The sequence below is a fragment of the Hydra vulgaris genome, chromosome 03 (genome assembly GCF_038396675.1).
Source record: "Hydra vulgaris chromosome 03, alternate assembly HydraT2T_AEP".
Lineage (NCBI taxonomy): Eukaryota > Metazoa > Cnidaria > Hydrozoa > Anthoathecata > Hydridae > Hydra > Hydra vulgaris.
Genome location: NC_088922.1, coordinates 63,842,612 through 63,914,700, shown reverse-complemented (window position 1 = coordinate 63,914,700; position 72,089 = coordinate 63,842,612). Strand labels below are relative to the sequence as shown.

General features: G+C 28.5%; 1 protein-coding gene across 2 annotated transcripts; it reads left to right on the top strand.

Annotated features, from left to right (window-relative positions):
• The first annotated feature begins 30,133 nt into the window (after nt 1-30,133).
• Nucleotides 30,134-71,679, top strand: LOC100206774 (uncharacterized). Of its 2 annotated transcripts, none has more exons than XM_065793974.1 (7): nt 30,134-30,579; nt 30,700-30,799; nt 52,946-53,165; nt 54,075-54,173; nt 67,445-68,114; nt 69,216-70,596; nt 70,887-71,679. In XM_065793974.1, the coding sequence occupies exons 1-7, from the start codon at nt 30,553-30,555 to the stop codon at nt 70,943-70,945; spliced, it is 2,556 nt and encodes an 851-aa protein (XP_065650046.1). In that variant the 5' UTR covers nt 30,134-30,552; the 3' UTR covers nt 70,946-71,679. The 2 variants fall into 2 exon arrangements, with proteins under 2 accessions (XP_065650046.1, XP_065650045.1); XM_065793973.1 differs by having other exon boundaries at nt 30,216-30,579; nt 71,275-71,679.
• Nucleotides 71,680-72,089: the final 410 nt, after the last annotated feature.

The window sequence follows — 72,089 nt, the reverse complement described above, 5'->3', positions numbered from 1 at the left end:
AAAGTTTCTGGCAAAAACACTAGAATCTCAAAAAAAAACCATAACAACTCATTATTATATATAAAAAAAAAATTCTGAAATTTGCAGAGTTTCAAAGCCAAACTTCTTGGTTGTTTGTTCATTTAAAACTTGAATAATCTATGGTAAATAGATGAGGTTGGGGAAGGAATAATTTTTTATTTTAATTTTTTTTATGAAAAAAAATAGGGAGGAGGGGGAGGCTTTATTATCCCATCAGTACGTTGTGGTTGTATATAATAATATGTTACCATCTACCTTTAAAAAAATAAATGTTCTAAAAGCTTACAAGCTAACGTGGTTTATGAGTTGATGAATTTACAACGGAAAAATTACAGATGTCCAAAATGAGTGTCTTCTTTTAAAAATAACACTGTAAATAAATAATTCTTTAATTTAGCACAAAAACTGCATTTATATATTGTGTTAGGACTAAAATGTCATAAAAAATATACTTTTAATTAAATGTACTATTAATAAACAGATATCTGATGTCACTAAACGCTAAACTTAATTTTTCTCAAAATGAGAAAAGTGTGACATCTGTGGTTTTACCCTTGTAGCCAACACATGCTTGTAGATTTATATACAACGAAAAACGGGGGGACCAAACTAAACCTTTAATGATAGATATGAAAATGATGAACATATATCAGATAAATATTTACCAATACCTAAATTTTATGTATAAATATACCAATAATATAACTCCTGAAATCTTTATAAGTAAATTAAATAAAAATCTAAATGAGAAGTATTTTTTAAGAATAAATCAAAGAAACAAATTATCTAAAAAAGTAAACAAATACACAGAATATAGTGTAACTTATAGGGGACTTAAGCTAAGGAACTCTTTTCTGAAAAGAAATTTAAATGTGGCAAGTTCATTAAATTCATTTCAGCATCAAAAAATAATTTACGTTTTGACTCTACGGAATAATTTTTGTTTATAGTTTTTATTTTCGTTTACAAAAAAAAAAATTTTTTTAAACATTGTATCTCCTTTATATATATATATATATATATATATATATATATATATATATATATATATATATATATATATATATATATATATATATATATATATATATATATATATATATATATATATATATATATATATATATATATATATATATATAGATATAGATATAGATATATATATATATATATATATATATATATATATATATATGTATTAATATATATATATACATATATATACATATATATACATATATATATATATATATATATATATATATATATATATATATATATATATATATATATATATATATATATATATATATGTGCATATATTCGCTTCCAACAAAGGCTGCAAGCAACCACTATTAGAGTTGGAAGTTACTGGAAGAGAAAAGATGAAGATACTAGAGCAAGATAACGATTGACAGACGGCTTAAAAGATTGCAAATTATATGAATCAGGAAAGCAAGATGAAGAAAGCAAATTTCAAAGAGCTGATGTTCACAGAAAAAGGATGAGACTTTATTGAACAATGAGTAACACGAGAATGAATTTTAGTAGATGGTGCAAGAGATGCTAGCTCTTTAGAGCAGTGCCTGTTATAGAATTTGTAGAAAAGAGAAAGAGAAGCAACATTACGACGATGTGAATGGTTGGATGTTGGATGCAAGAGCAGGTCCAGCTATGTTTACAATGCGTTTTTGCACCTTGTCTAAAAGAGAAAGGGCATCATTAGAAGATCCACCCCAGATATGGCAACAGTATTCCATACAAGGCCGGACTTAAATTTATAGAGATAAAGAATAGATTTTGGAGTAAGAAAGTGTTGAGCTCGATAAAGAGATGCAACCTTAGCGGATGCTAATAATGCAATGGACTTTATATAGGGTAGATGACTCATCGAGTATATTACCGTTCATAAACATAGTGAGATCTAAATTATTACAATAGCAATTGGCTGAAAAAAATTGAGTTTTATCTAAATTGAAGTTCACCAGCCACTGTGAGCCCCATGCTGTAGCAGTGTGAGATTCTTTTTAAGCTCAATGCCCCCTCTAAGCAATCAGAGAGAGTTGACTTCTTATCACGACAAAAACAAATGGTAGTATTATCAGCAAACAATGCTACCTTAAATGTAAGAATACCTGGAAAATCGTTAATGTAAATTAAAAAGAGTATAGGGCTAAAGATTGAACCTTGAGGAACCCCTGAAGTTACAGAAAATGAAGAAGAGTGCTGTCCATAGAGGACAACTTTTATACTACGATTGGAAAGGAAGGATTCAATAATCTTAAAGATGTTACCAGATAAACCGTAAGAAGAAAAATTATAGAGAAGACCAGCATGCCAAACTTTATAAAAAGCTTTAGAAATGTTAAGAGTGATGACCTTAACCTCTGCACCTCTATCTAATGCATGTTAAAACCTATCGGTTAATACTGTTAGCAAATCAGCTTTAGAACGAGATCGAAATTTATATTGATGGTCAGAAAGTAAGTTATTAGATTCAAGATGAGAAATTAAGTGCTTGTTAATTAAAGATTCAAAAACCTTGCTTATGATAGGAAGAAGACTAATGGGACGGTAGTTAGACAAATTAGGTCGCTCTCCAAAACTTTTGAAAATATAGATAACAGATGCCGCTTTTTAGCAGGCTGGAAAACAAGACTCTGATAAGCACTTGTTAAATAGTTTTGAAAGTATGGACGACAGCTCCGGAGAACACTTCTGCAAGACAATAACAGGTATGTTTTCCGGATCACAGGCTGTAGAAGAGTGTAAGCAGGAAATCACTTTAGATACATAAGCTGGAGTCATATGAATGTCAAGCAAAGGATCAACCTTTTTGTTTGCTATACCAGGTAGAACGCAACTAGTGGAATCAAGAGATGATGCTGATAAAAAGTTCTTAGCAAACAATTCAGCTTTATCTTTTGGTGAGGTGACAAAGCCTGAACCATATAAAAAAGTGGTGGAACTGCAGATTTGCCCTTATTATTGATACTATTTAAGATTCTCCAGAAGTCACGAGAGCCTAATTTTAGTGATAAAATACGAGATTTTATAACCTGGGAATAGCAGGTTTTGGCGTTAGACAAAACCTTTTTACAATGGTTTCTAGCAGTAATAAACAGACGACTGTTTTCTCGAGAATTGTTTTGCTGATAGATATTGAAATTGCAGCAGATTCGATTGGAAATTGCAGCTGCACAATGTGAGGAAAACCATGAAGAAGAGTGAAGCTTGACCTGGAATCGTCGAGAGGGAATAAAAGATTCTATGCCAGCCTGAATCCATAAAGTTATGCAAGAAGCACATTTGTCAAAAGGAAGACGACAGATTTATACCCAAGGACCATCACGAAAAAAATCACTGAAAGAGTCCCAGTCTGATTTAAGGTAGTTGTAAAAGATACGTTGATAGAGGGATTCAGATAATGAAAAAGAATGAGATATTAGTTTTAGAGAGATCAAACCGTGATCAGAAGCACCAAAGGGTGAATGTGTAGAAACTGAGCACTGACTAGGATCAGAAACAAGACGTAAGTCGAGTAGAGAAGTTAAATGATTTGGGTTGTCTGGAAAGCGAGTTGGAAAGTTGATTATTTGAGTTAGGGGTTGAAAAAAGGCAAAGTTTGTGGGCGTTAACGCCTGCATAGTAACTGACGCTAGAGCCAATCCATTCAGTGTGATGAGCATTAAAGTCACCGACAAAAAAAATATAGGCTGATGGATAAAGAGAGAGGGCTTGGTCAATATGATCAGAAATAACATCAAAAAGAGTGCAGTCTTGAGATGAAGGAGAGCGATATAGAACAAAGGGAAAGGCAATGGAGTGAAATGGTACTAAACGAAAGAACATAAAAGAATAGTCTGTGGATTCAAATCTAGTTTCCTGACAAATGGGTGAGTTCTTACGAATGTAAATGCCCAGGCCAAGCATGGGACTATTGAAGTCCTTAAGAATTAAAAGAAGACAACCATCAACACTAAGATCACAAATTTAGACGGCTGAACTTAAATTAGTCTCAAAAAAAGCAAGGTCTGGTGAACTTTGCAAGAGATAAGACTCAACAGTAGAAAAGTTACTTCGAAGACCACGAATATTAGTGAATGGTTTAGAGAACTTGGTGATGACAATGGTTTTTTGTGTTTTATAGCTTTTGGTACTTTATTCATTTTTAAATTTGTTAAAGAACTTGACTCAAGCATTGACACTGCTCAGTACACTGTTTAATAGCCCAAGCAATTACCTCATTACTATTAATAAACCCTAAGCCGTAACAAAAGGCTCTAAATGTGGCCCTAAATGTGGCACACTGAAAGTGAAAACAGGGACACCATCCATGACCAACATGGTACTGTTAGTTCTCTGATATTTTTCAGCTATTGATGGAATCAGCTTCTCTGAGAGCTACCACAGAGTTCGGGAAACCTGACTACCAGCCGGTCTCAGAACCTTAAAACTGAGTTTTAGAGCTGTACTCTCATTAAGAGATAATAGATTAAGCTGCTTAGTCATAAAAACAGTGACACAAGCAAAACCCATGTAATGAGTCAAGAAGATTCAGCATTCAACATCCTAAACTGGAAACAATGTATTATAAATACATCTGCGCCAGCCTAATAAGTAAGGAAGGGGTGCGAGGCTGATCAACAAGTAGAATCTGTTTACCCCTTTATTATTACTTCATTTTATTCTATGTATATTACTATAGTTTATTAATATTTTGATTATTACTATATTTTTATTAATAAAATTACTACTCTTTTGATTATTCTAGTTATATAAAGATCTATATTTTTGGTGTTTACTTAAGATTAATAGAATTACTATTTGTAAACATCCAATAAATTATTTTTCAGAATATATATGATTGATAAATAATCGAAAAAGAAAATATAATATTTTAAAATACATATAGTGAATAAAGAATATACTGTATTTAAAAATATAAATAGTCTTCAATAGTCAAAAAAAGAAAATTTTTAGATACGAATCTGCCAGAAAAAAGCAATAAAAAAAAAAGTATATATATATTAATATATATATATATATATATATATATATATATATATATATATATATATATATATATATATATATATATATATATATATATATATATATATATATATACATATATACATAGTAGCAGGATATATCTTGCCTGACAGTAATATATATATATATATATATATATATATATATATATATATATATATATATATATATATATATATATATATATATATATATATATATATATATATATATATATATATATATATATATATATATATATATATATATATATATATATATATATATATATACATATTAGAGTCAGGTCAGGTTATCCTGCTACTGGTAACATGTAACCCAGTACAATCTGCTTCATGTCCTGCTCCCTTGGAGGATACGCTTTTTAAGGCAAAGGTTAGGTGAAGCCAACTCCGGCTTAAAATACCCCCTGCCTTGGGGCTCTTGGTGATGTAATGTCTAGAGATGGTGTCTCCATAAAAATACACATCTTGGGCAGATGTTAGATGTATCCGGCTACTGTCTTGTAGAAGGCCTACTAGGAAAAGACTAAAGGGGTAAACAGATTCTACTTAATGATCATCTATATTAATAAACAAAATAACAACAATAGTAATGCAAAAAATAACAACATTAATAATTATAACAGTAACTATAATAACAATAACAATCAAAATAACAAGTCGCTTGTTTTTATAAACAGAATAGTTAGGTACACATCTAAGTAAGTTACAAACACAGTAGTTAGGTAAACATCTAAGTTAGTTACAAACACAATAGTTAGGTACACATCTAAGTTAGTTACAAACACAATAGTTAGGTACACATTATTACATTAACATTATTACATTAGTTAGGTACACATTATTACATTAACACAAGTTATTACAAACAGATGACTAATAAAACGTAACAACTAACATGGACATAAAACGTAACAACTAACATGGACATAAAACGTAACAATTAACATGGAAATAAAACGTAACAACTAACATGGACATAAAACAGTTATTTAATTTGGAAATAATAAATAGGAATAATAACAGTAAATTTAAAAATAATAATAATTGTGGTTACAATAAATATTCAAAAATAAAAGAAATAATACTATAGCAAAAAACATAAAAAACAATGATAAAAGTTAAAGATAAAATAAAGAAAAATAATAAAGCATTAAAAGCATAAGCATACACAAACATAAGTATAAAGATATATACACGTACTTACCCACATGCATAGGTACACACATATTTGCACATAAATACACACGCGTGCGCTTATACACTCACATACATATTAGATATATGACAAAGAAACTTTTTTCAAAATTTTAATTTTCCTGATGTTGCATTTGATGAACTTTTACCAATAGATCACTGCTTTGAGGTTTATTTCATTGGATCACAAAAAAACCTCCCGCACCTAGCACTTTTAACTTTTTCGCTTTTTCACTTGATTTTGTTCCCAGTTCTTACTTCCTTATGCTTGACTTTGATTTTTAAAACTGTAAATATGTAATATTGTATATTGTATAGTTGTTCATATAATTCAAACAATTTTTGTTTATTTTCAGTATTAATTTGCAAGATCTGCTGTTTAGTGCTGTTTTTTCTTTGCATTTTGATGGTAAGAAAATTGACAAAACTGAGTACCAAGTTGTGTGCTTGAAAAATGACAAAAGAACATTAAAACTTGGCATTTTGGTTTGTGACAGTGGATCCTCTGCAAACATATATAAAGCACTACAGGACCTACTTGATGATTACAATGCATGGAACAGTATTCAGATGATCATTTCTGACACAACAGCTGTAAATACTGGTAGCAAGAATGGAGTTGTAGCCACGCTTCGGAAAACATTTCGAGACAAGGGATTCGATGAACCTCAATACATCGGCTGCCAACACCACATTCTTGATCTTGTTCTACGACATGTGTTGGATTTCTGTTTCCTTATACAGTCACAGTCGCCTAACTTTACTACAAATTTATTGATGAGATTATGGAGCATTATGATGATTTAAAAAATGCCTACAAGGGCACAGCAGTGGTAGCAGAGTATGATAACCTTGGCTGGAGAGATGACTTTAAATTTCTTTTTCAGCTTTGTGAAGCATACAAGTTTTACAAAAATGAAAAAAAATGGCCTTGTATCAAATGGCACAGTGCCAGGTGGAACTCAAGAGGCATTTTTGCACTTATTGCATTTTTAATTTTTCCAAACTGGCGAGAACAGCTGTAGGTAACTTGCTATTTCGTAGCAACTACATGGTTGCGGGCCTGGTTTTCAAACCAGCACTATGCAGAGGCGGCTTATGAAGAACTGCTGTCAGCAATATCCCAACTTAAGTGTTTTAAAGCTGTGAAATGCTTCTCTACCCACTGGAAGAAGGAACCATCAGTGCTTGATGTGCCTCGATCCAACATAGTTGCCGAGAGAGCTGTAAAGTTGATGGAGGACATTCATTCTTCTTGCAGAACAAACAAATATCTTAACTGTAAATTTATTAATACTAAAACACAAATCTGAAAGATTTTTAACATCACTATAAATGCTGTAGGACAGTGTAGGTACTCATTCTCATGTATTTCTCATGTGTATTGTATATAAAGCTGACATATTATAATTAAAAGCCTTTGGGCCGCTATGTGTTGTATGGTTAAATATGAAACTGTCTTAGGTGCGGGAAGTTTTTTCAAGGTATGGTGAAATCAATGTCATTTCTGTGATTTATAGGCAAAAGTTCATCATTTAGAACCCCAGGCTAATTGATTTAAAATTTATCATATACCTAATACATATGTATACATACACATATAGATACATATACATATACTGCTTTAAAAGTATGTATACATTTTTAAAAATGTCCAAACAACATAAAATTAAAAAAAAGTTCATACCAATGCAAACAACGCACTAAAACATATAACAATATGGACTATACACTACAAAGCCCAATGAACAATACACAAGAACACACACACACAAAAACGGAGCAACTTTTATACAACGGAGCAACTTTTTTCTTCAAAAACGGAGCAACTTTTGTATTTCATTTTAATTCTTTTTAATTACTTTTCTATTTTCGAATGTTTTATCTTTTAACTTTTCGTTTTTCGACTTTTTTTTTTCTTTTCTCGTTTCTTTTTATGTTTTTTTTTCTTTTGGTAATTTTTTTGGTTTGGTTTTTAATTTTTTGTTTGTGTTTTGCTATTTCAATTCTTTCTTTTTCTTTCTTCACTCTCTTTATTTTTATTTTTCTTATTTATTCTTTTTTTTTATCTTTCTTATTTTTTGTTTGTTTATTTTTGCTTTTTTTCTTTTAATTTATTTTTAAAATTGTTATAAAAAAGCATCCGCCATTGCGGAAGTCTCTGCATTGTCCAGGGTATTCGTACTTTAATTAATATACCTTCTTTTTTTTTCTCTATTTTCATTTTTAAATATTGTATCTTCTTTTTTACTATTTTTTTTTTTTTTTGCTACAATTTCTACTTGATTTATTTACCATATTTTACTATTATTATTATGATCTCTAGGAGCTCTATGAAAAGATTAGGTTGGTATTTTGCCATCCATATCTTCTTTGAGCCCCTGTCTGTTTATTATTTATATATTTGTAATTATATTTTATTTTTTGTGAAAGGGAATTTCAATTTATGTAAACAGTAAAATCAAAAAAACTTAAAAAAATAAAAAAATTTCGTGCAGCGATCCAAACTCTTATTCCATCTGGAATCCGACTTGCCCATAAAATCCCAAAGGATATTGAGAGAACTTTGAAATCCTAAATTTAATGTTTTTTAATGTAATTTAAATTTAATAAAGGAAAAGAATATATGAATACATTTTTTTGTACTTTTTACCGTAAAAATATTTATAGTAAGTGATTAAGAAAATAATAACAATATAAGGATAACATATCAGCTCAAAAAAAAAAACGTAAATGGTAATAAAAATAAAAACTGAAAATGTTATTTAATTTTTTTTTTTCCAATATAAGGTTCTATAACTTTTTTTTTGGTTTGAAAAAAAAATTGGAAACTAAAAGTTAATAAACAAACTAAATAATGTTAAGAAAAAAAAAATCTATGAAACAAAAAGCTAAAAAAAAAGAATTATTTAAAGTAAATAATTATATATATATATATATATATATATATATATATATATATATATATATATATATATATATATATATATATATATATATATATATATATATATATATATAATTTTTGTATATATATATTTATATATACATTTATATTTTGCTCCCTCCGCCCCCTTTCGCTACGCCAGTGTCTATATATATTTATATATTTCAAGTATCGACTTTTGGTTGCTTGTTGCCTTTGGTTTTGCAGAAATGGAAATTTACCGGCCGTTGTCAATTCTTACCGAATCTTGCAATTAATTTATCGCTAGCTTTCAGACTAGCTACAGCTCTGAAACTTTCAGCGCTTGTATAGTCCTGGTGAGCTTCTATGTTAAAACTGTTTCCAGAAGCGAAGACCCGGGGAAGGCTTGTATTGTATGTTCCCGCTTTTTTGTATGTTGTATTTTTTGTATGTTTCCGCTTGTATTGTGTGTTCCAGCTACAAAATCTTGCAATTAATTTTTCACTACCCTCCAAATAAGCTAGAGTTTTAAAAATATCAGCAGTTGTATAGTCCAAATAACGTTGAGATGTTGGGTCCTTCTCACCTCCCCACCCTAACTTTTTTTTTATAAATAAAAATGTTTTAGAAAAAATCTTTGGAAATTTTTGGATGTCTTGTAAATTTTTTTAAATTTGCTTGTTGTTATTAAGGTAATAAAAGCAGAGCTCATAAAACAGAGCACCTCAAAGATAAAAATAGTGAAGCTGACTAAACATAAAATCATTCTATTTGAAAATAAGAGAGAACTTTTTTAAGAATTTTAATTTATAAATAATTTTTAGCATTCATCACTTAAATTAGGTCTTTTTTTGATTTCAACCAAGGCATTGTTTCCCGATTAAGTAATTGCATTCGTATGTAAATGATGTTTAAGTTATCTTTATTATTTAATTCTTATTCATGAAATGTCAATTTAAAAAGTATGTTTCATGAAAGTCTCGGTTTATTTATAAAATTTTACAACTGAAACTTTTCAATATCATATAAAAATAAGTATTTTTGATACTTAGTTAAGTATACGTATTTGATTCTTAAAACGTTATTAAATATATTTATTATGCCAAATTTTTTTTCGTTAAGAACTGATTCGCAAGTTGAGAAATAGTTTCGTTTTGAAAGAAATTTAGTTTTTTATCATTACTTCAAAAAATAAAAACCTTAAAATGGTAATATGTTGTAATACTGAAAATAGATTTTTATTAAAAACACTTAGGTATATAAAAACTTTATTTTTTACAGTTTTAATCTTTTAGCCAACAAACTTTCTTTATAGTCTTCAAAACGTCGTTTAACGAAAGAGCTTGTTCCAAAAGTGCGACTTCCGTAAGCGCTACATTCGTATGTAACAAAATAGTTTTATTACTTAACTCAACTTGCGAAAGACTACATTTTGTAAGTAGCATTTGCGAAATGAACATCGAAGGGTTTTTTTTATTTCGTAAAATTCAGTACGAAAAAAAATTTTTTGATTCTCAATATCCTTTTGAAAGAGTTTTATTTTTCCGGAACTCTACGAAAACTTCCGGTTAACAACTGTAGTAGAAACTACTTTGAAAATATTTTTGGAAGCATTTATAGTTTGTATTGTTCGAGTACTTTTAGGGTTTCCGATCGGTTTTAACCGAAAACCGCGGTTTTTGGTCAAAACCGAAATAAATGAAAACCGTTGGTTTACAAAAACGGTTATAGGCTGTTTTTTTGTATAGTGTCTTTTAAATGTTTATTTCTTATAGAAAAGTATAAAAAAAAATCAAATTTGTAAGTAATTAAATTTTTATTTTATTATTTAGATTGTATTTTGCTAGAAAGCTTAACGAGTCTTTTCATTTTCAAAATTATTCAAGTATTCCAAAAAAAAAGTTCGAATATTGAATAAAACACGCTAATAAATTCGAATATAAAGTATGCGAATACTCAAATAGAATGGCCTATTCATTATATTAAAGATTTTTATTCCTTAAAAAGAAACATACAGATATTTTTAGCGTTTATTTTGGTTTAACTAAATATTGCTGCCCGGCGTAAAATTCCAAATTCAAGAGATGTTGAAGGCATCTGTAATACATAGGGTTCTGTTGTAACATGCTCCGGTGGATCCACAACTACTTTGCGGAATCATATTTTGCGTCATGGAATTACTATCAATTACTATCCTTCGACTGTAAAATCAAGCAGCTGCTCAAATCCACCACCGCAAAAAAAAAAAAAAAAAAGAATTAAAACCGTGACAGTTAATTATAAAAAACGAACCTTAAAAAAATTGTAGCTGATCTAGCTACAGACAAGGTGTTTCGATTAACACGATAACAAACAACAAATTTATTCGCTCATCGATTCAACAAATAGGAAATAATCTTCCGAAAAGTCCAACAACTGTGATGAATTTAATCCATCAAGATTTTTCTGATAAAAAGGAAGGGATGAAACAAGAAATTATCGAAAAAATTATTATGGGATATAAATTCAGCCTAATGCATGATGAATACACATCTTTGAGGCACAGAAGGTACATTGGTGTCAATCTGCATGAAAGCGAATGTAAGAAAACCTATAAAACTGGCCTCTTTAGGATTTATTGTTCCTGAAAATTTTTTACAAAATATAAAGGATCATTTGAATTCATTTGGTGTCTGTATGGAAAGGGGTGTAATAGTTTCTACTCAAGATTGTGCAGCAATCAACATTATTGATCAGTTTTGCTTTAATCATGCAATTCATTTTGGTTTATGCGACACGTTATACAAGAAAAATAAAGACATAAACGTACCAAAACCCTAAGAAACGGACAGTGATTCAGAAGAGGATTAACATGAAATTTACGATGATAGTTTTAGTTTTGAATTAGTGAACAATGAGATTAATTTTGACTACGCTGAAATTTTGATGAATGCACGAAAAGTAGTGAAATTCATACAGAGGCGTCCCGAAGAGAATGGCATAGGGATCTTTGAAATATAACTTTTTGCCAACTAGATTTACATTTTATTAAAAAAAGACTAAAAAAAAAAAATGGTTTTTCGTTTTTAAATATTTGCCGACTGAAAGGTAGATATAGCCGATATTCGCCGATATTTGTTTTTTATAGTCGGGGGTTAGACACACTCTATGCTACCCCCACCCTCCCTTAGGACGGCCCTGAATTCATAAATATATTATTAGTTCGTAATTAAATTTTTCCAAAGAAAGTTACTGAGGAATTTAGTAAAGAAATCGAACTGCATCTCGATGTTCGTTGGAATTCACTTTTTTCAATGACTGCGCCTTTGTAACAACTAAGAAATGCTTATTCCTGACATTTACTGAACTAAATACTCTTGATGTAATCAAATACCTAAATTTGGAGTTATTAGCTTCATTACATGCCGCTTTAGAGCCACCAAAACTTGCAGAGGAATTCCTTAGCAGGGATTTTGACAGAAGATACTGTTCTTGAATTCATGCTTGCAAAACTATATGCAATGAATACAGAAATTGCATTTTTTCATTGCATTCAAATGTAAAAAAACGCATTGATAAAACAATTAACGGAATTGTTATGCAGTTGTTAAAGTGCCTAAAAGATCTTTCAGTTGTTCCATTAAAAAATACTTTATTAAAAAATACTTTAATTTTTCTGGAAAACTTGCGTTTAAGCTCTTTGGATTTACTTCTAAAGATGAGAAACCACTATTAGCTGAAGCACTATGTACTAGCAACCAGACAATCTCTAATGGACTTATTATAAAAGGACAAAAATAGACTTCGACAAAGCACTAATTGCAACAATTTTAATTACAACTATCAAAAATGAATTGTCTATAAAAAATGTTTGTCTTTCTAGACAATCATTTTAAAAACGGACACTAAATGAACAATCTCGATTTTTTAATGAGGTATAGAAGATCTATTTAATATATAATTTGGACTTATAACGAGTAATTAAATTTTCACTGCAGCATCGTTTCAAAAACTGAAAACGAGCACAAAATTAAAAATACAATTTTTCTAACAGAAGTTCATTTTTTAATTTTTTGTCCAGCGTGTGCTGTTGATTAAAAAGTTAATGTCTATTTAAAAACCTCAAAATGGACTATTTTGTGCTCAATTGAAGTTCATTAATTACTCAGTTCAGTTGTTTTTCAATTCTCAGTGAATGTGCGTGAAAATTTATTTTTAAAATGCCCTCTCCAGTTTGGGATTACTTCAAAAAAGTTGAAGGTAAGTTTATCATTTAAAAAATTTTCCTTAGTCACTAAAATCTTTATCACCTTCAATAAAATTATTTTAAAAATATGTGATCAAGGAGTTGTCCTTTTTAAAATGTGGATTAGTAAGTAGAAGATTCCAATAGGTGTTAAAATTTATTTAGGTTTGTGAATAAAACAATAGTGAAAAAGAAAAATGTTTTTTACTTTCATTTTATTGATGAATATGTACGCAAGTTTTAAACAATAATTAATCATGGGCAACGATCGTCATTTGGAGTTTTGATGTCATTTCAATATTTTTTTAATATTATAAATTTACTACATAACAATCTTCAAATAATACGGTAATGAAAGATGTCTGGTTTTATGAAATCAAGTAAATTTAGACAAAATCATAGACACCAAATAGACAAAAAATTATGCTTTGTAGACTTATGAAGTGAAAATTATTTTTTAACTGAGCAATCTTAGGACACCATCAAAAATTTGATAGACACAACAAGGACAAAAAATTAAACATTTATTGTGTCCATTACAACATACAGAATTGTCTATGTCTGTGTTGTAAGTCTATCCATAGACTAGTCTGGTTACTACTATGTACAACATCAGAAAGTTCATCTTTTTCTCTTAAGGATGAATTAAATGCACTTTTCAATAAAGATAGCATCACGCACTTGTCAAAATCTACTGATCAATTCAAATGGCTTAAGCAAGAGTTTTTGTTGTACCGAAATACGGGCAAAAGAACAGAAAATCTTGAAAAAAATTTACAATTCAATACTCTCTATAAAGCCCACCTCAACAGATATCAAACGCGTGTTTTTGAGCTGCACTAGTTTCTGCTCATAAATATGTTCACGATTATCTGATGAATCGTTAAAATCATTAGTTTTCTAAAAAAATTTTACAATAAAAATAAGTCATTGTAAGTTTTATTTCGAAATATAAACATAATGTTAGAACACTTTGTTTAAACAACTTTTATAATAAATAATGCAAGATAAACTTACATATGTTTTATTATTTAACAAAAAAAACTGGTTAACCGCGGTTTTTTTTTAATTAAAACAGAAACCGCGGTTTTTAAAAAATGCGGTTTTTTGGAAACCCTAAGTACTTTCGATCACCGGCGGTACTTTAAATCATTTGTGGTATTTTTAAAATAAAAGTCAATGAATATTAGAGAATAATTCTCAGTAGGCAATAGGCCGGGTGAATAAAAAAAACCAATTGCGTTTAGTAAAAGCTAAAAAGCAAATGCTCATAGCAAAAGCAATTGCTAAAAAATACGTGAATAAAGTTTTGCTTTTACTCATAAGCAACTACTTCCGCTTAGGAGCAGTTATATATCAGTTAAATCCTAAAGCTCATTAACTGCACATCTTTGGCTTTTAGATATATTACTTTCAATTTTAAAATTTAAAAATTTAGTTAACGTCTTGCTTATATTCTGACTTAATAACTCAACGTTTTCCACATTAATTTTTTTCTCTAATTTAAGAGCATACTCTTCTGTTGACGTTACAATATCAATTAACGGAATTTTACTTTGCATTGAAATAAACTATGCACCTAGATTTAATAGTTTTACTTTTTCAACTATGATTGATTTAGTTGATAGGTTTAATATTGCAGTTTTAATAAGTTTGTTTGATGGATTGATACTATTAACAGTAATATGATTTTTACATCCACCTTTTTCAGTATTAATAAGAAAGTCAAACTTACGTAACAAACTCGTTTTAACTGTTTTAAATTCATTTTATATATGTATATATATATATATATATATATATATATATATATATATATATATATATATATATATATATATATATATATATATATATATATAAATATATATATATATATATATATATATATATATATACATATATATATATATATATATATATATATATATATATATATATATATATATATATATATATATATATATATATATATATATATATATATATATATATAATTAGTAAAAAACACTTATCTAACTTTTATCTTCGACTTGAAGTTTCACCATTGCTGGATCATCAGGAAGAGTTACTAAATCTCAAAAAAAATTCAATTTATAGAAAAAAATATTTTACAGGAAGTTATAAATTATTATAAAAAATTTTTAATTACTATATTTTTTTTTTTTTTTTTTTTTTGTTAACGGGAAGTTACAGAAAGTAATTATGAAATAATTTTCTTTGGAATGGGGATAGTTTAATTTGGTCATTTGTTTTTATAATTTTTTAAGAGGTATTTATTTTCGTGCCTACATTTAGAAATTAATTCAGATTTTTTATTTAATAAATTTTCTTGATTTAAATGAGTAATTATTTCAAATTTTTCTTGCAAACATAGCATACATTTTTTGGAAATGTTATAATAGGCAGGGGCAGATTTTAGAATAGACCATTGTAAATTAAAATTTTTATTTTTTTCTTTTAAATCCCAAATATATTTTGACAGCATAGTCTCTTTTGAATATTTTTTGTGTTTAAACGATTGTTTGTGGTTGGCATAACGTTTTTTCCATTCCCACTCGGTTAAGCCAATATATTGTTTATCAGGGTTGTTTTGTGAGGAAACAATGCACTTGTAAATTACATTTTTCGAAAGGCATTTAAGATTTAGAGGGCAATCTATTTTTTGTTTACAATTACAATAATCAGTGTTTTTTTCTTTTATATATATATATATATATATATATATATATATATTATATATATATATATATATATATATATATATATATAAAATATATATATATGTATATATATATATTTGCTAATTTATATATATATTTGCTATATATGTATATATATATATATTTATTGTTATATATGTATATATATATATTATTGCTATATATGTATATATATATATAAATATATGTATATATATTATATGCTAATTTATATACATATTTGCTATATATGTATATATATATTTGCTAATTTAATAGACTTAAATAAAGCATTTGACAGTATCAATTACTGGTTGTTGTTTCAGAAATTAATAGATAATGGGTTACCCAAAAAAACTTGTTTTTTTGCTTGCATTTTGTATAGTAATCAACAAATATCAGTTTGATGGCAGAAAATAAAATCAAATAGTTTTGGAATTGGAAATAAGTTCTTCAATGTATATATTGTAGCTACTTTTATTTAACTTTTTAATACACAATTTGATTTTATCAATCTCAAGCCTGCGTATTGGATGTAATATAGGTAGCATCTTCATAAATGTGTTGGCTTACGCTGATGATATTGTTGTTATTGCACCTTCTTGGTTTTCTCTTCAAAAACTAATTAGCTTTACAAATAAGGAATCTTCTTTAATTAACATGTCCTTGATACTAAGAATCTGTATACAGACATGCTTTTCGTAATCAGTTGGTGCCTTGAACCACAGTGAATAATTCCATGCATTCACTTAATCAAATTTTAAAATAATATTTTTATTTTAAAAACTATTGACCTGGCACTTAAATTGTATATGCCTGCTGTCTGAAATATATTTATAATAATAATAAAAATAATAATTATAGTAATTATAATAATAATATATATCTGTATGCTCATTACTCTATGTGTAAGCTTTCGCGGAAAAAAAAAAGCAATTGCTCAAAACTTTTATTGACGTAGTTTGAGCAATTACTCCAAAAACTCGAAATAAAAGCAATTGTTTATTTTTATTTACCCGGCCTAATTATTCTCAATAGAAAATTTTTATCTATTTAATTCTACAGTTTAGTGTATTTTTATGTTGTTGTTTAATCAGTATTGTTATAAGGAGTTTTTTCATAAGGTAGAATATACCTTACAAACACCATATTATGGTGTTTGTTATAAAATTTTATTATAAGGAAATTTGGAGTTTTGTTATAAGTTATAAAACATTCAATTATAAAAATTGCTTTATTTAAAACATGCGACGCTTAAGAGCAGTAATGTAGAAAGGATTTTTGCGCCCAGGGTAAAAATAAAAAGCATGTGCCTTTTTTAGAAAAAAAAAAAATTTTAATAAATTTTATGTTAAAATTGGCTTTTTTTAACTGCTCCTTGATTTTCTTTGAGCCAATCAAAGTCTTCGCGACCGGAGCCTTTCCTCTATGGTCTTCCCACGCTACGCTAATGCTTAAGAAAATTTGTTACACATATTACTTTTTAATGCTTTTTATATCATATACAGAATGTTTTATGTACTGGAATGACAATTAATCCCAATTTAAATAAAATCTTATTTATTAGTCGAATAAAAAATGAATTACCATCACAATTCTGGAGCTCAAAAAAAGAAAAAATAGATTGTCGAAGTTAAAAAATAAAAAACAAACTCAACTCCAAAGTTATGGATTATCAGCGTCTTTGAAAAAGAAAGATTCAGAAAATCAATATCGTAATGTAAAAGCTAATTTTAGCAATAACGACAACGTTGTTGAACAAATTGTAGATTTAATTAATATGACTGATGACTTTCCACATCCTGATAACATAGAAAATAAAGATGACGTTGAGCACGACGATGTTTTCATTCCTATCAGCAATATCTTTTAGAATTAAAAATCAGATATAGCTGATGACGTTATTAAAATAAAACTGCTTAACTTTTATGTTGGTGTTCTAAAAAATGAAAGACCAATTGCTTCTGAAGTTGAGGAATTAGTTCGTAGAGGTCCAGAAAATCTCAATTTCCATAAGATGTGAACGGACATTCATTTCTTGTTTGTATGCAACATACTAGTATGAAAATTGGAGAAGCTGCTCCCCGTAATTGTTTTGTTTTCCTTGACCCCTTTTTAATGAACTACCAACATCTTGTAGCTCACACCTAACCACTATATCTGGGTATTATTTTCAAATGAAATGAAAAAATTTATACAAAAAAATTCCAGAACATCATAGCAGCAGCAACCATTGGAAAAAAATTGGAAAAAGTATTGGCTCTGATTCCACTGTTAATATTATGCTGCTGAAGAGCATTAAGAAACAAGCATCGCACTGGAATCAGGTTCTTCATCGAGTTTTACTGTTTCTAACCGAACGAGGTTTGGGATTTGGAGGAACAAGTTTTTTTGGCGTTGCAGCAAATAGCAATTTTTTGGGCATTTTAGAATTGATAAGCCAATATGATTCTGTCTTGAAAGAACATCTGAACAAAGTTATGAAGTTGCAGAAATTGAAGAAGAGAAAACAAGTAAATTACCTTTTTCCGGAAATTCAAAATGATTTTATAGAGTGTTGTGCCAAAAAAGTACTAGACGTTATTTAGAGTTTGTTAACTGCAATCAGATTACGGAAAAGTTATTGATGAATTAATTTGCAGTGTTATTAAAAAACACAAACAAACTATTCGCGGCCAGTATAAAGGAGCTCAAGCAGAGATTATTAAAGAGAACCCATTGGCAATTTGTTCTCCATGTGCTAGTCATATCTTAAATCTGTGTGGTGTCCATGTCGCAGAGTGCTGCGCAGAGGTTAAAAGCCTAGTTGATGATCTCTTATTATTGAGAAACAACTGGAATTTAATTTTTAATGAATGTAAACTTGTTACTAAAGTTGTTACGAAAAGCTAGATTTTTAGAAAAGAAACTGAATAATAAATTAGGCAACACCAGTGAAGAATTTTATTTCAAGCGCGATGTTTTTTATGTTCTTTTAGACTGTGTTATTGTTAATATGAATCGGCGTTTTGAGGCAGTCAAAGATCTTTAGGAAACATTTGGTATTATATGGAAATACATGACATTAGATAAAGACCTCCTGCTTGAGAAAGCTTCATCTATTTGCATTAAATACAGCATTTATGTTTCTCCTGATTTAATAGACGAATTAAAGCATTTAAAGGCAATTCACGTATCAAATCTTGGAAAAATTATTTTATCGCCGTTTTAATAATAAAAAAAATTCCGCGAGTTGACGCTTAATTCTCTTTTTCAACATACTTTAGTTGTTCTTAGAATCATTTCTACTCTTCCAGTGACCGTTGCACAAACAAACGTTTTTTCACCACGCTCACCAGAGTTAAAAATGTTTTATGTTCAACGTTGTGTCAAGATGCATTTGACGCAGTTATCGAACTCTTTGCAAGCGAAAAAACTCGTAACGCTCCTTTCGGCTAATTGTAATAAATTAAATACAATTATTTATTTTGAACATTTAAAATTTAAGGTAATGTTTTTTTAAAAAGAAAAGCAGAGAATATTCTTGTTTTTTAAAAACATATTTGTTTGCAAAACTCTTTTAAAGATGGAGGTTTTATTAATACTTTGTATTTTAATTTGCATTCCCCTCTTACATATATTTCAAGTCAATTACTAATAATATTAGTATTAAAGGAAGGGTCACTTAAGTGGGTAATACGGTAATAAGTAAAAATTGAAAAAATCATTTTTTCAAAAATTCATTTTTATATCAATAAAATCATAGTAGATTCCTAATTTTTTCTAGGATTGCAAAAATAACGTCGGTATCTACAACTAATCTTTGTTTAAAATGATTCAGTATAATTTGTTATCCATAGCAACGCTTTGATTTTTCCGTTGCTACGCATTTTTGCAATGAATTTATGCCACTAAGTACAATAAAAACACCTTTATACTGATTGTATAAAACAAAGTGTTGTTATTCACCTAATGCTTCTTGTTTATTAACTTGATTTATGCGCGTTAATTGCGCACAAGACAGCTATTTGTACTACTTTATGTTCTTGTCAAGGTTATTTGTGACTTTATATCTGAGTTTTTATTAATATCTTGTTTAAATAAAAGTGCTATGGATGAATTAAAAAGAAAAATATTGTCAAAAAAGCTTTACCGAATGTAAAATCAAAGTTTCATGAAAATAGTGATAAAATGGTTGAAATTGAGCGAGGAAAAGATTCAAAATGTTTTAAAGACAAAATAGATTTAAAGTTGGATTTAAAAGTAATGTTGAAGTTGAACGGGCGCACATGACGGGGAAAAAAAGTAGCGATGGAAAAAAGTTCAACATAACCATAATGGTTAAATTTTTAAACTACAAAGACAAAAAAACTGCGTTGGATAACTATGTTCAGTTAAAATTGTGGAACGATCGATTTTACGTAAACGAAGACGAATTGCAAAAAAAGTTATTTAAAGAAGCAAAAGATTTGAGGGCCAAATGTAAATATGCTAAAGTTGTATATAATAAACTTGCAATGTCCGACTTTCAAGAAATTCTTTTATCTTAGAGTTATTGATTTTATCTTTATTATTATTTTTATTTTTTTTTAATTTTTATTGTTTTTAAATACTAAAATGGATTCAAATTGCTCTAAGAATTTTGATATTTTTAAATTTAATGATTTTATACTTAACAAAGAGTCCGATCCGGATCAAACTTATTTTAGTGAAACAGATGCTTTACAAAGCAACTTAGCAACTAATAAACGAAATTACTGGTAACACTAAAAAATTATCGCAATCTTTGCCCTCAGTTATTAAAGTAGATGATAATTTTTTTCTTGATCAAAAAAACAATGGCTTCCGAATTTAATAAATATTTTGTATTTGTAGGACCAAACCTAGCCGAAAAAATTCCAAACCCTAAAAAATTGATAAAGGCAAATGACCCTCTAAACTCGTATTTAAATTTTTTTGATTTGTCTTTTGAAGAGTTTGAAAGTGCTTTTAAATTGTTAAAGTCAAATAAAGCAGCTGGTCTAGATGATGTCAATGGGAATGTTATTATAAACTGTTTTGACGTTTTAAATAACATACTTTTCCAAATTTTTAAATGCTCTATTAATTAGGGAGTTTTTCCTGATGATTTAAAAATAGCAAAAATTATTTCTATATTTAAAGAAGGACAAAAAAAATGTAAAACACTATCGTCCAATTTCTATCCTCTCTGTTTTTTCTAAAATTTTAGAAAGAATTTTGTACAACAGAATATATAATCACCTTTTATCAAACAAATTATTATATAACAAGCAATATGGATTTAAAAAAAATAATTCAACAGGGCATGCTATTATTCAGCTTACAAGAATTATATCAGACTCATTTAATAATTCTAAATTCACATTGGGAATATTTATTGATTCAGCGAAAGCGTTTGATACCATTGATCATAAAATACTTGCTAAAAAATTAAAATATTATGGCAAAACAGGCAATGTTTTAAAATGGTTGAAAAGTTATTTAACTAATCGTAAACAATTTGTATGCGCCAATGAAACATTTTCATCAAGTTTGTTAAATATTACATGTGGAATTCCAAAGCAAGAAATATTTTAAATAAACATACTTTAGTACAACTACATCACTCATTTATTCATTGTCACATAAACTATGCAAACATTGGTTGGGGTAGTACAAAGAAAAATCATCTTTAACCTCTTTATTGTCAGCAGAAGCATGTAGCACGTCTTATATATTTTAAAGACCGTCATACTCATGCCAAGCCTCTATTATTTGAAATGAAAGTTTTTAATATATATGAGATTAACATTTTTAATATTCTTTGTTTTATGTTTAAATGTAAAACCAATTCATTCCCATTTCTTTCCATAATTTGTATTCATCAAAAGATAAAAATAAAATACATTTTACGCAATGATAATTTTATTAGGCTGCTCATTTTTCAAACTAATCTTTTTAAATTTTGTATTGATTATCGCGGACCATTCTTATGGAATAAAATAGTTTTAAAAAATTTTACTGAGGATTTTATTTATCAAAGTAACTACTTTTCTTTTAAACGAAAGCTTAAAGAACTCATTTTTACAATCGAAGATGTAACAATATACTTTTGATACTTTTTTTTAATGATCTTTTTTATTATTCTCTACTTAGCAATCGATCATTTCTTAGCGGTACTCGACGACAAGACGTATGGTCTTCTACGAGTTCCCACGTTCTTTTACTATTTAACAACGATCATTATATATATATATATATATATTATATATATATATATATATATATATATATATATATATATATATATATATATTTATTATTATATATTTGTATTTTAAATATTGTAACGAAATGCTTATTTAAAATGTTATTTTTTATTTAAAAGAACAAAACAAAACAAAAACAAACAAAAAAAATGTCTAGAATGTGAAGGTTTTGTAAATTTACATTTTGATTCTTCTAAAAAAGTTAACCAATATATCGGACTTTAAACTTGTTGCAATGGTTCTTAATGAGAAACTGTTTATTTATTTATCTACTATTATTACTAAAAAGTACTTTAATGCAAACAAAATGATCTAGTTAAACGTGTGTTTGACCATTTGATATAAACCCTAATGCTGTAGTATTTCGTGAATTGGGTAAAAGATTGCCATCAGTTTTATTTGTGCACCAAGTAATTCATAGTACAAATTCCAATCTAAAAAATTGCCTTTTTGATTTTGAAAAATGACATATATTTTTGAAAAATGACATATATTTAAACTTTTTATTCTTGCTGTTGTATACTATCAAACCAATACAATCAAGTCATTTCGGCACTGTTTCAGTTGCCTACCCCTATCATTTATGGTTAATTTTAATAGAGAATTTCATGCTGTCAAATGTTTTTATTACTGTTTTAAAGAAAAATTATTTAAAGCAAAACCAATTAGTTTCTAATTGTTTTTGACCTAAACCCTAACCCTGATCCTAACAGTGTACATTTAATTGCGCCAATCCCTATTTTTCAGTCGATGTATGTACATTTAATTGCGCCAATCCTTATTTCTCGGTGGATCTAAAAAGCTGTCTCAGATTTTATATTAAAAAAAAAATGCATACTCATTATAGTATTTAACGGAATTTAAATAAATATCAATAACGACGACAATAAAAACCGGGTTGCGTTATTAAAAAAAAAGATTTTTAAAACGATTTTTTTAATAAAAACCGATTAAAAGATGTTTTTAAAAAGATTTATTAGCGTTATTAATATAATTTTTAAACTTCAACATCAAATTAGAGTGTTTTCCTCAAATTTTCAGGTCAATATTTTTATACGATACTTAATAAGCATAAAATTTTCTATCGAAATCAATTATTTATGAAAAAATGATAGGGGTAGGAAACTGAAACAGTGCCGTCATTTCTTCTGATAACTTTCCTGAAAAATGTTTATATGGAAAAAACAGAGTTCCAATGAATCGCTAAATTAAATTATATGAGATGTCTAAACCGTATGCATGTTAAAATAACTGCTCTAAGTATTGAAGCAGGATCAGCTGTTCTAAATTCTATGATGGAACAACAATTTTTAAATAACTTTTTTAAGTTTGAGTTTGGAATGACATTTGTAATGATGGGCAAAATTGCAGTTTATGTAGGGACACCAAACAAGTCTTGGAAGCAGAAAAGCAATGTAACTATAAAACAAAATTGAAAAAGATAATTTTATTAGAAATACAAAATAGTTTTTGTGATCAAAATAAAACATTAGTTAGTGTAATGTAAAAAAGTGAAGAGTTTTGAACTTAGTTTGTTTCCTCTTTTTTTTTTACTTGCATTTTTCTCAAAACCATGTTCTTTGGGCTGGCGATGGAAATATTTTCAAAACTAATTATCAAATTGATTTGAAATTCAGCCCACTTATTTATTGTATTAATATTAATATAATATACATACACTAGGATAATCTTTATTGCTTCTCTCGTTTAGTATTTTTTAAAGATTTTGTGCCCTTAAATTACCCCATTTTTGCCCAATTTTACAAAAATGAATATTTTATCGAGTTTTAGACCTAACTTAAATCTTTTAGTCCACGACACAATGACACATATAATATATCACCAGCCAAAATTTCAATCATAGACTATGAATGGTTGCTGGAAAAGCTTGGTCGCCCTTTACCCCAGTTTTTGACCTTTATTGACACTGGGAAAAAAAACTTTTTTTAGGTTTAATTAACAGCATTAGATTTTCTAGTTCTGATTTTTGAGCTGATTAAGAAATTGGAATCCATTTTAATCCTACACGTCCAAATTCTTCTGAAACTTTAAATTTTGTTTTTTTATCTTAAATCAGTTTTAAGTATAGTTTTGGCACACTTTCAATTTCAAACATTCCTTCTTTAAATTGCGTAAATGTAAGTTTATATTTATATTCAATTTACAGTAAAAAATAAGGCAGAGTTTACATCCTATCTGTATTTTATTGCAGGATGTCTTTAATCTGCAGACGATTTTGTAAAAATAGTTCAAACAGTTTCTGTTGCACTTGTGGTCATTATGTCACTAAAAGACAGAAGAGATAAATGAATTCAAAATTTCTAACTGCTTACGATTCATTTTGGACTCAATTTTGGATTACTCTGACAATTTTGGATACCCTGACGATTCTATTTTGGATTCAAGGTGGAAAATCATGACAAAAAATGGGCGCCTCAGTATAGTTGCACCAACTGCTACATGTGTTTGACTAAATGGCTGGATGGAAAAAGACTAACTAGCATGCCATTTGGCATTCCTATGATATGGACGGAGCCACGAGATCATACCACCGACTGCTATTTTTGTTCAAAAAAATTGAGGGACATTCTCTAAAGACAAAGGACAAAATAACGTATCCAATTTGTGATTCAGCAAAGTTACCAGTACCTCACAGTGGCAGTCTGCCTATTCAAACTCCACCAAGTGTATTCAAACTCTTGCCCTTTCTTGATACATCAGACAAATCAAACAAAGAAAATGACAGTGATGACTTTATGCCTGAAATGGAATCAGCTCCACATTTTATTAACCAACAGGAGCTGAGCGATCTAATCAGAGACTTACATCTATCAAAATTGAAAGCTGAGGTTCTGGGTTCTCGACTACAAGAGTGGCACTTGTTAACACCTGACACCAAAGTGACCATTTACCGAAATAGACATGAAAAATACTCGAAAAATTTCATCAAACAAAATAGTATCACCTTTTGTACAAATGTTGAAGGATTGTTAACTGAACTTGGATATGAACTATTCCTCTAATCAATGGCGTCTCTTTATCGACTCCTCAAAATACTCTCTAAAGACAATATCAATTCATATTGGAAACAAATATCCTTCCATTTCAATAGCTCATGCAGTGGGGCTGCAGGAAACTTACGAGACAATAAAAACTGCACTTGAATGTGTTAGCTATGGCAAACACAAGTGGATTAATTGTAGTGACCTTAAAAAAGTGACCTTAAAGTAGTTGCCCTGTTGCTTGGACTGGAATTGTGTTTTGCTAAGTATATGTGTTTCCTCTGCCTCTGGGATAGCCGAGACACTAAAAATCATTATGTGAAGAAGATATGATCCAAACGTACAAAATTTTAGTTTGATGAAATGTTTCGTAAAAACAATGAATAAAAACAGTGACAACTTTAAGTACGTCCAAACGAAGTTCTCTCAAATCATTTCTGAGGAAAATATTAAAGAAGGTGTGTTTGATAGGCCTCAAATGAGAGAGCTCCTAAAATATATGAAATTTGAGGAAACTCTTACACCAGCTGAACGCAATGCTTGGCAGTAATTTAAAGCCGTGGTTCATAACTTTCTGGGAAACAACAGGGCAGATGATTTCAAGAATCTGGTAGAAAGTCTTGTGAAGCATTATCAAGAACTGGGTTGTCAAATGTCGTTAAAGCTACATTTCTTGGATTCTCATCTTGACTTTTTCCCAGAAAATTTAGGCACAGTTTCAGACATACATGGTGAAAGGTTTCATCAGGAGATTCGGACCATGGAGAAGAGGTATCAAGACAAATGGAATGAAGCTATGATGGCCATTTAGAAATGATGAGTCCAAGCTCACTCATCATTTCTAAACACTTGTAACCATATCTTATTTATATCAAGTTTTATACTTCTTTATACAAAAAGTAACATTCACACTAAAAGTATTTTTCAAATATTCCTAAAAATTTGGACGTATAGGATAATGCTAATGCAATTTTTGGATTCAGCATTCTCGAATTAACTAGAGAGACATAATTATATCAGTTAAAAAAAACACTTTTTTTGATCAGTGTGATTAATAAATAATAATAAAAAAAATTTTCAATTTTTTTTAAACTTCTTTAGCTTTCTAATAGTATATTATACAGTTTAAGGAAAAAAAAAAAACATTTGTAAAAGTTGAATACAAATTTTTTTTCTAATTACTGTACTACCATGTTAATAAAAAGGCTTTTTGTTACAAAATATTTTGCTATACAAACTAAATTATAGAAACTGAAACTTGTTTAAAAATGTAAGGATTCGTTGACCAACCTAACTAGTTAAAAACACATATAATTATAGACTTTAAGTTTGATAAATTCAAGTTACGTATATATATATATATATATATATATATATATATATATATATTTAATTTGATATCGCACATCCTCTTATTTTGTGAGATTTAATAAAAAAAGTACACAATTGAATTTTTTTTACAAAGTGATGCGGGAAGGTTCTCCCCCAGATCTGCTTTGTAAACCCTTTTGAGCCTTGCTTTGGCCAAAAATGACGTTTTTCGGATATGTATTAAAATAAACTAGTGTCAGTATTACATGTATCAGTTTTACTTATTAGGGTTACGACCATTATAAGAATAAATATAGCAGTGATCCATTCCTAAAACTAGTCTAGGGACCACGGGACCAGGACTTGCTTTTTAAGTTCTTTGAGATCCATTTTTGTCTCAAATGCATATTTCTGAAACTTATTAATACCAACTGTCAGTGTTAAATCAGTTTAACTTATTTGGGTGAAGGTGAGTAAAGTTAAAAAGGTAAAAAGTTGAAGGTAAAGTTAGTGATCAATTTAACTTCTCCACAGTCATTAACCTATTTTGTTGAACAAAATATTTTACACGCAGCATTGTAGCCATCACAAATCTTGTTTGGAGTGGTCTTGGTAATGATTTTTCTGTAAGGCATTTAGAATTTCCATGTTTTCATTAACAGAAATTTCATAACTGAATAATGGTAGTGCTGCTAGGTCTTCACTTAATTTAATTTTTTGCAGCCTTTGCAACTTTTCTATCAACTTAAAAATACTTCTCATTAAACTTTAAAAAAAGGACCAGAAACATTCTGGTTAATAAGATACATATTCTTCTTTAAATCCCAAGTTCTTTCTTTGTGACATTTAATTGATGAAAAAAGACAAAAATTTTCAAACAGTTTATATCTTTAACCACTCATCTTGATGATGGTAAGCCGCAGAAATGCAAATAGTTTTTGTGCCATCAGCTTCTCCTAAAAGGACAAGTGCTAGTTTTCCGAATTCTTTATAATCATCACAATATTAAATTCCCTTCAAATACTCTACTAATTTCTTCACCTCATACGGTTTTAAGGTGCAAGCTACTCTGTTTCAAGCTTTATAAGGAATCCGCTTTTGTTACTTTCAGTTTGTTCAAAATGTGATTTTTCTATAACCTCCACTAAGTTTCAGAATAGACTTCAGAATACATTTCAAAATAAATTCCATCATAATCAATTATTATAGATGTATCACAACTTGAAAGGAATAATTTAATAATATTTTTAAAGGTCTTTAAGTTAAAAACTTAAAGGTTTCATTTTTTTGCATGATACTTTTCATAAAGTAAAAGGATACTAAGAAGTCATGTGTAGTCATTTTTTTAGATAATCCTAAAGCTCAAGCTTTATTTTTTATTTCTATACAGGTAAATTGACAATTCTACATGGTTATTTATAATTGATACTAATGAAGCCGATACAGATTTTGTTGATTTGGCTTGAGCTGTCTATCTCATTTTAGATTTTTAGTCTAAAACAAGGTGGACATGTAGAAATTACAAGATAGAAATTACAGAGTTGCAAAAAACTTGTAATTAATGATAAACCTTTTTTGTCTACATTACTTTGTATTAAAAGAAATAAGAAAAACAATTGTTCTAACACAAAAAATAAACCTCCAATTATAAAACTGACATTACACTGTGTTCAAGGATGGGTGAATGAATGAAATCAAGAATGGGCCGGTGTGAAAACTTTACTAAATTTATGATTTTCCTTTTTTTTTTTTTTTAATTAAAAGTAGTGTTACCTCAAGCTTATTTAAAATTCTTAGTTACGCAAACTATAAAAACACAATAATTTGCAAAAACGACAATTAAATTATGTTGCATAGCAACATTAATGCAGGAAGCTATTAAGTTGTTTTTTTCTAGCGTTAACCAATAGAACTGGTTTAAAATAAGTAAATATAGCACAGCTATATAAGAAAACCATTATTTATTGCACAAAAATTAAGTAATTTTTTCTTTTTTCTACATCTTTTATTGCAACCAGTAATCATCAACAAAAAGACATTCAAATAGTTGAAGAACGATCGAAAATGATGTCAGGTGTTGAGAACGCTCATTTTTTTGACATTGGAAATATCATTACGTCTACATAAACATAAGGACTGTTGAACGAAATATAATAAAGATATCGGCTGAAATCAAAATTCAGTACATCACAAAACATAATATACCAACAAAATTTCCAAAAAATTTTCGATCAAGTGGATGGGCGAATGTTAATTGGGCATGCTATTCTGTTGTACAACAAAGTCTGTTTTGCCCATGTGCTTTGTTTTTAAAAGAAAAAGGTGATATAGTTAATACATGAATGAAGGTGTTAATTAAACATTAACTATAATAGATTATTCCAGCCGCTTGATTTATTCCATTCCACTGCGTAAAAAACTGAACGATTTTCTACTAAGTTCGGTCATTTCTAACAGCTATAACTTAAAAACGCTTTCTTCGTTTTGAGTTTTACGCAATGGGATGGAATAAATCAGGTGGATGGAATAAACTACGACAGCTATCTTGTTTTTTATTTGAACATGAATCGAGGTGACTGGGAATTGGCATAGGGAAAAGGGGGACGGAGGGGCGTCCAAGGAACATTTTTTTAATTTTTAAAATTAAGTAATATAATATAAATTGTGAATGTATTTTAGAAAAAATATTTCCCATTTCTCCCATATAAATACCAGCGCTGTAATTCCTGTTTAAAAAAAATTTCAAAGGCTAGCAAAAATCCTCTTTTAACATTTTGAACTGGCATTTTTTTTTTTGCTCAATTTAAAAAACGTGTCAAGATACACAATTTAAAAGCTGATAAAGTTATCTTTCTGAAGATATATAATATGCTTCTATAAAATTTTTTTCTAGGTTAAACTTTCTACAGTACAGTGTTTCGATTTTAACATACGCGCTAAAGACTCTCTTTTAAAGTCACCCAATCATATTGCGCAAATATCTGGCTATTTATCTTTGTAATTTTGTTATTAAACCTAATGTTGTTATTCTTTACAATCGCACCATGGGAGGTGTAGATTTTAGAGATGCACAGCTCTATGTGTACCTGTCAGAGCGTAAGACAATAAAGTAGACTACAAAAGTTGCCTTTTTTTTATTTGGCAGGGCAACCTGGCACCCGTCGGCACCTTATCCCCCCCCCCCCCAAACACCTAATCCTTGTCAGCAAAAATGACTTGAGTGGCTGTTCAAAATTTATTTTAGATATTAATGACATTTTCAACATTTTTAGACCTAATTTTTCGCCATCAATAATAGTTAATCTCTCACTGAGTTACTCACTAAGTCATTTTCTTGACGTCTCTCACTGAGTTCTCCTCTTTATGTCTTCTGGGATTATCGTTTTTTTTTTACTGACCTTTCATGGAAACCATATATAAAATCGATTGCTAAATTAGCATCATCTAAGGTTGCCTCTCTTTATCGTGCTCGCTTTTTTCTACACATGAGCAGCAAATTTTCCAAAATATTCTAGCAGCTAAATTTTCTATGACGGCGGACACCAATTCCATTATCAATATCAACTTTCATATGTCAACGTAACGCGCAGACAAACTTAGTGTCTCACGCATAGGAGATTCATAAAATATTTCCAAAAATTTCCTGACTCTCAAATTTAATTTTTTAATAGAATTAAATTTTAAATCTTTCAAAAATTTTTTGGATTTTTAACTTAAAAGCTTATTCTGGAGAAAGTTATTTGTTGAGTCAGTTATATGAATTTATCAATTGTTTATTAATAAGTTCATACTTCTTGAATGCGAATAACATACTAACACCGTGTAACTCACATACAGTATTTTCAAATATTGTCCAAATATGCTTACAGTGTTATGAAATAATGGATTTTTATAAGGATAGAAGTTTGGTATGCAAAATATTTTTAATATCATTATAATATTTATATTTATATATCAAATAGTTAAAATACTAAAGTATTATTTTCAAAGATTTTTCTAGTCTTTAAAACAATTATCTTTTTAATTAGGAAAACTCTCTATTCAAATGCTTGACTATAAATTGTGATTTTTATGGACATCCAGCGAGCAAAAATTATTGTTCAGCTTGCTTCGAAAATTTATCAAAAGGTATCATTTGAGTTATACAATTACTTTTATTGTAATATTAAATAACAACATTCTAAATATATTGCAAAATATATGTGAAATATAAACAGTATAAACTTTAGTTATGAGTTAAAACTCAAAACTGTTGCTCACTGATAATTTAAATGATTGATTCTTTCTTTGATTAACTTGTTTCTCTACTCAGAAATCTTGTTCGTCAAGGTCTTTATTTTAGAGTTAAAATATATTCAAATACTGCCATATGTATATCTACATATATATATATATATATATATATATGTATATATATATATATATATATATATATATATATATATATATATATATATATATAGAGGGTTATATATATATCAATATATATATATATATATATATATATATATATATATATATATATATGTATATATATATATATATATATATATATATATATATATATATATATATATACTTTTATATATATATATACATATATAACTATAATAAAGCCATTAAATATAAAGTTTGTGGTAAAAAAAACAGCTTGTAGCTTGTCTATGGTTTTTAGGCTGACAAAATTAAGGTTATAAAAACATTCTAAATGTTTATATTTTTAAAAAAATATAAACATTTAGAATGTTTTTATTTTTTTAAAAATAAAAACATTCTAAATGTTTATTTTTTATTTTTTTAATGTATAACATGCAGAAAGTGTTGCTACATTGAGAGTTGCTATTATCTTGTAGCAACACTTGATGTAGCAACGTAGCCTGCTGCTACAAGGGAGTGTTGCTAAATTGACTATCTTATACCCTACTGTTATGAGAATTTTCCACTACATCGAATGAGGGTTTGGTTGGGGCAAGCAGTCCATTGAATAATAAAAAATTTAAAAAAAAATTTTTTTTGCTTGTCTTTATTTTTTAATTAATTTTTTTTAAATAAATAATTCTTTTTTAAAAAAAACCTAAAACTGACCTGACAATGGTAAAATTAAAAACAACCAAGCAAGAGTGTATATATATATATATATATATATATATATATATATATATATATATATATATATATATATATATATATATATTGATTTTAATAAAAAAGGCAGCGTATAACTATTTTTTAAATATATTTTAGATATAATAATATATTAACGATATTCACTGTTATATATATATATATATATATACATATATATATATATATATATATATATATATATATATATATATATATATATATATATATATATATATATATATATATATATATATATAAATATATATATAAGTAGAAAAACACCTAAGAAAAAATATTTTAATTTTACACTGTGTTTCATCAACAAAGATTCATCAGAAATGAATGATCAAATTAATAAAACTTCAATTTATACAAAAATTAAATTACAGGAAATTGCAAATGTCTTAACTACTGTAAATTTTCACACATTTGTGGAATTTGCTGACACTATTATAAAAAGAATTCTTTAGAAATGATTTCTTATGCTTTTTTTTAAATGTTTTTTTAAAAAAAGGGTATTTAATGTAAATATTATTTGAACTCATTTACTTTTATAGTTTTTTAGGAGAAATTTATTTTAATTTAGAAGCGCAAAGTATTGCTAAAAAAATAAACCTTGATAACAGAATCGAATCAACTGCCCCTGCCCAAGCCTTCGTAATACTAAAAAACCATAAACCAAATTTTCAAAACAAACTTCCTTGTATGTTATTGGTTCCCTCAAAAAGTGAGATTAGGCATGTAAGCAAAATTAAATTGGACAAAATTAATAATATTCTTAGAAATAAATTAAATTTGCAACAGTGGAAAAATACCACTGATGTTATAAATTGGTTCTCCATAATCGAAAATAAAAATGAATGTACATTTATTCAATTTGACATTAATGATTTTTACCCCTCAATAACTGCAGATATTTTAGATAAGACAATTGAATTTGCAAAAAGCCACACAGTTATTCCCGATGGCACAATCCGTATAATAAAGCGTTGTAGAAAAATCTTACTTTATTTTAATAAGGAAACTTGAAAAAGAAAAACATACATGACTGCTTTGATATAGCAATTGGCAATTACAATGGAGCAGAAATTTGTGAATTTGTTGGACTATATATTTTAGATTTGTTAAGTAAAATAACCAAATTAAAAGACTTTATCACGACAATGGTTTAATAGTAATGCATAGAAAATCTGGTCCACAGCTCGATAAAATTAGAAAAGATATAAAAATTTTTTATAAATATTGGCTTCCAAATCGAAATAAACATAAATTTAAAAATTTTGAATTTTCATCCACCCCAAATTCTAAAACAAATCCCGATTCCAATTAATAACACATTAAACTAAAACTCCTCTAATGAAAATGTATTCAATTCCTCTAAACGAATATTTGAAGATGCCCTAAAAAAAATTGGTTTTGAAAATTTTGAACTAAAATTTGACCCTGAAAAAAAGAATACAAAAAAACGAAATAGATCTAGAAATGTAATTTGGTTTAACCCCCCATATAGCAAAAATGTTTCTACTAACATAGGAAAAGTGTTTTTAAAATTGGTCGATAAGCATTTCCCGCAATCTAATAAATTACTTAAAATTTTTAATCAAAATACAATTAAAGTTAGCTACAGTTGCACAAAAAATATGGAAAGAATTATAAAAGGTCACAATAATGCTTTGTTAAACAAAAAAGAAATCCTAAATGAAAAAACTACAGAAAATTGTAGTTATGAACAAAAAAACAATTGTCCAATGAGTGGAAGTTGTTTATCAAAAAATGTGGTATATAAATGTGTTGTTTCCTCTAAGAATGTACCTGATAAACAATATATTGGCATAACAGAGGGTGAATGGAAAAAAGTTTTGCCAATCATAAGCAATCTTTCAAAAATAAAAAGTATTCAAAAGATACCATGCTGTCAAAATATATATGGGAATTAAAAGAAAAAAATATTGATGATTTTATACTGAATTGGTCCGTCCTTAAAACAGCGCCTGCATATAACAATATTTCCAAAAAATGCATAATATGCCTACAAGAAAAATTTGAAATAATTACACATGCAAATCAAGAATGCTTGTTAAACAAAAAATCGGAATTAGTTTCTAAATGTCAGCACGAAAATAAGTTTCTCCTAAAAAACTATAAAAGTAAATGAGTTCAAATAATATTTACATTAAATACCCTTTTTAAAAAATTGTCAAGCTCGATAAAGAGATGCAACCTAAACAGATGCTAATTTTGCAATCAATTTGCTACATGGTTTCAAAGAAAAATCAGAAGTAAGAGTTAATCCTAAAAGATGAAGGGTAGATGACTCATTGAGTATGACTCATCAAAATAACTCATCGATATATATATATATATATATATATATATATATATATATATATATATATATATTGAATTGTCAATTTTTTAGCCTATTGTTTATTTATAAGTTTTTTCATCTGATATTAAATTATTTTTTAAATAAATAAAAAAATATATGAAAATTTTATTTAAAATAAGCCAAACTCAAACTAAGAAATAATGTTTAAAACTAATACATTACCAAAGATTTGTTTGATAAATGTTTTATATTGATTTGTTTTGCAAGGAAATGAGTTTCTTTTACCCTCTTGAAATGATATCTTCAAGATTTGAAATAAGCTATATATATATATATATATATATATATATATATATATATATATATATATATATATATATATATATATACAGCTATATATATACATATATATATATATATATATATATATATATATATATATATATATATATATATATATATATATATATATATATATATATATATATGTATATATATATATATATATATATATATGTATATATATAGCTGTATATATATATATATATATATATATATATATATATATATATATATATATATATATATATATATATATATATATATACTATATATATATATATATATATATATATATATATATATATATATATATATATATATATATATATATATATATATATATATATATATATATTAGGGTGATTCATATTTGATGAACTTTTGAAAATCAAGTTGGTCCTACCTGGAATGGTTGACCAATAAAATAAAAATAATTTAAGCCCAAAAATTTTAATGTCACGTGACTTTAGAGGTCCCCGCTTGTCAAATTTGTGTATAAAAACATATCAAACTTCAGGGGTCTGGCGGGGACCTTTAAAATCAACACGGAAAGCCAACTTTTATTCTCTATGGTATATTTTAGACTACTTATTTATAATAGGGTAGGACCAAAAAGAAATACGGTGGTATTTATTCCACATGATGCGGAGAAAGTGGCGAAAAAACGGTTTCTTTACATAAAATGACGCATTACTATGTATAACTGACGCTGGTTTATTCATCATATTTAGGCCAAATTTTGAAAATTAATATTAGATCTAAGCATTAATAATGTTTATATAGAAGGGGCGTGTCAATAGCTAGCCGCCCCCCTCACCCTATTATTGGAGATTTATACCCCCTCTATCCCTTCTTTGTTAGAAGGGGGGGGGGCGAAGTTATTTAAATTTTATTATAAATCATAATATTTAAAATTACTTTATTTTCTTTAGCAAAAAAAAAACATAATTTGGCAATATAAATATTAAAATCATGACATGTAAATATAATATAATATATTGCAATGCATAAATATAGTATATAAATCATGTTATTTTTTTCTCTGCTTTCCTATTGCTTCATACGCTAGCTTCAACTGTTCCTTGGTTTCTGACCCACGGAAGTGATCTCGTCTTTGCTGCACAGCTAGTATAAGTTGTTGACGATCATCCTCATTGTGAACATTGTTCACAAACTCTGATACAAGTTTTACAGCCCTTTCAGAACAATCGTTCACTACTTCAAGTTTACTTACAAAATTGGAGAATGTTTTCAACTGGTCAACATAGCACCACATAGGAGCAGGACAGTTTAACCAAAGTTTGTCCTCCATTCTTGTCAGGTTTAATAAACTGAAGATAAACCAAGAGTTCTCTCCAATTAATGGAGCAAGTCCTGGTGGCACTTCTTGTTTAAATTTTAACTCGTTTATCAAGTTTGACTTCTCTGAATGCTGAAAATAATCAGGAACTGGTTTGGAGAGTAATGTTTTTGCGATGTTTTCTTTCTCCACATCAGGAAGGGTAGGGTCTAGGAGAGCAAGTGGAACCAAAGTTTCATCTAAGTACCAGGTGTGTCTCTTCATTGACATCATTGTACTTTCAATTCCGTTTAGAACTCTCTTGGAATCAGTGTCGCGTTTCTCTACATATTCTTTGTACTGCACCATTTGCCAATAGGCTTTTACATCCTGAAATGGTGCCGCTGAGGGCAATGAGGTTCTCAGAAACCAGACAGAATAGAAAATCGAGATAAATTCTGCCATTGTCTTCAACTCTTTATTTTGGGCAGCAGTCAAATCATAGGGCAGATGTTTACTCAATATCTGAATCTTCAAGTAGTAAATGGCTTTCGACATGAACCTAGCATGAGAAACACAGCCTGGAGCTCGAACTTTGAAAAATATTTTAGGATACAGATACATCAGGGAAAGTTCCAATAACTCCCTATAATCCCCTCTTGGAAATATGTCATTGTTTAATGCATCTTTGCACAACTAGATAGTTTCCTCAATCTGGGTTGCCAAGAAAGTATTGCTGATGGAATTGATATCAAACCTTATTAAATTGGAAGAATCGACAGTTTCCTTGATGTCATTCCAGTTTGTCTGAAACCGTTTGAACATTAAATTTTCTGGAGCTGCTGTTTTGCCTGAGGTAATCTGCTCCCAAAAATGTTTGAGATGAAGTTCATATATATGCCTTCTGCAGGCAAGCTCTAATAAAATACATTCCTGTCTTTGACTGAACCTAATATTGGTTCCTGAATGTCTTCCAGTATTTGTGGCAGTTGTGTCAAAACATAGTCCCTTCACACCGTCACGTATTCCATAATCTTCCAGTACATTATACAAAGCTTCATACTGAGCAGCTCCAGTCCCATGCTCCATTGCTGGAATTCCAAGAAGCTTAATGTCTCCATCAATATTAGCTAAAACAGCAAACCTGTCTCTTTTTTTTTTTTTCCCATTAGTAATATCTTCAATAATTTTGCCATCAAAATGCGCTATTATAGGGAAAATTGCTTTCTCAGCAGCTTTTTTAACCTCTATTTTGAGCTTTGCAGCATTTTGCTGGATGGTTTTCTTTTGTGCTCGCCAAATAGTAGATTGAGACAGTAAAAAGTCTTCAACATTTCCACCTGAACTAACAACCAAATCTGTACACACATGCAGCAAATCTCTGGAGGAAATATTTTTGGAAACTGAAGTCATGGCAATATCTTTTACAAAATCCTTGGCTAACTGTGGCGTGTCATTACTTGGACCTGGCTGATCGAAATCAAACGAACAATCTGAGTCTATGCTGGTATTTATATCACTGGTTTCTGAGGAAAACTGAAGCTCTGTAGTAAAATCATCTCTCTGAGAAAACTGTTCAACACTGTGTACTAACTGTGGATGTTTTAATCTTCTCTGTTCTCTCTTAATTATCCGGTTATAAAGTTTGTCTTTTTTACCAAGAGTCATTTTGCAACTGGTCTTTTGATCTCTCAAAAATTTCATATCGGTACAATACGATTCCTTATTAAGACTAGTCTTCTTTAGAATATCTTGTATATTTGGTTTAGCAATCCAGAAAACCTTCTTACCTTTTTCTTTGAAATCTTGTCTAGCTTCTCCTGCTTCTTTTGAGTTCTTACACTTACTTTTCTTTAAATTCTCCCAGCTGTTGATCAGATCAGCGATATGCTTCCTGTAATAATATATATGACAGGTTTAGAAAATATTATATTATTCAAGTTTTGTGTAGTGTTTATGGTAACCTGTCCCTTTAATTTGAATTAAATTTTGTTTGGCCTACCTTATAAATGGGTCAGTGAGTATCCCATCCTTGTATCCTCCGTCTATCCATGGTTTCTTAACTGCGAACATAATGCAGTTTTCAGGACATCTACCAAGACCAGAACACTTTGCTGTTTGACGACCAATGGTACAAGCAATCAGCATTTTTGTTGGAGTTATTTTGTCTCCAGATCTTCTAAACTGAAAGTAGAGAATAATGTCTGTATTTGTTGAAAACATTATTTCTGAAAGATTTTCTTTAAGATCCTCTTCTTCAAAAAGATATGCCCTTGTTTTAAGTCTTGTCGATCTTGGCATCTTAGTTTCTAAACAGTAATTTGATTTATAAAAACAATTGATATTCATTCTTTGTTTAAGTCACACGTATTTTACAATAATAATTTTGTATATAACCGCAGATAGTATACCTTTTATTTTCTGTGTGTTATAGATAAATGTGTGTACACAGAATGTAAAATTACGACAATATGTCTTCCGCAAATACGACAATATGATACGAATACGAATATGAATAAATTTTCCAAAATAAGAATCAAAATGTAATCATAATTTAATGTTTATATTGTCTTTTTTTGCTAAAGAAAATAAAGTAATTTTAAATATTATGATTTATAATAAAATTTAAATAACTTCGCCCCCCCCCCCCTTCTAACAAAGAAGGGATAGAGGGGGTATAAATCTCCAATAATAGGGTGAGGGGGGCGGCTAGCTATTGACACGCCCCTTCTATATAAACATTATTAATGCTTAGATCTAATATTAATTTTCAAAATTTGGCCTAAATATGATGAATAAACCAGCGTCAGTTATACATAGTAATGCGTCATTTTATGTAAAGAAACCGTTTTTTCGCCACTTTCTCCGCATCATGTGGAATAAATACCACCGTGTTTCTTTTTGGTCCTACCCTATTATAAATAAGTAGTCTAAAATATGCCATAGAGAATAAAAGTTGGCTTTCCGTGTTGATTTTAAAGGTCCCCGCCAGACCCCTGAAGTTTGATATGTTTTTATACACAAATTTGACAAGCGGGGACCTCTAAAGTCACGTGACATTAAAATTTTTGGGCTTAAAATTATTTTTATATTATTGGTCAACCATTCCAGGTAGGACCAACTTGATTTTCAAAAGTTCATCAAATATGAATCACCCTAATATATATATATATATATATATATATATATATATATATATATATATATATATATATATATATATATATATACATTATATATATATATATATATTATATATATATATATATATATATATATATATATATATATATATATATATATATAAATTATATATATATATATATATATATATATATATATATATATATATATATATATATATATATATATATATATATATATATATATATATACATTAATATACACATCCTATCCAGTGATGAAGTTTTTCTTTATACATATGGTGAAACAACAGAAAAAAAGGGAGCTGATGTTTGCTCTATGCTTTATCATTTTATTATTAATCATCTTTCTGACACAGTTTTTGAATTTTTTTTGCGATGGATGTGCAGGACAAAACAAAAGTTACACTGTGTTTCGTTTTTTGCATTGGATGGTTCACTTTCATAAATGTTTTAAATGGATTAAAGTGTTATTTCCTATATGAGGTCATTCCTATATGGAATACGATCGTGACATGGCAAATGTTAATATAAAGGCTAATGTTGAAATTCCTGAGGATTGGTGTCAGGTTCTTAAGAATTGCAGGAAAAAACCTTCAGCGTTTAATGTTGTACATTTTTTCAATGTAAATTTTTCAGATTTTCTGATCACTTGAAACAATTTATAAGTGTGCATGTCTGATGAAAACTTGACCAGTCAGAGAACCTGTGATTCAAGATATATACCCTGCACTGCTTCTCTTTTGTAACAACTGGAGTGGCAATATTGAAAATACTGTTTTGGTAAAACTTAGACAAAATAATCAAACAGAAACTGCACTCAATCTGTTTGATATGCATTCCTCAGTTCTACCAATAAGTACTGCCAAGTATAACAACTTACAAGTTCTGAAGCGCCTAGGTTAACCTAATAATCACAGTTTTTTTGATAATTTTGTTACTTCTAACACATGAACACAAGATTATGCGTTAGAAAATTCAGATGATTAGAAAAATATATTTTAATTATTGTTATGTTTCTCATTAATTTCATTTTGTGTTAAAATTTGACTTTATTAGAAAAAAAAATCTATAACTCCACAACAGATGTTAACAAAATGTAATAATTTCCCGCGTTTCAGCAGGATAGCAAAAAGAAACTAGCTAAAGAAACAGTAGGGTCAACTGTCTTTTATATACATATATAAAACATATACATATAAATAGATATATACATATATAAAACTAAACTGCAGTGTATAAGCAAAATTTTAAAGAACGTTTTGAACTTTAAAAATTGATTTTATCAAAATAAGAAAAATGTGACAATGTTGGTTTTTCCACTGAGGTCTTCATATATATATATATGTGTGTGTGTCTGTATATATGTGTGTGTGTGTGTGTGTGTGTGTGTGTGTGTGTGTGTGTGTGTGTGTGTGTGTGTATATGTGTGTATATATATATGTGTATATATATATATATATATGTGTGTCTGTATATATATATATGTGTGTGTATATATATGTGTGTGTGTGTGTTGTGTATATATATATATACATATATGTATATATATATATGTATATATATATATGTATATATGTATATATATATAAATATATATGTATATATATATATATATATGTATATATATATATATATATATGTATATATATATATATATATATATATATATATATATATATATATATATATATATATATGTAAATATATGAAGACCTCAGTGGAAAAACCGGCGTTGTCACATTTAAAAAAATTGAGAAAGTATTAATTGATCATTAATAAAAGTCTTTATCTAAAGCAAATGAAACTAAGCAATTTGAAAAAATTTATATTATAATTATTTTATTTAAAATTTATTCCAAAACAAAACATTTTGTTATTTTTTATGCAAAACTTTCTTTTTCTTTGCTTTAAATAAAGACATTTTTTAATGATCAACAAATATTTTCTCAATGCTTTTTAAATCTGAAATCGCCGGTTTTTTTACTGAGGTCTTTATATATATATATATATATATTTATATTATATATATATATATATATATATATATATATATATATATATATATATATATATATATATATATATATATATATATATATATGCACATAATTGCTTAGTCGTCTTTAATTTTTCTATATTTATCAACATTAGGCTTTTTTTTTTAAAGTTAATATAGAAGACCGAAGAAAGTTTAGGAACGGAAGCTTTTATTCCTTCTCGTCGGTTCTAAGTCAAACCTTCAAAAGAACTCTCTTGAGTACAAACAACTATTTATTATTACAAGAAATTGATATAAAAATTTTTATCAGATTCTAAGCTCCATTATTCTCAAATCACTAAATATCGTATCTTATCTCAGAAATTCGGCTCTAGAGACTTAAAATCTTCAACAGCATTGTTAACAAAGGTAGGTCTAACATTCCATCTTTCATTTATGGGACTGATCATATTACATCTCCCAAAGATAAGGCAGAACTATTTGTAAAGAAATTTTCTTCTAATACGACTCTTAAGACTATTCTCTTCCTCCCATTCCAATTTAACATGTTAACCCATTGTTAGACATTCAAATCACTCCAGCTTCCGATGCTATCCGCTTTATTAAAGTCATCCTTGAAGGCCAACACACTTCTTTATTTCCAGTAACTTCTGGGGTACTTCTCCTTGGTTCCTTTGATTCTTATCTACATAAATGATTTTCCTGACAACCTAATATCTAAAGTAGCTCTTTTTGCTGATGACTCAACTTTATACTCCTGTCTTGACAGTCTTTTCTTTTGGATAACTTAGAACAGGCAGCAGATATTAAATCTGATCTCACTTCTGTAACAGATTAGCGCTCGCAGTGTCTTGTAAATTTCAACTCCAACAAAAATCAGTTATTTACTGCAAACAACTATCCCAGTCCTATCAACATTTCTCTATTAATGAATGGCAACCCTCTCACTGAGTCCTCTTCTTAAAGTCTTCTTGGATTATCGTTTACTACTGACCTTTCATGGAAACCATATATACAATCAATTGCTAAATTAACTTCTGCTAAGGTTGCTTCTCTTTATCATGCTCGTTAATTTCTCTCCTGATTCCATTCTCTACTTCTACAAATTCCTTATTTGTCTCTGTATGGTGTACTGTTGTCATATTTGGGCTGGTTCTTCTAATGATGCTCTTTCTATTCTAGACAAAGTCCAAAAACGCTTTGTTAATGTAGTTGGACCCGCTTTATCTGTTAAGCTTGAGCCTCTTTTCCATCGTTGTAAAGTTGCATCTTTTTCTCTTTATTACAAATACAACAATGGTTGCTGCTTAAAGGAGCTATCATCTCTTGTTCCATTAACTAAAACTTATTCTCTCTTGACTCATCATTCAGCAAAGCCTCATTCTTTTACTGTATCTGTCTCTTCATGCTCTAAATACTTTTATTTGTCTAGCTTTTTTTCCCGCAGTTCCAACCTTTGGAACTCTCTCCCATCTTCATGTTTTCCTGACTCATACAACTTTCAACTTTTTAAGTCTTCTGTTTATCTAAACTTCTCTTCAAGAGTCAGTTTGTCCTTCTGTAGTTTTATCAGAATGCTTAAATATCAAAATATAATAGTTGCTTGAAATAGAAAGAGTGTAAGCATTTGTTACACTTAATGACCTAATTACTTAAAAAATTGTACCAGGCAATTTTCAGTGGTGGCAAATCCAATGAAATGATCAAAAATGTAAAAAATTATTTTTAAGTACCTGTAATTATCAATTTAAATAAGTTTAGGCAATTTTTTATATTCCTGTTTTTAAATGCTCAAGAAACCCATGTGACCTTGATGATATCCAAAAAAAAATTATTGCACATTCTATATTCATTGATCTTTTAAAATATATAAAGCTTTTGATCTGCAAGTATATAGATTTCCATATATATCGATAACGGGGCACAGTTCCCACTTTTTTGTAACAGAATATTGCAATTGGCTTTTCACTAACTTCCAGACTAGCTGGAGCTCTGAAAAATTTGAGAGGGTCCATGCCCCACTTATTTTCTCAAAAAAAAAATTTGTTTTTATTTTTTTGCATATTTTAATAAAGTAAAGATAATATTGTTTTCAAAAACTTTTTTGGTTTGTACTTTATTAGTTTATAGTTCTGTTTTATTTAATTATTTGCAAAATAAAATACAAAATATGAAGTCTCAAGATTGTGTTAAGATTTACTTTGATGCGTCAAGGGTATAATAGGATGTATGTATAAGTATACATACGTCCAGTTGTTGTTAATGGTGCATTAATGGTACAAATTATGTTGGTAATTGGAACCCAACACTCATCTGCTCTAGATGGTCAGAAAAGTTTATTAAAAGGACCATGCAAGTGCATAAATATTACCATAACATCTTGTTCAAACCAATCCAATCAAATGTATCATATTTACACAGAACAAATTCACAAAATTTCAATGCATTAATGTTAATTTTTAATGTGTTGATGTTGTTTTGCTGATTAGGTAAAATACTTTGAATATCAGAAAAAGAAAACATGCCTGTTATGTTAAAATCTTCGTTCGTTTAAAACTAATAGTATCTATAGATTCTGAGTTAAACTGATCATAGCTCCTAATTCCAGGAATTGTTCTACTTAGCTAAAAACATTTTTTCAAAGTGTTGCACAATTCTGTCAGTCTTTCTTTATCAATTTTGATATGACTTGTAGCAAAAATGTCCACTCTGCATCAGTATCAAAATCATGTTTATGGAGACAGATACTGTAAAAGTTTTTGTGGTTTTTATACTGTGCAGCACAACCGTAAATAAAGAATCTTTGAAATATTCGAATGATTTTCTTTTAAATAATTAACTAATTGTGTCTTAACTTCATACACAAAACCAATGTCATGTTCATTATTTTCTAATATGAAGCAAAACGATTTTCGTTTAAGCTGGTCAATTTTGTTTAATAAATAGAGGGCAACGGGGTTTAACATGCATTGACTTTGGCACCAATGGTAACTTTAGATTTTATCTTGAATCACAAATGTTTAGTTTTCTGCAAAATCATCTAAGACAATAAGCAGTCTTTTGCCAAATTTTCCTTTTGTTACCTAAGGTATCTTGCTTGACATTTTGCAATGTAGGAATGAACTGTTAACTTGTTTATTGCCTCTGATAACATCAGTTTGTATTCTTCAATTGTTGCTGTCTGACAGATGAATGTTGTTATATCTGTTTTCTTTTTGATTCAAAATGTTTTAAATCATACAATGTAAAATTCTGTTAAAATCATTCTTTTAGATGGATGACTGTTTTTAATCCATATACTTGCAAATCAAAAATTTTATAAACTTATGTACTATTCAATGATCTTTCTTAAAACATTTTAAGAAAGATCATTGAATACAGAATGATCAAAAATCAAATGGAACAAATACAAACAAAAAAATTTTTTTGAAGACATTATTTTCAAAATTATTTTTACTTTATTAAAAATGCAAAAAAAAGAAGTAAAAAAAAATTTTTTTTTCCAAAATTGGGGGATGACCCCTAGTGCCCCAGCCTTATGGACCCTCTGGTCATCTACCCTGGAAATGATTTTAACAAATATTGATTAGGGCTACACTAATGCTGAAAGTTTCAGAGCTCCAGTTTGCCTGAAAAGTAGTGAAAAATCTATCACAAGGTTCTGCTTCAAAAAAAAGGACCCTTCCAGCTAGTCTGGAAGTTAGTGAAACGTCAATTGCAATATTCCGCTAAAAAAAATGTGGGGACTGTGCCCCATTATCCATATATGGAAATCCATATACTTGCAGATCAAAATCTTTTTTTTTTTTTTTGAAAGATCAATGAATATAGAATGATGTGTAATATATATTTTTTGATATCATCGAGGGCACATGGGTTTTTTGAGCATCAAAATCTGGTATATAAAAAATTTCCTAAATTTATTTAAATTGATAAATACAGGTACTTAAAGATAATTTTTTATATTTCTGATCATTTCATTGGATTCGCCACCCCTGAAAATGGCTAATAACCATTGATTCATTATAATCAACAATTACCAGCCAATAAAACAATCAACTCTAAATCTAATGAAGTATCAGGCACACATCAAGCATTAAACTCAAAGTCATTAGAATAGATTTTTAAGCTTCCTGTATTCAAATGCTACATCTCTAACCCTAAACAGACTTCTTGGATTTTTAATGCTAACTACAAATATGTTATCTCAGAAAGCTGGCTTAACAAATTTTCTGCTCTATGTCATTAGAGTTTCGTCCTCAAAGTCTTTATGTTCTTAAAACATGTGGCAACATAATAGTAGCTCTTCTTGCCATGATTTATCAAATATCAATAGAAAAGTACTAAAGGCTTGGCTTGTAGTAAATGTAACTCCATCTTACAAAAATGACTCTAAGATTGGATCAACAAACTACAGACCTCTTTTCACTACCTCTGTACCATTTAAAGAAATGAAAAAATAGTTTAAGAGAAATTTAACTTAATATTATCACTTAATATCAAAGTCATCCCGCTACTTCAAACACTTAACATTTTTAAATTAGTTTTTAAACATTGAAAATCAAGAAATATAAAAAAAGTGAAAATGTTCAAAGATACTTTAATTGTTGTAAGTGACAAAAAATATTTTTAAAAGAAATTAGTAGTTATTAAATAAGTCCAATTAGAGTAAAAACTGTCTGAAGTCTCTCCGGTCTCTCCTACATGTATTATTTGAGGATATGAATATCCACAAAGTTTTTTAAATCCACCAATTTCCACAACTAAACTAATAATCTGCCTTTTTTTTTTTTTTTTACCTAATTGAATAAGTGAGCGACTTCCAAATTGCTACCAGCTTAAAACTCACCTAACTATTTTTTTACTTTTAATCAATTATATGCAATAGCAAACACAATATATGTTATCAAAAAAGTCTAAACTAAGTTCTAAAAATGTAAATTTTTATAACCAAAACTTGTGATTTTTTTTAATCTTTTATAGTTTAAACAAAATCAGCCATTACAGTAGTCAAAATATATCATAGTTTAGCGCTTGTTTTAAAGCGTTAAGTTGCCATCAATTTACATACGAATTACGTACGCCTAGAGTGATTTACATGAAGCAATTTTGATATTTTTTTAACTTTTAAATTGCTCTATTAAGCGGTAAGATAAAAGAAGTAATTAATTTTACAAAAAACCACTTTGACGATTATGTAAAAAAATTTGAATGAATTGAAAAAACTTAAGCTTTATTAAGCTTTTTTTATCAAAATATATAGTATACTATATATTTTGATAAATAATGACAAATTTTATAAAAAATCATTAATAAAATTGTTTTTGTTATTAGTAACAAAAAACAAGTTTATTCAATTTTTGCTTTGTATACTAAGTTACTAAATGGAACTTGAAAGAAAACCATAAAAGAAATATTTATAAGTAAATGTTGCGATAAATTTTTTTATGTATCATTTCTTTATTTAGCAAGCCCAAGTATATTTATTTATACAAGTTTTTATAGTAATAAAAAGAAATTCCTTAAACCTCTATTGAACAGTAAAAACAAGTGAATAACAAAAAACAAAAAAGTTATATTTTATATTATTGCGGTTTATGTTATTTTTATTTTGTTTTATGGTAATGATCAGTTGTTTTGCTTGAAAAGCGCTAATATTGAATGCAAACACGCTTGAAGCAAATACAGAATATATAATAAAAATAAGATCTTGCAATGTCATACTTTATATAACATATTTATTTATTCAAAAAGTATTTATTTTTAACTGCAGCTTTACGTGATTAACAGTTTATGCGCTATTCAAAAAGTGAACAGAAAAATCCTTAAAGCTTAAAAAACAATTGATTAAAAAGTTACTTAAATTATTCTTTTAATTTTTAATATGTTAAAGGTATGTGTAATATTCAGACCTTCCAATAAAGTTAGGACACAAACTGATCTTTACCCATTTTATTTTTTAGTAAAAGATATGTTTACTGTTGAAGTTTTGTATTGCCTCAAATATTATTAAATTTTTGGAAAATGCATTTTTTTATTTTTTTATTTTTGGAAAGAAAGGGTGCAGACAATTAACTTTATATTTCTATATAAATGAAGACAAACTAGGATATATAAAAAGTTTACTTTCTCTATTCTTTACCAAATTTTTAAAATTGAAATATGGATAGTACTTTGAAAAGTAAAAGAGCTACTTTGAATTTTAATAGATGGGAGTTTGTCAAGGATTTTCAAATTGAAACCATTTCAGAAAAAGAAACTACTTATGTAGTTAAAATCATATGTAAATTTTGTGCTCTTCATCGAAGTACTATTTTATTAAGAACTAATGGAGCAGTAAGAGCAGCTGCCTTACGATTTATAAATGGTACGAGTAATATTAAAAAAGATAGCACTAGTAGACATATATCAAGTAGGACTCACCAATATGCTATACAATTGGAAAATGAAGATTTTGACACTAATAAAAAAGGAGCAAAAAATTATTTTTCAAGCCATTTCAATTTAAAAGCAAATAAGTTAATAGCAGGCTGCCGATAGCGGTCACGCTCTGGTACAGCAACCCTGATTAGTGCCCTTATTAAAATTTTTCTATATTATAGATGAAAGACCCTTTTTTATTTAAGGTACCTTTTCATTTGGCACCCCTTAAAAAATTGTAAAAATTAAAAGTAATTTAATTTTTACAATTTTTTTTTAATAATATTTGTTGTAACTTAGTGAATATGAATCCATAAAAAAAGATATTGTTTATTTGCGACCTTCTGATACAATTTGTTTGTTTAACTTTTTATTTGCTTCTGAACTTTATTTTTGATTAATAAATGTTATTTCTTTTTTTTTAAATAATACTTTAATTTTAAAATGTTTCGCAAACTTGTAAATTATGCGCGGTTCCTATAGTCTTTGTAGATAGTACTTTTCATCGCTTAATAACATGTTACTAATTGACAAAAATGACATAAAAAAATGTTTTTAATTTATTTTAAATTGTTTTATTTTATTGAAAATTTGTGTGTAAATAAAATTTTAAATAATAAAATGCAGGCAAAATATTTTTTTGAAAAAATTTTTATTTTTAACAATAACAATTGCATAATGTAACCGTTCTAAGGGCCAAAAAAGTTATTTTTTTAAGACCCGAATTTAATTGAAAGACAAATTTAGGCTATTTTAACGAATATTTGACCAAACTTACAAGATGGAATTGAATTTTCTATCAAACTAGATGTACTGGTTCTATATAAAATGTTAAATGCTATTTTTTATTTTTTTTCTAATTATTTAGTTCTTAAAAATTAAATAAACGCTACAACTATTTTTATATTTCAGGGTGTGGATATTAAAAAATACTTCTTTATGCCAAAAATAAAAATGTTTAAAAGTTAGGTTACCAAACTTGGCAATTTTTACAATATATAGAAATGAAAAAATTCGAAATTTATATGTTCAAGTAATTTACTAACATAACTTAATAAATAGTTTTTTACTTTTAGTAACTTACTAAAAGTAAAAAACTATTTGATTATAAATTGTTCCAGCTGTTATGTATTGAAGTAATTAGAAATGTCAATTTTTTTTTATTGAAGTAATTTAGCATTTACGTTTTGCAAATTTGGCGGTGTTATTAACTTATATTCTTTTCAAAAACATAACTAGTAATCGTATTACCGCCATATTCATTATTGTTGATGATAGAGTAAGCACTTAAAAAATATTTTAAGTGAAATAGAAATGAGCGTTTTATCAATAAAAAAAGATTTACTTCCCGGTAATCTTTTTGTACCATGAAAAAATGTCTTCGCAAGCAAAAAAATAAAATAAATTGATAATATTTGATAATCAAATTGATAGAGGTTGAACTCTGTTTAAAAGTCATTTTTATATATATTAACAGGTGGGTTTTAAGAATTTGTCAAAAAGCTTTTACTTAAATCCATCGTCACAGAAAGAAATACTCATGATAAATTGCTACCGCAATCTGGTAAAAATTGCCTATGAAATGGGGTGCCATCCTACAATGCCTCATTCACATTTTTCTGTTCTGGTAAGATTTAAAACTTTTCTGACATATGAGTGAAATACCGTTTTTGCCATTATAACATTTTATTTAACTATTAGGGCAAAATAGGGTATTATAAGCACCTTAAGCCAAAATAGGAATTTTTTCTAAATTAATTATGCTTAATCCAAAATTTTTTAAATAAACAATTTTTAGGGGTCACTACTTATGATCTACTTAGATATTCGGACACCTAAAATATTTTTCTTAAAAACACAGAGGTTTTAAAAAAGTAGCCTAAGTGCTCATATTACCCAGACCACTTGGTAATATGAGCACTTTAAATTAAGTTTCAAAAAGCAATCAAAACCACTGCAATTTTAGGACTTTAAACTAGGTAATTTTAATTAAAAACACTGGGTAATTTAAGCACGTTCGTATTACACAAAAATGTTTTTTTTTTTTAATTTAAGTCAAAACTAAATGTTTAATATAAAACTAAATGTTTAATAACAAATGATGATATTTTGCGTAATGCGTAATGATAATATTTTAACAAAAAATTGAATAGCGTTTTAATTAGAAGGGAGCTGCTATTTACTACATATAATTTTACGCAAATTATACTGATTCTTGTTATAACCATATTGTTGTCACAGTTCCAAATAAAGTTGATTCAAAAATTATAAAGCAACTTTAGCTTCACTGTTTACATCTTAGAAGTTTTTGGGTATGCTCATAATAACCAAGGTGCTCATGTTACCCTAATCTACCCTATTTGTTTTATTTTTCTACCTATATATGCTTACAAGTTCTATTTTTTTAATGGATGCGTTTAACATTTTTATTTAAGGTAAAGTGTGCAAAATTAACTGGCGCAAGCTTAATTAAACGAAATGAGAATAGTCATACTGGAAGAGAAATGATTAAATGTTGTGCTGACTCCGTACGTGAAAAATGTGTTGAAAACCTTAAACGGTACAACTTTTTTTCTATTCTTAGTGACGGTAGTCAAGCAAGAAAAACGGGCAAAGAAAAAGAACTGGTTTTAGTTCGAACAGAAAGAAATAGTATACCGATCTACATGGTCACTTTTTGGTGGCAGTGACTCAAACTCAGTAACTAATGGTATGAACAGCATATTTGAATCAGATGCATCATTATTTAAAATAAGATCTGAACATTATACTAACAAAGTGATATGTGCAACTGCAGATGGTGCAAGTGTAAATTTTGGTGTACATAACGGTGTACTGACACAATTGCAGCAAAGTCGCCCTTGGTTGATAAAAATCCATTGCATTAATCATAGGGTTGAATTGGCAGTAAAAGAAGCATTTAAAGAAATCCCAGATTTTACAAAAATTGACGACTTTTATATTGCTAACTACTATCTATATTAGGAACTCTGGTAAATTAAAAGCAGAAGTTGAAGCAGCCTCAAAATGCCTTGGTATAACACACTACAATTTACCAAAAATTACAGGAACAAGGTTTGTTGGACATAGGAGGAAAGAAGTTTGTAGTCTGTTAGAAACATGGCCAGCTTTTATTATGGCTACCCAAAATTATGCAAGCGAGCAGACAAATATTCAAACTGTTGTGAAAGTAAAGGGGTTATTAAAATCATTTAAGTGCCATTCTTTCCTTTGCAAAGTTGGTTTGTACCTAGACAGCTTAGATGTTATAGTTCCAGTCGCAAAAATATTTGAAACTAATGAGTTATTGGCTTATGAAATTCCAAAAGTTATAAATCGAACTCTATTGGAGATAAAAGACAAAATTCAAGCGATAGGTAAAGATGATGAATTTATTGAGAGTTTTATAAACTGTTACATGGTCACTGATAAAAATGATGTAGAAGGTTCATTTGCTAAGTCTGGCGATAACTGAAGGCATATTAAAAATCATACGTGTGTCAATGTAGTATTAGAAATGAATAGTTTTGTTTATGATGAATTAATTATGGAAGCTCATCAAATTAAAAAAACAATTTTTTCAAAATTGTCTTTGTTATTGTCAAGTAGATTTCAAGGCTACTCAAGAGAATTTATACTTTTTAGAAGTATGAAATTTATTGATCTAATACATTGGATATATGAAGACCCAGAATCGGGAGTGCCAGAAATCAACCTTCTTAGCAATTATTTTATTACGCCATTAAAAAGTGTTGATTTTCAAAGAGACGCCACATTAAGAGAATGGAAAAAAGTAAAGTGGCTAGTAAAAACTGAATTTGACTGTCACCCGGTGCGCAGTTTGTGGAAAATTATTTTTCAAAAATATTATATTTAATTTAAAAATGTATGTTGCTTTGTTTCATTAATTATAAGTATATCTGGATCGAATTCACAAGTTGAAAGGACATTTAGCACTATCACAAATATTTTATCAGATAAAAGACTCTCTTTGAGTCACGAAGCACTTGCTGATTGTGTTGTAATTCTTGGAAACCATAGTCTTTGGTCGGTTGAAGATTATAACGAAATTATTGAGAGTTCTCTTGCAAAATATATGCAAAAGCGTAGAAAATGTCTAACTACTACATCTGATCAAGAAGTTCAGAAAAGTTTAGTAGACTTTGATCAAATAATTGAAACAAGCGATACAGATGACATAGATAGTGATATTGATAGCAAAGATGATACTTTAACAGACACTCTTCGTGAAATAATTAACTGATAGAAAATATATTGTATTATATTGTATATAAATGTATATAAATATAAATGTATATATATATATATATATATATATATATATATATATATATATATATATATATATTAAGTTTATATATTAAGTTATTATCATTAAGTTTATATAGATAATAAAATTAAAGTTTATGCTTGAGTAGAACTTAACTGTCAGTTTTATTTTAAAATATTAATGAATATTGTTCAATATTTTAATTTTATTTTTTCTTGAAAAAATAAAGAGCTCATTTTTATCGCAATATTTTTTGCCATTCTGTCCTATACTATTTTTTTTTCTTTTACTAAAAATTGTAGACAAATTCTAAAAAAATTTATCTTCATCAAAAATTTGCAGAATTCATACGTTTTGAACATACAAAACTTGCTGTTAACAAATACAAATCACTGGTAAAGTAAATAAAATATTAATTTTTTAATTTTTTACTCCTTAACTTTTTAAAAATAAGAAATTGTTGTTTACTAGGAAAGCAGAAATTAAAAACTAAGATAATAATAATAAAAAAGTCATATTTTAAATAATAAATTAATTTTTTAATGCATATATTAATGTTGAGAAAAAAATGTTTGTTAAACATTAAAAAAAATTGAATATTTCATTTATTTATTTAATAATAATTTAAAAAATTTAAAGAAAATAAACATTCCAATATAACATTTCTTTATTGTTTTTTGTTAATTAAGTTATTTTTTTTATGGTCGCGTTTTGCGGAAATTTATTATATTGTGGTAGTTTTGATGTCTTTAAAAAATAAAAAGATAAAGACAACTTTATGACGTCAAACTCATATTAAGCTAATGCATTAAGCATTTGTTATTTAAAACAAGGCCTGTAGTTATCAAATGGTAAAGTGGTCCTACACCAGGCCTTATTATGCTAGCAAATATGAAGACACAGAAACTGTAGACAAAGCAGCAATTGTGTCTATAGAAGTTACAGTCACAATTACATCTGTAAAACAATGACCAATGAAGCGTTCACTGCTGCTTGCAAAAGGGAAATCCATAGGGTTACAACTCTATTTCAAAAAATTGTCACTCTTCCCAATTTCTTACTAGATGTCATTCTAATTGTTTATATAAAATTTGTATAATTAAAGAATATTACTAGTAACATTTTTTAATCGATACTAATTTATTCGACTGATAATAATACGCATTTTAAATGCATTTTAAAATTTTCATGTAAGAAGCTGTGTAAAATAACAATAAAATAAAATTAAAAGATTGTTTTATATTAAAACTTTTTTTTAAGAATAATGATTTTTACTGATGCAAAGGTGTAATTATATTGTTAATTTTAAAATTTATTTAGACAAAAGTGGTGCGACATGTGATGAAAACAGAGATTTTACTTCTAATTTACACAAACAGTATTCTGATCCAATGCCGCTAACTTTTGAGAGAATGCAGCTAGAGGCAAAACAACTTGGCTTTAAATATGGATATAGAGGTCAATTAAATCCCCGCCAAAAACTCATTTCGTATATGTATCAATCTGATAATGCAAATCGATGTCCATTTAAAACTACTTGGTACAAAATTTTGTAATTAATTGTAAAAGGTTCTATTAAACAAAGGTTTTATTTCTTTAATTTTGTTAATGTTTTCATTTCTTTTATCTCTTAGATGCTTGCTCTGCTTGTTTTTTATTATTTTCTGTTAGCAGCCAACACTTTGTTACCTTATTTTTTATTTTTTTTATTTTCTATCAGCAGCCATGGTGCAGTGTGCAGTGGTTCGAGTTCTGGCTTCAGAACTGGAGGTCTGTGGTTCGAAGCTGGCTCGGGCCATATGCATCACTGGTAAAGAAGGTGTGAGCTTCATAGTTAAATGTCATTCTGCGGTGCTCTGTGATATGACCATAAGGACTTCTTGGAGCGCCTAAATAACTATAGAAAAATTTCTTTACCTGAACCTGAAAAATGTTTATATTATTTGTGTTTATTATATTTTAAGTGGTTGTTACATTGTTTTTTATTATATTATTATTTCATTGATTATCAATTATGTTTTATATATAAGTTTTATTTATTATTGTTCTAATATTTTACTAATTTTAAAAGTTATATAAATATTATCATAATCTTAGGTAATGGAACTTAAAATTAAAAGACAAACTTTTTTTGTTGTTATTTTGTTTTTTAAATTTTATATTTATAATTAAAAACATATTCTAATTTAATCTTGTATAATAAAATTTAAAATGAAGGATACAATTTTATCATGTGTTCTATATTTTCATGATTAAATAAAAATTCAAAGAATATTTTGCAGTTTGTTGCTATCCATTTTTCATTGTTATGTGTTTCTTATATATTTATTATTTCATATATTCTTTATTCTGAGTGAATGGGTTATTTAATAGTTTTTATACAATTTTTGAATAATTTATGAATTTTATTTATAATAAAAATTTTTGATTTAAATATTGTATCTTTTAGCATGCTATTTGGAAAAAGTGGTGTTGGAAAGTCCTCGTTTATTAATCATTTGATTGGGCATGATTTATTGAAAACCAATCCTTTAAAATCAGAAACGAGGTTTTTATTTTTTTGTTTTTAAAATTTTATAGCAGATCTATGAGTGTAAACTTAATTTTAAATGTATAAATAAAAGTATGTATGTATGTAATAAATGTATAAATTTATCAACTTTTTTTTAATAAATATAAAATTAAATTTGATAAATATAATTTTATATTTATTAAAAAAAAGTTGATAAATTTAATTTTATTTGTATAAATAAAATAAAAATAAATATAATTTTCAGTGTATGAATAAAAGTTTAATATTTGATTTATGAAGATTTATTTTTTAATGTTTTTTTTTGTTGTTGTTTTTTAATGCGAGTTTTAGTTTTTAAAAATATGACAAATTTTATGATTAGTAAATAATAAGAATAAATTATAATAATTTTTTTAGTTGCAAAAAATAAAAATTTTTGTTAAGAAAGTTCTTTATAAAGTTATTTAAATGAATAATGGTTAATAATATTGGGTATTATATTATTTATATGTTATAATTATTATGCCCAGAATGTCTCTATCTACCTTATAACACAAATCTGTGGATCTCTTTCTGAGAAGATTTTTTTAACCAAAGCACCATACAAAAAAGGAATCTTTTAATGCATAAAAATAACATCCAAATCATTTCAATAATAACAATAATATTTACATTATAAAATGACAATAAAAAAGGAAACTTTTTTAAATTTCTTTTCTTTCCTTTACTGTCTTTTAATTGAAAAGAAGCCATTTTCAATATTATAAAATATGCTATGTAAGATTATGTTCTATAAAAAAATTCAATAACTTATTTATTCTATGTTGATACTTTAAACTTTTTTTAACTAAAAACTTGCAGAACATTCAGCAAGAAAGTCAAATGTTAAAAAGAAATGACACAGAGAATACAACCATTTTTAACTTTAATTAGGTAATATACATGTATAATGTTATACTGAAAGTTTTTAGAAAATAGTTCAAATAGCTTGTTTAGTTAATTGTTAATTATAGTGTAGTGGTTTCATAATTTTTTTTATGTAGAAAAATCTGAAATTAGAGCTAGAACAATAAAACTGTGAAATCTTGTTTACTAAAGAACTCAACTTGTTCGTCAAGGTTCGTGTATCGGAGTTATAGAGTTGAGAGAGGGTTATAACCACAATTAAGTAGCCTCCTTATCTGTAGTGGCCTTTTGGGCCTTGGGGAGGTGAGATTAAAAAAAAAAAAAAAAAAAACTCAATCTTATAAATAGATTGAAGTATCATTTTTATTTTTTGTATAAAGTAATTATAATGACTAAATTAACAACAAGAACAAGAGATGAGCAAGATTGCCCTTGTAAAAAATCAAATAATTGTAATGGATAAAATTGAATAAAGTAAATTTCCATTTTTTGAACCCCAAGAGACCAATGAAAACGGTTCCACTAAATGGATGTTTAACTTAAGCAAAGTAAAACAATTGTTGCATGTGATGCAGTACAATCTCCCACACATGCTGCTTTGAAGGATTTGTTTTATTTTATATTGGCAAAGGCTAGGAGATATCAACTTTCACTTTACTTTTCATTGTACTTTTTTTTTGGTCAATTAAAGGCTAGAGATAGTATCTCAATAAAAATACTCATATTGGGCAATTGTATGTGAATCACACTATTGTCTTGTAAAAGGGGAAAGACTTATGGGGTTTGCTGAAATTTTTAGTTATCCAGTCTTGCTTTATCGGTCTAGGATCTATCTTATAGTGCAGGATTACATTGTTTCCTGCCTATGATAAAGGAGGCTGGATCTTGACTCTACTAATGCGTATTTGCTTGATCTGCCTCAGTAGTGACAATAAAAACTCTTTCTGTTGTATAGTACTGCTTTAAAATTCACTTTAATTGTTTTGAGGCCTACTGGTAATAAGTTATCCCAAACTCTTTGGCAGCTCTTATAGAGGGTAATTCTATCAACAGCATTAAAGTATCAAAGTATTAGCAGGATCATGTTGGTGACATAAATGATGTTGTAGTTAGTGCTTTTGATTTGCATTGTCGAGATCTCAGACAGAGCTGTTTGTTACAACTTTTTATTGATTGACAGGAATAAGCTTGCGGTAGTGGTGTAGTGGTAAGAGTGCTCACTTTGTAAGCGAGAGGTTCGGAGTTCGACTCCCACCACGTCCCTGGAAGTACCGCGATCAACTTAGTTTCTCTGCGCAGCGGCCTTGCTCGGCAAGGTTCGTGTTTCGGAGTTAAAGAGTTGAGAGAGGGTTTCACCACGAATAACAACTAAAACACAAAAAAATGAGTAGCCTCCTCGACTGTAGTGGCCCACCTCGGGCCTTGGGGAGGTGAATAATCTAAAAAAAAAAAAAAAAAAAAGCTAACAGCATAGCTTACTATCAAAGTTGCCTAGTACTATCTTTATTTAAGTCAACTTCTGGTTTTAAATCATGACTATGATACCAAATATTTCACTATATTTGCTTGCTCTTTGAGAGATTAATTTACATTTTTTTCTTTTGTTTCATTTTTGGATCTCAGTTTTAATGGTCATTGTTTTTTATGTGATTTTTCGTTTTTTCTCTAATTACTTTTTCTTTATCAATCTGCCATTTTATGTCTTTGTTTTTATCTTACCTAGATAACTTTATGACTCATTCCCAAGACTCTTTTAATCACTTATCTTTAGCTTCTTAGCTGTGTCTCGTCTCTGAATATAGCATGTTCTTCTTACAATTACTTCAAGGCTGAGTTACTGAAAGTATTTTGTGATTTTGCTTTTTGATGGTTTTTGGGCTTATGTTTTTTTGTCTCTGATAACTGTGCTTCCTATACAATCTCATGGATTTAGGAAGGCATAGAAGCTTTTATTCTTAATGGTTTTATTTCATTAATTCAATTTTAAGTCAAGTTCCATTCTAGAAAATTAATTATAACTAGAAATAGCAAGCTGCTCAAGCTGACTAGAAATATAAAGTCAGCTTTGGCAGCTTGCTATTTCTAATTATAATTAATTTTTTCTTTTTTTCACCAAAACAACTTTTTAGACTAAACATCCTCTAATTGTTTAAAGAAGTATAGTTGCAAAATGTTATTGTCTAATGCTAAGATCCATTATTCTTAGATTCATCAGATTCTCAGATTACTAAATTTCATCTTTAAGTTAGGTTTTAGGTTATCTTAAAAGACTTTAACTTGGAAGTTAGGTTTTAGACTTTTGGAAAATATTTAGTAATGTCATTAACAAAGCTAAGTCTAACACTATATCTCTAATACATAGATCTGATCTTATTAACTCTCTTAAGGATAAGGCAAAATTATTTGCAAAGAAAATTTTGTCATTATTATCTCATAAAACTAATTACCTCAAATTTCCTGACATTCAACATACACAGGCTATTCCATTGTTAAACATCAAAATGACTCTTATTACAAATAACAATAACTTATTTTTATTTTTTTATTTTGTTGATATTATTGTTATATTTGGTATGAAAGTTTGTTTTTTTTTAATTCAATTGAGTCATTCCATATTATATCAAATAATAGATCCATGGGTGCCATTTCAGACTTTTTAAAAATTTTTACCACCCATATAAAAAAACACAATCTTAAAAACTTTAACAATAAAGGTTAATACCTTGTGATCTTTACTTGTATGCTCCATATGTATAAACCGCTTTTTTTTGCCATATGCTTCTTCTTATAACTCTTGTAGCTTCTGCTCCTACTCTCAACCCAAACATATCTTTTACATGATAAGTTGTTCAGATCTTTTTACCACGATCTATGGCCATCTTTCTATTTATCATTTATCTCTATGCATCCCAAATATCTGCCAAAAATTGTTGAAAAAAGATTGTTTTATTTTTTTTAGAGATAAAATGGTTTGTCTGGAAGCCTAATATATTTTATTACTAATTTGTCTGGATGCTTAATATTTTTTATTACTAATAATTTCAAAACTTAATACAAAAATTAAGGTTTTTAGATTTCAAGATTCAGTTTTGAAAGTTTGTTTGCAATCATTAGATAATTTTATTTGTAAATATAGATGTTTCTAGATAAATTTTTAATAAAATATTTTCTGCATTAATTTTTAAAGCAATCGAATAACGTTAAAAGTATTTTGACAGTATTTTGATTAAATAAATTAACCAAAAAAACAATTTATTCACATAGCGTTTCTTTGTCAAGCTTTTTAACCCGCCCTAAGTCTATAAAAAGCCTAATGTTGAAGTTTGGGTCAAGGCCCAATTTTATTACTAATTTATGATAATAAATTTTTTAAGGTTGAAGTGCAAGAAAAAAAACTAGACGAAAAAAGTTTTTAGAGCATGCTGTGACAGATACAGTTAAAAAATAAAATTTTGCTCAACGATGAGTCAAGCGAGAATGAGTTTTAGTTGATGGATGAAGAGATGAACAACAGCTCCTTTGAGCAGCAATCATAGTTGCATTTGTAATAAAGAGATGCAGCTTTACAACGATGGGAAGAGGTTAGAAGATAGTGCAGATCCGACCATGTTTACAATGCTTTTTTTGACTTTGTCTTGAAGAGAAAGAGCATCATTAGAAGAACCAGCTTAAATAGGACTACAGTATTCCTTTCAGGGATGAATAAGAGATTGTAGAGGTAGAAATTGGAATCAGGAGAGAGAAAATGGCAAGTAGGATAAAGAGAGGCAACCTTAGCAGATGATAATTTAGCAATTGATTGTATATATGGTTTCCATTAAAGGTCAGAGGTAAACGATAATCCAAGAAGACTTAAAGAACAGGACTCAGTGAGAGGGTTGCCATTCATTAATAGAGGAATTTTGACAGGACTGGGATAGTTGTTTGCAGTAAATAACTGATTTTTGTTGGAGTTGAAATTTACAAGATACTGCGAGCCCCAATCTGTTACAAAAGTGAGATCAGATTTAAGATCTGCTGCCTGTTCTTAGCGATCCAAAAGAAAAGACTTTTTGTCAAGACAGGAGTCGTCATCAGTAAAAAGAGCTACTCTAGATATAAGGTTGTTGTGAAAATCATTAATGTAGATAAGAAACAAAGAGCCAAGAATAAAACCTTGAGGTACCCCAGAAGTTACTGAAAATGAATAAGAATGTTGGCCTACGAGGATGTCTTTAATAAAGTGGTTAGAAATGATTTGATAATTTTAAAAAACTTTCCCAGTTACACCATATGAAACAAGCTTATGGAGACCAGCCAAACTTTGTTGAAAGCCTTAGATATGTCAAGAGCAATAACCCTAGCCTCTTCACCTCCATCTAATGTACAATAAAATCTTTCAGTCACCAGTTAGCAAGTCAGCCATAGAGCGAGAGGATTGAAAACTGCATTGATTGTCTGGCAGTAAGTTGTTCGGTTCATGATTAGATGTGAGAAATTTGTTGATAAAGACTCAAAGACCTTGCTAATATCAGAAAGAAGACTTATCAAATTATAATTGGAGGGGTCAAAATGTTCTCCAGAGTTTTTAAAGATTGGAACAACAGATGCCATTTTCCAGCAGGTAGGAAAGCAAGATTTACTCAAGCACTTGTTAAATACTTTAGAGAGAATCGAAGAGAGTTCTGGAGGACAGTTTTGTAAGATGATGACAGGAATGTTCTCTGGACCACAAGCCATAGAAGAGTTTAATTGAGATATGACTTTAGCAACAGGAGCTGGAGTGATTTAAATGTCTAATGATGGTTTCACATGTTTCATCGGAATAGAAGGAATAAATTGGCAATAAGAGTCGAATTTGAAGAAAAGTTCTTTGCAAATAGTTCAGTCTTTTCCTTGGGAGATGTAATATGATCAGTCCCATGTATGAGAGATGAAATGTTAGACCTATCTTTGTTAATGGCGCTGTTGAAGATTTTCCAAAAGTCTCTAGAGCCTAACATTGGAAATAAGATGTGAGATGTAAACCTAGTGAACCTAGAATAATGGAGCTTAGCATCAGACAAGTCTTTTTTATATCTATTTCTTGCAATAATAAATAGCTGTTTGTTCTCAAGAAAGTTGTTCTTTTGAAATAGCTAAAAAAAAAAATGATTACGATTAGATATAGTAGCTGCACAAGAGGGTGAAAACCATGGAGTAGAATGTGGCTGGACTTGGAACCAGCAAGAAAGAATAAAAGCTTCCATTCCTGCCTGAATCCAGGAGATTATGTAAAAGGCACATTTATCAGCTGAGAGAGAAAAGACATCTGTCCAAAAATCAATTCGAAGAAAATCACAAATAGAATCCCAGTCAGCTTTAGGGTAGTTGTAAGTAGTGTGATGGTAGGGTGAGTTTGAAAAAGAAGTACTAGATAAAAGACTTATAGAGATTGTTGCATGGTCAGAACAACCTAAGAGAGATAAAGGATAAACTAAACATAAGCTAGGATCAGCAACAAGACATTAATCTTCGAAAGGTAAATGGTTAGGGCTGCTAGAAAACAAGCCACAAAGTTAATTATACTAGTAAAAGGTTGAGAAATGCAGAAGGTATAGACTTTAGTGCCAGCAGGGTCAGTGGCATCAGAGCCATTCAGTGTGATGAGCATGAAAGTCATCAATAACAACAATATTGGCAGAGGGGTAATATAAAAAAAGGGCATGGTCAAGTTGATCAGAAATTACATTTAGAAGAGTGCAGTCTTGGGAAGAAAGAGAGAGATAAAGAACAAAGAGTAAGGTGATAAAGTAAAGAGGTGCTAGGCGGAAGCACATAAAAGAATGGTCCAAGGATTCCAACTTAATTTCACGACAAATAGGTGAATTAATGCATGTGTATACTCCCAAGCCAAGCATGTAATTGTTGGAGCATTTGCAAATTAAAGGATAGTGCCCATCAACACTGAGATCTGAAGAAGGAATAGTATAATTTAAATTGGTCTCACTAAGAGTTAGCAAGTCTGGTAAATTTTGCAAGAGGTGAGATTCAACTGATGGAAGGTTGCTTTGCAGACCACAAATATTTGTAAATGATATGTTAAAATAGTTAGGTAGTGGGGATGGATTTTTATGTTTAATATATTCGGTTACTTTTGGCATGATTTAAGTTTAAACAGAACTTTACTCATTCATTGATAGAGCACGGCCTCCTAAGCAATGAGCTATGCAATTGTCCCAGTGCTGTTAATTAACCCCAAGTTGTAACATTAACAGGGACCATGCGCAACATGGCACTGTTAATACTCTGATATTTTGCAGCTATTGATGGAATCAGCCTCTCTGAGAGTTACAACAGAGCAAATAGAAAATGAGCAATCAACTTGAACTATTTTTTATCAGCACAAAATTTTCATCACAAAATAAAAAATATGGTTGTCAAATAATTGCAAATCTCAGACACTTGAAAGTTTGTTTTGTGTATTTATATTAACTATTTAGATATTTTTTTTGGCTATTTTACTTTACCTTTATATATTAATTACACAGAGCAAGTTTGAATGTTTATTTTTTTACAAAATTAATTTTAGCCTAATTTGAAATTATGTGGATCACTGTTCCATATTGCTCATCATGGTTAGCACAGATCCTGATAGTACCAACCTAGCTGATGGTACCAACCTAGACCCAAGAATGCCACTTATATGGGGTGATAGTGTACACATCAAGGTATCCTGTGATGCAAATTTTGAAATCTTTCAATTTTGTTCGCAGAAAATAATTTCATTGAATGTTCAAATTAAGTGAAATTTTGACTTTATAGTGCAATAATAAAAACGCCTGTAGAATTAGAACAACTACATATAATTTGATAAAAATAATTCAAATGTAGCATATAGCAGCACCAAACTCTGGATAAAATTTCAGCCTGTTAACTGGTTAAGGATTAATGGCATTTTATATTTTGTTAGTTTTTTGCTTTTTATACCTCTAAACATTACCGATTACTGTGATATTCGATCACTATTTTCAAATTAATGTTTACATGAGTGTTCTACTATGTAATACCAACGATTCATGTTATAATTGTTTTATTGCTACACCTACCATTTTCATTTTATAGACAAAAATATTGATTTGCTAGTTTGACTTGGCTTATGCATTGCTTGTAAATATCAGTATTTTCTGAGGTATAAACTACTGCCAAAATTCATAAAAATGCTAAAAAAAGTTAGAAGAGCTTTAATAAAGATACCTATATAAAAAAGTGTATAAAAATTTAGATAAGATAACTGAAATAATTGACAAATAAAAAGTTTATAGGGCCAGTCAGAGAAACATTTTATGAAAGGGAGAATATTCCTTTGAAGAACAGTAAAAATCTTTTGTAGGAATGTGTCATCAAATAAAATCTCATCAAAATTGTCAGTAAGTATGACAAGTTACATTAATTTAGATTTTAATGGAAATAGTTATTAGAAATTTCCTTTAAAGGAATCCCAAATATTTTATTCATATTTTTAATGCGAATGTCGCAAAATTTAAAAAATAAAATAAGTATATAGTAATTTATGATGAAAAATAAAACTTTTATACAATAAATAACTAAACCAATTCTTTAGTAATCTATAATGAAAAAAAAATTCTATAATTTGAAGAAAAAAATAATTTTTAGATTTCTACATTTTATTGTCTTGTAGATTAAAATTCTACAAGACAATATATACTCTTTGGAATTAAACTCGTTTGAATAAATTATAAAGTCTGTAGATTGTGGCGTATATTTGCGACAACATACCTGTTGTAGTAGACAACACACCTAAGTAGTAGACAATATACCTGTTTTAGTAGACAACATACCTGTAGATTGCATCGTATATTGCGACAGCATACCTGTTGTAGTCTTGCAGAAGTGTTCTCTGGAGCTGTCGTCCATACTTTCAAAACTGTTTAACAAGTGCTTATTAGAGTCTTTTTTTCCAGTATGCTGGAAAGCGGCATCTGTTATCCCTATTTTCAAAAATTCTGGGGAGCGATTTAACTTGTCTAACTACCGTCCCATTTGTCTTCTTCCTATCATAAGCAAGGTTTTTGAATCTTTAATTAACAAACACTTGATCTCTTATCTTGAATCTAATAACTTACTTTCTGATCATCGAATGGATTTTGATCTTCTCGTACTACAGCTGATTTGCTAACAGTAAAAACCGATAGGTTTTATCGTGCATTAGATAAAGGTGGAGAGGTTAAGGCCATCGCTCTTGACATTTCAAAAGCTTTTGATAAAGTTTGGGCTGGTCTTCTCCATATCTCCAGCATTGTTTGCTGATGATACTACCATTTATTCTTGTCGTGATAAGAAACCAACACCCTCTGATTGCTTGGAGGGGGCATTTGAGCTTGAAAAGGATCTCACTTCTGCTACAGCATGGGGTTCACAGTGACTGGTGAACTTTAATACAGATAAAACTCAATTTTTTTCAGCCAATCGTTATTGCAATAATTTAGATCTTCCTATATTTATGAACGGTAATGTACTCAACGAGTCATCTACCCTTCATCTTCTAGGATTAACTCTTACTTCCAATCTTTCTTGGAAACCACATATCAAATCTATTGCAAAATTAACATATGCTAAGGTTGCATCTCTTTATCGAGCTCGACACTTTCTTACTCTGCATTCTTTTCTCAATCTCTATAAATCTCAAATCCGGTCTTGTATGGAATACTGTTGCCATATCTGGTGCAGATCTTCTAATGATACCTTTTCTCTTTTAGACAAGGTGCAAAAACGCATTGTAAACATAGTTGGACCTGCTCTTGCAGCCAACCTCCAAACACTATCACATCGTCATAATGTTGTTTCTCTTTTCTACAAATATTATAATGGGCTCTGCTCTAAAGAGCTAGCATCTCTTGTGCCATCTACTAAAAGTCATTTTTGTGTTACTCCTCATTCAATTAAGTCTTATCATTTTGCTGTGAGTGTTACTAAGTGCTCCAAAAACTCTTATTTGTCCAGTTTTTTTTTCCTTGAACACCAGTTCTTTGGAATTTGCTTCCTTTATCTTGCTTTCCTGATTTATATAATTTTCAATCTTTTAAGTCGTCTGTCAATAGTTATCTTGCTCTACAATCTCCATTTCTTCACTTCCAGTAACTTCCAACTCTAATAGTGGTTGCTTGCAGCCTTGTTGGAAGTGAAGATGAAAAAAAAAAAATTTTTTAAAGACTTTAAAACACACGCTAACATAGAGACGGGGAACTTTGAGTAAAACTGCAAAATTAGTTTTTCTTGCCATATGTTTATTATTTTGTTTTGCTCAAAAAAATTCAGCCCAAACATTGTTCCAAACACAACTTGTCTTAACACCTTGGCATTCCTTTAAAGGAAAAATATATTTCCTTATATTTTAAGTAATTATTATTTATTATTAAGAACTTGTAATTTGTAATTTAAGTAGTTATTTCCTTGATCGTAATTGTTTGTAATAAGACTTGCAGGTATTTTAATGGATTGGTATCCAATTTAAATCAGGTTAAATTATGTAAAAGGGATAGTTTGATTCAGTAAAGTTGAATTGAGTGAATTGCCACAATGTCAAATCAAGCAAAGGTTAACAATGAAAATCACAAATTTGTATGCTTATCCTGTCAAAAAAAATGTTCACGACATCATACCAAAAATATTTAAGACATCTTTTCAAGCAGATTGAATATGCCAATTATACAAGACAAAGATCAATATCAGTGTATAATAATATAGTGTAGAGCAGTTTTGTGCAGAAAGCAAGATGGAAAAGAAGTTATATTCCCTCCTTTGTTTAATTTCAATTCAATTTTAGTTTGGCAATGTCATTCAAAAGCCAATCATCAGTGAGCTTGACAATGCTTTAATTTTGGAAATAATCCCATGGAGGGAATTGTATCTCTTTACAGGAGTTGTCAATCATCTTTTCAAGATACTTAAAACTGCTTGGATCGAAGCTGTTAAGTGACCAGGTCTCCTCCACATTTAACTGAGCCTGTATAATGGGGGTCAGTTCAAGGAAAATGAATTTTTAAAAAAGTGGATGTGCAATGCAGGGGTTTGACTTGTGTCTGTTTTTATGACAAGGCAGTTCATTCTATCATCTCTTAATGAGGGTGCAGCTCTAAAACTCAGTTTTTTGGTTCTGAGGCCAGCTGATAGTCAGGTTTCCTGAACTCTCTAGTAGCTCTCAGAGAGGCTGATTCCATCAACAGCTGAAAAATTTAAGAGTACTAACAGTGCCATGTTGCGCATGGATGGTGTCCCAGTTTGTACTTTGGGTGTGCATTGTTGCGGCCACATTTGGAGCCCTTTGTTACAGCTTGTGGTTTATTAATATTAATGAGGCAAATGCTTGAGCTATTAAATAGTGTACTGAGTACTATTTGTGCTTTGAGTCAATTTCTCTAACAAATTTAAAAATGACTGAAGTACAAAAAACTATAAAACACAAAAAACCATTGTCATCACCAAGTTCTTTAAACCTATCATTCACTAATATTCATGGTCTTTAAAGTAACTTTTCTTCTGTTGAGTCTTATCTCTTGCAAAGTTCACCAGACCTACTTGCTATTCGTGAGACTTGAGTTCGGCTGTCTCATCTTGTGATCTTAGTGTTGATGGTTATCTTCCTTTAATTCGAAAAGACTACAATAGTCACATGCTTTACCTGGGCATTTATATTTGTAAGAATTCACCCATTTGTCGGGAAACTAGGTTTGAATCCACCGACTATTCTTTTATGTGCTTTCGTTTAGCACCACTTCACTCTATTGTCTTTCTCTTTGTTTTATATCGCTCTCCCTTATCTCAAAATTGCACTCTTTTCGATGTTATTTCTGATCAAATTGACCAAGCCCTCTCTATTTATCTATCAGCCAATATCCTTGTTGTTGGTAACTTTAATGCTTATCACACTGACTGGCTTGGCTCTAGTGTCAGTGGCTCCACAGGCGTTAAGGCCCACAACTTTTGCCTTTTTTAATCTCTAACTAAAATAGTCAACTTTCCAACTCGTTTTCCAGTCAACCAAAATCATTTACCTTCTTTACTCAACTTATGTCTTGTTTCTGATCCTTTTTATCACAGTTTGATCTCTCTAAAACTATTATCTCATTCAGCAATTTTCTTTGCGACAACCCTTGGGTAGAAATCTTTTGTCTTCCTGCTGAAAAATGCTTATACATAACTTCTTGGATTCAGGCTGGTATGGAATCTTTTATTCCCCTCAACGATTCCAAGTCACGCCTCACTCTTCTCCATGGTTTATCTCACATTGTGCTGCTCCGATTTCCAATCAAAACCATTACTTCCGTATCCATCAGCAAAACAATTCTCCAAAAAAAAATTCTAATAAAATTATTTTCCAGGGACAAAATTAAAAGATTTCAAAATTTGCATCACAGGGTACTTTGATGTATACGCTATCGCCCCGTATAATTGGCGTTCTTGGGTCAGCTATGTTGGCATTATCAGGATCCGTGCTTACCTTGTCACTAGGACACTCTGTGTTTTTGAATTGATTAGGAGGAATCAGACATCTGCATAGTATATTTTTTAGAGTGTTATGTAGGGTGTTATGCAGGATGTAATTTTTAGGGTGTTAAGCAGTATCTATGAATAAGTCATGTCCTCAATTAATTTAAAACAAATAATTGATCTAAGTATTTGTGGGCTTATTAGTAACTTTTCATCCAATGAATCTCACCTCCTGGAAAACTTACCTCACCTATTTGTTCTTAGTAAAACTAATTTAAATTCGACTGTTACAATTTTAATTTAAATTCTGTTAGAATTTTCATAGTGTTGATAACTAATATCCTTTGGTTCACAAAGACTTAATCACATTCGTCAGCACTTCACTTAATCACCTTCTTTTTGTACTTAACCAATCTTCTTCACCCAAAGATAAAAAACAAATAGTTTTCTATTATTTCTGATCAAATTAAAATACAGATTTATTCTGACCAAGTCATTTTATTTTTATCCATCAGCTTATATTGTTGTTATTGTTGATCAAAACCATAGCTTTGTTATGACTTTTTTCAGATCTAGTAGTATAGTTTTGTTTACAATCATCTGCTTTCAATTTTATCCAAATGTATTTGGCGGGGTTTAAATCTAGCGAATTGCCCCTCATATAGCGCAAGTATATTATCATTGTATATATCAACTTGCACTTTATCACATCACCACATTTCAACAGTCCAGTCCTTCTGTTCTTTGCAAAAATTAGACAATATAAATATTTTTTTGAGAAAGCTGTGGCTTTAATGCTGCGTTTTTTGATAGAAAAGTTAATGCCCTTGGCAAAGAGTCTTTGAGCTGGGCTTGATTAATTTTAAATATATGATTTAATTATGCTAATAATATTTTTTTTCGAAAATTTTAAAATCTTTTTTTTTTTATAGAGATATTCAAGAGGTTGTTTTATCTATGAAAGAGCCTTCACTTGATGTTTCTAATTTACAACTGACATTTGTTGACACTCCAGGATATTTTGATAAGGATGGTGACAAGCAAGATAAAAGAAACTATAAAGCTTTAAAAGAGTATAGAGAAAAAAATTTTAAAGATTATTATCCCAATCTAATTTTTATTGTAATTCAAGGTTCTGATACTCGGATTTTAGATGGTTCATTAGAAAATTTTCTTAAAAAGCTCAAAAAGCTTGATATAGTATGTCCGTCGTATCCCAATGTTATTTGCCTTTTTACTCACGCATCATCTTTTTTAAATGACTTGAAAGAAATTATTGAAGAAAAAATCAAAACGGTAATTGATTTATGCTTTGATATGCTAGAAGTAAAGGTATCTGTAGCTTACATTGAAAATAAATATAAAGATTTAAAAAAGCAAGGAGAATGGACTGTACTATCAGATGGTACTCTTCAGCCTTTTAATGTGTTTGAGTGTGCAAAAATGTTAATGAAAGGTACTGACAACAAACCAGAGGGACAAAAGTATATTGATCCTCTTGGTTTTAAAACATTAGCAAGTTTTTTTAAAGCATCTTCAAATGAATATACACTTAAAACCAATGTGGTTTGTAATGATGATGAGATTAGTGACGATTCAATGGTAAGTGGAAATTTAATTTTATATAATATATACAAGTATTTTTTAATTCAGGATGGTAGAGGTTAGGTTTTTCTTTTGAATCACTCTATAACCTTCATTCCTCTCTCTTATGATTTTCATATTTCTTTTAACACTTTCACAACTCTTTCTTAACACATACGCTATTTTTAACACTTTCACACCTCTTTCTTAACTTTTACACATCACCTCATAACATTTTAGCAATACTTTCTTAATATTTTCACACCACTCATTTCTTTATGCTTTCACGCCACTCTATTAACATTCTCACAACATTCTCATACTATTTTCATACTCCGCTTTTAATTTTAAAACACAAAAAATTATAACAGATAAAAGTAAAAGAAGCTACCCAAATTTATTAATTTTTTTGCGGCAAAACATGATTTATTTGTGTTTTTTGTTTTTATTTTGGATAAATATTTTGCATTAGTTGGACAAATAAGCAAATTTTATAGTTTGTGACAAAAGTTTTTGTGAAATATCCTTAGTAGGCTCATGACACCATTCAGTAAGTCGATGAGCAACTAACAATTATTAAACAATTTTATTCTTTTTTTTATTCTTATTCACCAAATGGTCGTTTGGTGGTCATTGTTGTTCAATTAAAAAATGAAAATATTTTTATAAATAATTTCACTTTTTTAAAGAAATTTAAAAAGGATTATAGAAAACTAAATATAGCGAAAGGTTTTTTAATATTTTTTCTGTGCAAAAAAAAAGGTAAACTTTTCAAATTATTTAATGGTCACTTATGACTTTTTCAAATTATTTAATGGTTATTTTTGTGTAAATGTTTTTTTAGTTAAAATTATTTATAACTAATTATTGTAAAAAAAAATATTGAAAATAAATTTAAAAAACATATAAATTCAACTTGATTGTCTCGATTGTTATGCATCAGTTTTTTGAATTTACTTATGAAATTGTTTTTTAATATTTTTTTAGGCTTTTATTGTAAGAATTAAACTCTGTTTTTTTAACAATTAAACGATAAGAATTAGTTAAAATTTAATTATTTAAATTTAATTATTTTAAATAATTTTTTTTTACTTAACTAAAATATAATTACTTTTACAGTCACAATACTATTCTGGTGATGCAAAAATTTTGGGCGAAATATTTGTTGGAAAAGGTTATGATGTCTTTTATGACAAAATAAAAGAGACCAGTATCTTTGAATTAGAAGAATCAGGAAAAAATCAACAAGAAAATCACCAACAGTTTAATATTAACGAAGGTTTTGTGATCACTTGTGATCAAAGCAAGACTTCACATTTTTGGAAACCAGATTCAGAATTTTTTACAACACAACGACTGAATGCAATTGGATTAAGTGATAAAGTAGAAGCCGAGTTTCTTTTAAGCAAGAAAAATAATTTAAATGGTTTGTCTATTAAATCAATGTGGTCATATCTTCATGAAATTAGAACTCACAAATTGTGCATTCCTGATGCCAGTAAACTCAAATTATCCAATTCTTTTGTGGAAGCTGTTGTAACTAATGATTTTCCGTCCTCTTATGCAGCTAGCGATTCTAATGTTACAGAATTTTTTAGAAATTTTTTTGAGAAATGGGGGTATTACATTGTGATGTCAGCATATTTAGGAGGGAGTGTTGAATTAAAAAAAACTCATTCAAGCCAGATTGATGAAGAAGCGATTAAAGGTCAACTAAAATATGGCCTAAAGATACTGAAACACGGCTTTCAAAAAAGTCAAGACTGTGGTGATATTTTTGATTTTAATCTAACTTTAACAGATATAGAACTTAATTGGAGCGGTGGTGTGTGTGAGCCTCAAATTTCAAATTTAAAAAACATTCAAACAATTGATGCCTCAAGCGCATTTAAATCTTGGAAAGCTTCTTTAACTTTTAAACCTTCTGTTTTAAAAACGAAATTGAAACTTCAATCTATTGCAGATTTTGTTTCTCGCATAAACAAAAAAAAAGGTGAAACTTGTAAAACTGCCTTAGAGCATATGCTTGGAATTTCAAAAAGTAAACAGTCTTCTATTAAAAGAAATAAAAGTAATATTGCTGTAGCACCTGAGACCCGTGATGCTGCTTCAAATGATGCAGAGCTTGACACCAACAGTTGTTTCTCAGGAAATGGAAAAATAATTGTAATGAAAAGTTATCCTGAAACTAAGTTAATCAAGGAAATAAATGTTGGCGATAAAGTTTTATCATTTGAAACCAAAAGTAAGAAATTTATATACTCCACTGTGTACATGCTCGCACACAAAAATGATACCAAAAAAGCGAATTTTCTTAAAATAAGCTGCAAAAACGGAAGTTTTGTCACTCTTTCACCAAAACATCTTGTTTATACTGATCGTTATAAAGTAAAACATGCAGATCAAATAAAAATTGGTGACGAAATTTGGACAACAAGCATTGACGGTTCAGAGAAAATGAATCTATGCAAGGTTGATTCAATTAAAATAACAAAATCAGGTAAATGTTTTATTCTGTTTATATATACGTATATTTATATATATATATATATATATATATATATATATATATATATATATATATATATATATATATATATATATATATATATATATATATATAAATTGATTTCAATAAAAAAAGGCAGCGTATAGCTATTTATTTTGATATAATAGTATATTAACGATATTTCGCTGACCTATTGTGGCCAGCGTCATCGGGTAATGAAAAAAACGTAACAAAATAACATAAAACCATGTCGCGATTTAAGACTTTCTCCTGCGATTTAGAGCATTGTAATCGCTGTATCTCAATGGGCTATCAATACTATTGGCACACCAGCTCATAAATTTTCGCAACATCTTGTTGATATAATACAACCTACACTTAATAAAAACGAATGCAGGGTTCAAATATATCGCGATTGATGGATAAAATTTTAGCGATTAATGGACCAATCAATATCTTGGTTGACGGACCAATCAATATCGTGCTTGTTAGACCAACTAATATCGTCATTGGTGGATTAACCAATATCGTCATTGGTGGATCAACCATTATCGCGATTTTTCGAAACTTTTACAAAGCTTTTTTATTCTTTTTATAAAACAATAGTTTAAATTTTTAATACTTTTTAACTTGATTCAGTCAATTAATTTTTCTAAATTTTGTTTTTAGTTGGGTTTTACGCTCCTTTAATTATGAGCGGAAACATTATTGTAGATGGCGTTTTATGCAGTTGCTATGCTAACGTAAAGGACGTCTCTTTACTCGGTTTTGGTAGAATTTCTGGCCAATTTATTGCGCATTTTGGTACGGCTCCTTTAAGAATAGCATGTTTGGTTTTTCGAAAAAAATTTCAAACAAACGAAGAAATGCCGAAGTATATAGTAGCTCTTAACCAATTAGGAAAGAGAGCCAACTTAATCTCCGAACCGTAGTTGATGTAGTTTAAAGTTAAATTTTTAAGATAAGTATTTTTCTAAAATATTGTAAGTATGATAAATTATGTAATGAATTATTATAATAAATAATTTTATAATGTATAAAAATGACTAGGATTAAAATCAAATTTTATTAAAATTTATTTTTTAATTTTTATTATATTCAGATTTTTATACTAAAAAAATAAACACTATTTGAAATAGTCAGTTAATATTATTTTTCAAAGGCTTTGTAAAAATATTACGGTATTATTCCAACCCTAAGTATTCTTACAACCCTAAGTATGCATTTAATATATATATATATATATATATATATATATATATATATATATATATATATATATATATATATATATATATATATATATATATATATATATATATATATTTATTCACAAGTGTGTCAACCTGATACTCGAAAGAAACGAAATTTTATAAAAATTTTAGATAGTTATCATTTTGTATAAATATTTTTTAGATTTTATTGCATAAAAACTTTTATCTCTATACTTATTTTTACGTTGTTTTTTTTAATAATTTTTTTTT

Excerpts from the sequence above, each read along its gene's own strand:
- LOC100206774 (XM_065793973.1), top strand. The coding sequence starts at position 30,553 with ATGGATTTTTATAAGGATAGAAGTTTG. Across the intron at positions 53,166-54,074 it reads TGTCCATTTAAAACTACTTG|CATGCTATTTGGAAAAAGTG; the intron begins GTACAAAATTTT and ends TGTATCTTTTAG. Across the intron at positions 68,115-69,215 it reads AGATTAGTGACGATTCAATG|TCACAATACTATTCTGGTGA; the intron begins GTAAGTGGAAAT and ends TTACTTTTACAG.